The following is a 59208-nucleotide window of genomic DNA, read 5'->3' on the forward strand; positions in this document are numbered from 1 at the left end:
GAGAAGCGAAGGGAAGGAAAAGATGTGCTGGAAAAAAAGTGTACAAGCAATAGGGATAACCGCACCCTCAATAAGTGAATTTCAGCCCTCAGGCGCGGACAGGACGACAGCGCGTAAGTGAGTACTTAAATGCTGTAGAGTTTAAATAGGCGGTTGTTACATTTGTTGCTGCTAGAGAATCACGTCCTTGTTTTCTAAACTATTTGATTAATTCGTTTCTATTTGATTCAGTTGTTGCTAGACTTCAATTATTCGTTTCTGTTTAATTGTTTTCCTGGTAATTTCGTTGTAAATTGTAGTTTTGATTGCTCTCATTCGGCCAAGGGAAGCTTTTGTTTGTGAGATCGCTCCCATCCTTGAGCGCGCTTAAAGTGCAAAGGGTGTTAGTTTTTCGTTTCGGTCTGACCCATTTGCGCACCATCCATTTGGGATTGAGTCAGCCCAGGGGGCGTCCCCAGCTGCTATCACCTAAGTATTGATTGGTGGTGTATTTAACTGTGTTGTATCAGCTGACGCTGAAGCGTCAGCGGAAGCGTTCAGCCTCCTCACGTGAAGACCGACAAGAGTAAAGACTTGCGACTTTTCCTGCGCGACTTAGCCGAGCAACGACACCGACAACGCACTTGAGTACTCCTTTCCTTTTTCTCACTCTTCTTTCTGTCCTTCTCTATCATGTGTTTCCAACTCATTCCGGTGCTCTCTACACACCGCACTAACATCACACGCCGACGCAATCTCTCTAACCTGCGTCCAATAGACACCTCTTCCACTGAAACTTTCTCTTTCACGGTTGGACTTTGGAACTGCCAATCAGCCGTCAACAAAGCTGACTTCATTTCGGCATTTTCTTTGCAATCTGGCCTGAGCATCCTAGGTTTGACTGAGACCTGGATATGTCCAGAAGACTCTGTAACCCCAGCCGCTCTATCTAATAAATTCTCCTTCTCTCACACCCCTCGTCAGACTGGAAGGGGTGGGGGTACGGGACTTCTGATTTCCAACAACTGGAAATACTCAACCCATTCTCCTCTATGCAATTATAACTCATTTGAATCTCATACAATCACTATAACATCTCCTATCAAACTCCATGTTGTGGTCATTTACCGCCCTCCTAGTCAACTTGGCATCTTCTTAGAAGAGCTGGATGGGCTGCTATCCTCTTTTCCAGAAGATGGCAGCCCACTTCTAGTCTTTGGAGATTGTAACATTCATCTGGACAAACCATATGCTGCAGACTTCCATTCACTCCTTGCTTCATTTGACCTAAAACGCACTACCACTGCATACACTCATAAATCCGGCAACCAACTTGATCTCATTTACACACGAAATTGTACTTCAGACGACATTGTGGTCAAACCCCTACACATCTCTGACCACTTCTTCATTACACTAAACCTACATCTTGCTACTTGTGCACCCCCATCCCCCCTACCTGTTACTTTTAGAAGAAACCTACGCTCTCTCTCAACCTCCCATCTTTCTTCCTCAATATCCTCCTCTTTTCCCTCTCCTACCCACTTCACATCCCTGGATACTAATGCAGCAACCGACACGTTATGTTCCACTCTTACTTCTTGCCTAGATGATATATGCCCTCTCTCCTCCAGGCCAGCACGGGCTGCTCCTTCCAACCCTTGGCTATCCGATGTTCTTCGTGAGCATCGGTCCAAACTTAGAGCAGCTGAGAGAAAATGGCACAAATCTAAGGATCCATCTGACTTGAGTATGTATCAGTCTCTGCTTTCATCCTTCTCTACCCAAGTCCATACTGCCAAATCTTCATACTTCCACAACAGGATCAACAATGCTCCGGACACACGCAACCTTTTCAAAACTTTTAATTCACTGCTCTGTCCCCCTCCACCACCTCCCACCACTTCTATAACAGCTGATGATTTTGCCACATTTTTTACAGACAAAACTACATCTATCAGTAATAAGTTCTTAGCTCCACATATACAGGAACCAAAACTGACCACACCCACGGCTGAAACTCCCCTCTTCTCCTTCCATCCCCATTCTGAGGCAGAAGTAACCAAACTTCTCCTCTCCAGCCATCCGACGACATGTCCTTTAGACCCCATCCCCTCACACCTTATCCAAGCAATCTCTCCTACAATCCTACCAGCGCTCACACACATCATCAACACATCTCTTCTCACAGGCACTTTCCCCACTACATTTAAGCAGGCCCGGGTAACCCCACTGCTCAAAAAACCTACACTTAACACTTCACTCATAGACAACTATAGACCTGTCTCTCTCCTTCCGTTCATAGCAAAAACATTGGAACGAGCTGTTTTCAACCAGCTATCTTTATTTCTCGCACAGAACAACCTATTGGATGCTAACCAGTCAGGGTTCAGGAGTGGCCATTCAACTGAGACGGCACTACTGTCTGTCACTGAAGCCTTGCGGATTGCAAAAGCTGATTCCAAATCATCAGTACTCATCTTGCTGGACCTATCTGCAGCATTTGACACGGTAAATCACCAGATTCTTCTGTCTACCCTCTCATCGTTGGGCATCACAGGGACTTCACTTCGCTGGTTCAAATCCTATCTCTCTGGCAGGTCTTTCAGAGTGGCCTGGGGAGGGGAGGTTTCCAAAACTCATCAACTGGTCACTGGGGTTCCTCAGGGATCAGTTCTTGGACCCCTCCTCTTCTCCATATATACCACATCTCTGGGCCCCATCATACAGGCACATGGCTTTTCCTACCATTGCTATGCTGATGACACACAGCTCTATCTTTCTTTCAAACCAGATGATCCATCAGTAGCTGCAAGGATCTCTGGCTGCCTGGCGGATATCTCTGCATGGATGAAGGAACACCATCTTCAGCTCAATCTAGCTAAAACTGAGCTCCTTGTCTTTCCTGCCACTCCAACTTTACAACATGACTTCTCCATCCAGTTAGGTTCATCAACAATTACCCCATCGACTTCAGCCAGAAATCTTGGTGTAATCTTTGATGACCAATTGACTTTTAAAGACCACATAGCTAAAACTGCTCGATCCTGCAGGTTTGCATTGCACAACATCAGAAAGATCAGGCCCTTCCTAACAGAGCATGCTGCACAACTCCTCGTCCAGGCCCTGGTTATTTCCAGGCTGGACTACTGCAATGCTCTTTTAGCTGGTCTTCCAGCATGTACAATCAGGCCTCTACAAATGATTCAGAATGCAGCAGCACGGCTCGTCTTCAATGAGCCCAAGAAGGCCCATGTCACACCTCTCTTCATATCCCTGCACTGGCTACCGGTTACGGCTTGCATCAAATTCAAGACACTGATGCTGGCCTATAGGACAGCCACCGGCTCATCACCTGCCTACCTCCATTCACTACTACGCACCTACACTCCCTCCAGAAGTCTGAGATCCTCTAGTGAAAGACACCTTATTGTACCACCACAGAGAGGCACGAAATCACTTTCCAAAACATTCTCCTTCAACGTCCCTGCCTGGTGGAATGATCTTCCCACCCCCATCCGGAACGCAGACTCCATTACTGTCTTCAAGCGACTGCTAAAAACCCATCTTTTTCGACACTATCTGACTCAATAAAAAAAATAAAAAATTCTTTTCCTCTCTTTCCTGATCTTCCCTTTCTAGCCCGTACTCATCTAACAACGCCTGTCATATGGTATTTTGAGCACTTCCTATGTTGATCTGCCTCCTTAGGATGAATCACTTGTTGTATTCCCAATTGTAAGTCGCTTTCGATAAAAGCGTCTGCTAAATGAATAAATGTAAATGTAAATGTAAATGTAAATCGTGAAACAAAGCCCTTTCAAAAATGTGGGGGAGATTCACAAAGAGTGGCCTGCAGCTGGAGTCAGTGCTTCAAGAACCACTACACACAGACGTATGCAAGACATAGGTTTCAGCTGTTGCACTCCTTGTGTCAAACCACTCTTGAACAATAGACAGCGTCAGAAGCATCTCAAGACAAAAAGAACTGAACTGCTGCTGAGTGGTCCAAAGTTATGTTCTCTCATGAAAGGAAGTTTTGCATTTCATTTGGAAATCAAGGTCCCAGAGTCTGGAGGAAGAGAGGAGAGGCACAGAATCCAGATTGCTTGAGGTCCAGTGTAAAGTTTCCACAGTCAGTGATGGTTTGGGGTGCCATGTCATCTGCTGGTGTTGGTCCACAGTGTTTTCTGAGGTCCAAGGTCAACGCAGCTGTATACCAGGACGTTTTAGAGCACTTCCTGCTGCTGACCAACTTTATGGAGATGCAGATTTAATTTTCCAACAGGACTTGGCACCTGTGCACATTGCCAAAGCTACCAGTACCTTAAGGACCATGGTATCCCTGTTCTTAATCGGCCAGCAAACTCGCCTTAACCCCATAGAAAATCTATGGGGTATAGTGAAGAGGAAGATGCGATATGCCAGACCCAACAATGCAGAAGACCTGAAGGCCACTATCAGAGCAACCCCGGCTCTCATAACATCTGAGCAGTTCCACAGACTGATCGACTCCATGCCACGCCGCATTACTGCAGTAATTCAGGAAAAAGAAGCCCCAACTAAGTATTAGGGTGCTGTATCATACTTTTCATGTTCATACTTTTCAGTTGGCCAATATTTCTAAAAATCCTTTTTGTATTGGTCATATTCCAATATTCTGAGATACTGAATTGGGGTTTTCATTAATTGTCAGTTATAAAGTGTGGAATGTATGTATACATTATACAAGTTTCACTTCTTGAATGGAATAAATCAACTTTTTGAAGATAGTCTAATTATATGACCAGCACCTGTATTTCAGAGCCTATCAAATGTAAAAAAATAAAATGGCTTTCAATTATACTGCAATGTTGAGTGGCTATAATCAATAGGTAAAACTGAGGGAAAAAAATGCATTTCTGTAATTTCTACAGTTATTAATTGTATATCACCCAGTATAATACTGCACATGCCAACCACCCTGAGACTGATAGCTCATGGTAAGAGAACAACTGCGGGTTTGAGAAGTTTCTATATGAGGTTTTCCTTTTAAAAGTTTGACATTTATACTTGTTTTTCAGAGAAGAAATTTTGGTAATACTTTCTATGAAGCCCCTATTTATAATACATTATACGGATATTTATATTTATAAGGCATAATAATGAATGCATAATGCATTATAAAAAAAAAACCTTATAATATGTTCTATCATCTCATAAATAATCATAATTATAATACATTATAATACTTGAGTATTTGAGGATAACTTTTAAGATTATGATTATTTATATAACACAATGAACGCCATATTAAATCTAATTAATTTATAATGGACTATATCATATTACATTTTATTTTGATGATCCAGCCTATTCACTATAATTTTAAACTTTCCACCTATATGTCAACCAACACTCCTTTGAGTATTAGTAGACTAAGGTTAAGGTTAGGCTAGGTAGAAGATTCATGTAATTGCAAAGTTACGTATAATATGTCTTTTGGGGAAACATCAAAATGTAGTGTTAGCCTAAATTTAGCATACTAATAATGATAATTAGCTGACATTTGAATTGCAGAGTTACTTATCAAAAGCTGATCTGATGCCTGATCTTTGGGAAATATTATTATAATTACTTATAAGTGGTCTTTGTATGCTTTCAGTAAAGTGACATGAGTAACATAGCAAGATATGTGTCACGTATCTGGTCTATCTCGTCATGAACTCTAGCACACACATTCTGGACTGCAAACCCCATAAGCCACTGCACCAATCACTGCACACAGCTGCTCCTCGTTTCCCACTGAACTGATTGCTGCATACACCTGTTTATCATTTACCCACATGCATTTAAGCCACTCACACACACAGCCACCTTGCGAAGTCTTATCGTTCCATATGGTCGTAATTCTAAGCGTTTTTCTCTGTGTTGGATTATCTGTGTATGACTCTGGACTGTGTACCCCGTTGACGATTCCTGCTTCCTGCCATTGCGACCATTGCCTGAGTATCGAACTGTTTACTGGATTTCCTACGTTGTTCCTGTTTTCCTGGTGATTATTCTGGCCTGTTGACGATTCTAAATAAATGCTGCAAATGGATCCGCACGTCTCTGACTCTCCCTGTGACAATATGAGACTTATAATACGTTATAACCATGTGGAGGTGACCATACTCTTAAAAGCTATAACCACAAATATGTAAAAATAATAATATTTTAAAACTGTTCTTATGAATACTCATGAGATGGTTTAACATATAAAGTTATGATATAACATATTATAAGGTTTTTTATAATGCATTATGCATTCATTATAATGCCTTAAGAATACTTAATGTATTATAAAAATTGCGGTTTCATAGAAAGTGTTACCGAAATTTATAACAAAGTGGATAGTGAGCAAAGCTGGCGGCCACATTTTGGAGCAGCACCTGGGTTTTGCAGAAGGCTATGTATGCTTTAGCTGCTTGTCGTTTATTTTACTTTATTTACAAATTAAAAAAATCTAATGAAATCTATATTAAAATGAATGAATTACAGTAGTATACTGAGAAATTCCTTTTTTAATAGTAATTTAGTGTAAAACAGTACAGTTTACAACTGTTAATTAAATACAGTTTGCTACTGTAAATCTAAATTACTTTAAAATGTCTAACAGTGTACCCATTTGTGTCTTTAAACAGTACTGTTACAGAACTGTCAGTCAGTGTGTATTGTTTTCAACCATTGTCTCCCCCCATTTTGCTGTTTGTGTTGGTTTCACCATGTTTGGACTTCCTACCCATTAGCATTATTGCATTCACCTGTCTTTGTCATTAGCACTCTCTTTAATAGTTGGTTTATGTTCTCAGTTCCCTGTTGGTCTTTAATGTTGTTATATGTTGATGGATGTGTGCATTCCTGTTTCCCGTTTCCCTATCTGTGGATTTAAAGACATTGCATTTTTACTTAGTTGTATTGTCCGTTCCTGCATGTAACCGTAACAAGTACAATCAAGTACACTATTACTATGTCAAAGGCTTTCTCCTTTGTTTACAGTGATGTGGGCGTCTACTTTTGGCGCGGCGCCCTCACCTGGACGATTATAATATGAAAGGCTGGAATAGCTCCTGGGCGTGATCAAATTAAAACTAATGAAGCAGACAGGAGAGACTTCGTGACGGATCTCCCGAACTCCGAGGGCAACACCTGCGTGCTGGTAATAGTTGACCGCTTCTCCAAGGCCTGCAAATTTCTACCTTTGCAGGGTCTACCCACAGCAATGACCACCGCCGAACTATTATTCCAGCACGTATTCCGTCACTTTGATCTCCCAGAGTAGATTGTGTCGGACCGGGGTCCAGTGTTCATTTCACATGTCTGGATGGCATTCTTCAAATCTCTTGGTGTATCTGCTATTCTTTCCTCAGGATACCACCCGCAAACCAACGGCCAGACTCAGAGGAAGTTCCAGGAGCTTCAGTTTTGGTCATACTGTTCCGAGTACCAACACAGCTGGAGCAGGTTCCTCCCATGGGCCGAGTATGCACAAAACTCTCTATGCCAAGACACCACCGGCCTGACTTGGCCTCCGCTGTTTCCCTGGACGGAGGAACCCACACAAGTTCCAGCTGTTGACCACTGGTTTCGAGAGAGCGACAGAGTGTGAAACTCAGCTCATCGTCACTTCCAACACGCCATCAGACACCACAAGGACTTCGCCGATGCTCGCAGGAGAGCGACCCCATTATACCAACCTGGAAATAAGGTCTGGCTCTCCACAATAGACATCCGGCTTAGGTTACCTTGTCGCAAACTGAGTCCCCACTATATCGGTCCGTTCGAGATCCTGAGACAGATCAACGAAGTGACATATCAGCTTCAGCTCCCACCCAGGTACAGAATTCACCCTACCTTTCATGTATCACTCCTTAAACCCCATTTTCCCTCTGCCACAGAACCCGCTGGAGCTGAAGCTGAAACTCTTCCTCCTGAGATCCTGGATCAACCATCTGTCTACTCCGTGCATGAGATCCTGGATTCCTGACGTCGAGGTGGTCACGGAATATCTGGTCGACTGGGAGGGGTACGGACCAGAGGAACAATCCTGGGTGGCTAGAAACGACATCCTCGAACCACAACTCCTGACTGAGTTCCATCAACGCGACCCAGAACGTCCTGCCCCTCGTGGTCGAGGCCGTCCTCGTCGTCGGAGAGGGGCTTCGGGAGCCGCCCCTGGAGGAGGGGGTAATGTCAGAGTCTCACCTCAGTCACCTACTCAAACCACACCTCCTTAAGCTCCACCCAATCATTCTGGATCACCTGATAACTAACTCACCTGTTTCCACTTGCCTCTGCCTATAAATACATGTTTAGTTCCTCTTTGTCTGGTCTACAGATCACATCACCCGCTACTCTCTGGCATCCTTTGTTCATGGACTCTGTTTCCCTCAGTGCTTCTCCTGGATTTACTCACCTATTGACTTGGACTGCACAGGTATGATCATTTACAAACCTCATTGCTGCATTCTGTTTACCTACCTATTCAATAAAACTTAGCTCTGCTGTTTTACAATTACCTCCGTCTCTGCCTTCATCTGTGTTGTGACAATTAGTGCATTTATAGTAGCCTGAGCACAGTAACCTATAGGCTTTTACTTTACTACTAATGAAAATCCAAACAGAAATTAGTGACATAATCTACTGAAATGTGACCCTGGACCACAAAACCAGTCATAAGGTAAAATTTTACAAAACTGAGATATATACACATCATATGAAAGCTCAATAAATAAGCTTTCTATTGATATATGGTTTGTTAGGATAGGACAATATTTGGCCGAGATACATCTATTGGAAAATCTGGAATCTAAGGGTGCAAAAAAAATCAAAATACTGAGAAAATCACCTTTAAAGCTGTCCAAATTAAGTTCTTAACAATGCATATTACCAATCAAAAATTACATTTTAATAGGTTTACAGTAGGAATTTTACAAAAAATCTTCATGGAACATGATCTTTACTTAATATCCTAATGATTTTTGACATAAAAGAAAAATCAATAATTTTGACCCATACAATGTATTTTTGGCTATTGCTACAAATATACCCCAGCGACTTAAGACTGGTTTTGTGGTCCAGGGTCACAAATGTAATGCAAAGTGATCATAGCACAATTTTAAGCAATGTCGTTATAAAACACTTCTGGTACTTTATCCAAGTAGACTTAATCTATTTATATCAATTCATATTAAGTGTAATTAAGTAGCACAGTTGGGAAAATGCACTTGTAACAATTGCATTGATTATATTTGTGACCCTGGACCACAAAACCAGTCTTAAGTTGCTGGGGTATGTTTGTAGCAACAGCCAAAAATACATTGCATGGGTCAAAATTATTGATTTTTCTTTTATGCCAAAAATCATTAGGAAATTAAGTAAAGATCATGTTCCATGAAGATTTTTTGTAAAATTCATTCTGTAAATATATAAAAATGTAATTTTTGATTAGTAATATGCATTGTTAAGAACCTAATTTGGACAACTTTACAGGTGATTTTCTCAGTCTTTTAGATTTTTTTGCATCCATTCCTCAGATTCCAGATTTTCAAATAGATGTATCTCGGCCAAATATTGTCCTATCCTAACAAACCATACATCAACAGAAAGCTTATTTTCTGAGCTTTCATATATATATATATATACATACACACACACACACCTCAGTTTTGTAAAATTTAACCTTATGACTGGTTTTGTGGTCCAGGGTCACATTTAAAATATCAATTTAATTTAAACTCAGAATAACTATATAAAGTCTACTAACACTACAGCTATTTTTTTAATCATTCAAAGCACTCTTTTAGGAAATACACTAATAAAGTCCTAAAGACTAAATTTATTCCGCATTTTAGTACCATTTTGCAATTGCACTGAAGTAGAAATACACTTTTAATTAGTGCATTTATAGTGTATAACCTTTGCAATTTATTAGAACGAAAAACATTTTTTTCACGAAACAATTTTTTTTAGCGAATTCAAGTTTTACATTACTGTAGGCTGTGTATGTTGCATGGGGGGAAAAAGTATGTGATTTCTGTACATCATAAAACATAACTAATCCTATGGTTTTGGGTATTTTGCTGTAAAGGCTGTAAGGACTTTTGAAATAACTGAAATCACCAGTTAATAACTGTCCATCTGTCTGACTAAAAGTGTCATGAGGAGGAAGTTGTTTCTCTGCACTAAGATTTATGATGACAAACAAGAAGCCGATAAGACCACACCTACTCCATTTTCTTGTTTTTAAAAACGGAAGCCCTTTGCTGTTTGGAGAATTTAAGAGTAGCCTCGCTAGTACTAGTACTCACTAAATCATATCCTTCTATTTTTGGGGGAATATTAGTATTCTGTTTTAGAACCAACATTCTTTCCTTTCATAATGGGCATCTTCTCATGAGTTTATACAAACCCCTATTTCAAATCTCAGATGGCAAATGTCGCCAGAGATCTCAGAGTTGTGATGGATATTTCTTCTCTTCAGCTCAACACAAGGTGATTAAAAAAAATCTTACATTTTTTTATTAAGAGTTTTTATTCAATCATTGTTGAAGCTATTACAGTACTGTGAAACTATGAAATAGAAATGTCTGAAAATACACAGCAACACAGCAAAGATAGTAATCACAACATTGTATTAGATTATATATTACATTATATTATGGCAGTCTGTCGGGCTAGAGATGTGATAGTTATTAGACTTATTTTATGTGGAAAACATGGCAAACAAAAATGAAAAAGGAGTGCTTCTAAACAAGGGCAGCAGAACTTTAATGCTTTCATATCTTTTACATGATTGATGTTAAAACATTTCATATTGAACAGTGTTTTATTCCTGACAGGAATTTATTAATTTATTTCTGTTTTGCCACAAGAAAGAAAGCAAATTCCCTGTGCGCATGCACAAATGTCGCTACGGTATCTGTATTGTTTTGATCACCAATATTATGCGAGTCATTTCTAATCAAATTACAGTTAAACACAAAGTATTTTGGATTAACAGCACCAGGAGAAATTCATTCAAATTCTGTCAGTCTTCTAGCGAACTACAAACAATATGTCTTACAACAATATGTTCATACTGAGAATGCATGTACAAAAAGAGCGGCAGCCTACCCCAGGTCTTAAATCAATTTTAGGGGGAGGAATAACAAATTAATTAAATAAAAATGATAATACAAATAAACAAACAGTTTAAACAACATTAAGATCGATCTTACTCATTTTATACTAAAGTGCAGAGTATTTCAAATTTTCACAACCCCAATTCCAGAAAAGTTGGGACGTTTTGTAAAATGCCAGAAAAATCAAGAATATGTTATCTGTTCATTTTCTTTTAGAATCCTTTCCAATGTTTTTAGTGGCCAACTTAAAATTTTAACTTACGTTGATTTTCATGGCTGCGACTCACTCCAAAAAAGTTGAGACGGAGGCAAAATAAAAGTGAAAAGGAGCATTTCATTCTTTGCAAAGTTGGATAATGTCTCGTCGTCACTTTGTGTCACATTTCATGACATGTGCCCCAAAAAAAAAAAAAAACCTTTCTTTATAGAAAAATCAAAAGGAATGTAGGTCTTTCAATGACCACACAAAATATTGTGGAAAATTTCAGGGAAAATGTCCAGAGAAATATCAGTCTGTGTAGGGCAGAGGTCGGGAACCTTTTTTACCGAAGAGCAAATTATTATTATTATTATTATTTATTTATTTTTTTTTCACAAAATCACAACCCGGGGGCACGTAGACCGGAAAGCGAAGGCACTACACTCAGACCTCAAAGGGGCTCTAGAAAAACGCTTTCTGGAATAGAACATGTTGACGACTTCTGAGAATCATTCTTCTTCTTCGGGGAATAGTTAAAAGATGTTAAATATCTAACAAATCACCAGCAAAGAAGCTATAACTTTCAAACAATGTAAAATGTGCATAACAGATATTTTTGGTCAATACTACAACTATTACATATTGAATATAAATCAAACAAAATAAACGAGTAACAGTATTTGAACATGAATATATGATGAGGATTAATATAAGCACAAGCACAAAATATAATCAAAATATAAATAAATAAATAAAAATCAATAAATATTAAATCAGAAATAAATACATGGATATGAAAATCAAGGAAAACACCACAACATTGATTATCTGGATATATCAATTAATGTGTAATTTCTTTTCACATTCATGGATTATGAAAATTTAGGGAGCTTCAAAAGATTTGCACGCTCAACATTATATAATAATAATAATTCATTTCGGCTCACTGTTATGACGGTCACAACAGAAACCTTTCACTTTCTTGTGTATAAATAAACTTCAAGGTTGTTTGCTTTGGCTTTCTCGACAAGAGCGTTAAGATTCAGATGTGTGATTGTCGGTAAAAATGTTGTGCAAATGTGTGTCCTTTTTTTATTCAGACACTTCAAAAGAAGATTTCAGAACTACAGTGCAGGAATTTATTTCAGCTCATCCTGATGTCAGGGCAGTGTGTTGTTTTTATTATTAATCTTGGACAATAATATTTTTATTTCCAACAGATTAAGAAGACAAGAAATTCATTAATGACAAAAGATGTGGAGCATCACAAACCGAAAGAGAATTAAAAACAAACAGAAAAAGAAAAATGACAAACAAAGAATACAAGAGGCAATCTACAGAGAAAAGGACATTAAAATTAATCAGACGGAACAGTTATCAGGGTGGGAAACCAAACTGTGAGAGTTTCATTTCATCAATACATAAATTTTACAAATTATCCACTGCATAAATACTCTGAGGATAATCAGATGATTGTGTTTTAATTGTCTAGTTTCTGATGATCCAGAAAGTTTCATTCAGATTAACTCAAAGACTAGGTAAGATTCTCATTGATCAAATACACAGACTACATATACACTTACTGTATTTCTCTTACACTGACAGAATGTATATGTATTGGATCATGATTGACAGTGTGCATGCTTTCTCTTCAGACAGGAACAGCTCCTTTCACCGGACCAGCAGAATATACTTCAAACTCACTGATTAAGCACTGTATATTTTATATTGTTTATATTTTAGTTAAAAAAACTTTTTACAGGTGTATAAATCAACAAATATCAGCTTCATTCACTATAAACTTACAGTGCCTATAGAAAATCATACTACCCTGTGAAAACCTTTTGTCACATTACTGCATGTACACATTAATACCCTCATCATTGAAATACAAATATCTGAAGGATTCTGGAGGATTATTAAAAATTTATCAGTGAAATGCTTGGTTTAGTAAAGTGATCAGCCCCTTAGAGCAGAGGAGCCCAATTACTGTTCCTGGAGATCTACGGCTGTATCCGAAATCGCCCCCTATACCCTATTCACCATTCCCTACATTAGTCCACTCATACAGTTCACTTGAAGGAGTGAATGAAAACGAGTGAGTGAATTCGGACACTAAGTGCACCGGAAGGACTGCCACTTTTGCATAGTATTGCTTACTGTTTAACAATCATTTAAAACGGACAGTTCGAGTAGTAAGATTAAAAGATTTATCTTGAACTATGTCAAGGAGTTTATGTATAAACCTTGGTTAAACAATTTAATAATCAATTTACAACAGATTTGTACCTGTGTTGTACGCTGCATTACGCAGTGGACGAGTGCGTTGTAAAATGAACAGGTGGCTGATTCAGCTGCGGGCGCCATCGTCTGGAGAGACGCGGGAATTCAGTCGGCGCGCGACTCTCACAGTGCATTATGGGTTATCTCTAGCTGTTGAGCGTACATCGGTTGTACACTCGTTTTTGCGGTGCATTGTGGGATTGAATGAGTGCACTCGAGAATGTCCACTATGGTTTCGAACACCACTTAAAATGTCTGTCCCCTCAAATAGTGCACTATTTGAGGGTATAGGGGGCGATTTCGGATACAGCCTACCTACCTGCAGACTTTAGTTCCAGCGCTGCTCCAACGCAGCTGTCTGTGAGAGATTAATTAGCAGGTTCAGGTGAGTTTAATCAGGGTTGGTGCTGAACTTTGCAGGATAGTAGATCTCCAGGAACTGGATTGGGCACCCCTGCCTTAGAGTATATCATTATAAAATTAACAAGCAATTAACTTCCAGATTAAACATCAGGCTAATTGCCCTACCTGACAGTATGATCAACAGTAGTGGTGTTAATTACTAGTAGTGGTGTTAAAACCAGCTGTTTTATTTAACTATTTGACATTTGAGAACATACAAATTGCTGAACAAAGTTCTCATCGGCTTTAAAACTGCTATTTGTTAAATTTGTTTAGGAAAGGATTCAAACATAAAATCATACCCCAGTATTTTATTAAAATTTATCATCACTAAAACACCATTTTAAATTGTTTTCTTGGCTTGTTCATATGTGCAGACAGTTGCACCACCTGAAATTTTAGAGGTTTGAGATACCAAAGCATATAAAATCAGAGCATATCATTTCAGCAGTTTAAACATACAGTAACATCATTTTCACAAAGAGTTAATGAGATTTTTGAAATTGAGCTTTTGATAAATTATTCTCTCAAAGCCTTCACTTAGTTAGTTATTGCGTTTATCTCCGTGACAACTCCAACACAGAGCTAAGATTACAGTGTACAGATATCACTCCAACAGATCGATGTTCTAAGAACAAGTACTTCTTAGTAAACGGGACGATTTAGACTAGAGGAAGTTTGGGTCGGTGGGCAAAAATGCAAATCAGTAACGTCTTTGGTCACGAGCTGTGAAGAAATTACTAATGTCGCTAATCAAAATTAGACCTGAAACCAAGATGTGGACTTTGAAACAGAGAAGTATTTTAGGGAATAAGAAGTATTCAAACTGAACACCTGACATTATTTTACTTCTCCTTCCTCTCCATTCTTCCTTCATTCAGATACTGGGTGCACCTGGTGAAAAAAACATATGCTGGTTAGGTAGTTTTGATGCTAGTTTATACTGGTCCTTAGCTGGTTTATGTTGGTCCTTTGCTGGTTTATGCTGGTCCCTAGATGGTCATGTGCTGGTCAAGGACCAGCATAAACCAGCAAAAACACCAGCATAAACCAGCAAAAACACCAGCATAAACCAGGAAAAGACAAGCATAAACCCAGCTAAGGACCAGCATAAACCAGCAAAACCAGCTGAGGACAGCAAAAAAAACAGCATAAACCAGCAAAGGACCAGCAAAAAAACAGCATAAACCAGCAAGTGACCTGCATAAACCAGGAAAAGACCAGCATAAACCAGCTAAGGACCAGCATAAACCAGCAAATGACCAATATAAACCAGGAAAAGACCAGCATAAACCAGCAAAAACAGCTAAGGATCAGCATAAACCAGGAAAAGACCAGCATAAAACCAGCTAAGGACCAGCATAAAACAGCATAAACCAGCAAATGACTATGACCAATATAAACCAGGAAAAGACCAGCATAAACCAGCAAAGGAACAGCATAAACCAGCAAATGACTAGCATAAACCAGAAAAAGACCAGCATAAACCAGGAAAAGACCAGCATAAAACCAGCTAAGGGCCAGCATAAACAAGCATAAAACAGCATAAACCAGCAAATGACCAATACAAACCAGGAAAAGACCAGCATAAAACAGGAAAAGACCAGCATGAACTAGCATCAAAACCTACCTAACCAGCATATGCTGTTTTTTTTTTTTACCTAGATAATCTAATCTTTCCATTAGACTTACTTTTCTCAGATCTGTGAAGACTTCTCAAAATATGTTTCAGCTATTTACAATATACATATTTAATCATTTAGCAGATTTATTTAGCCTTTATCTAAAGCAACTTACAAATGAAGACAATAGAAGCAATCAGGTATATATTGCATGTTTTGTTGTTTGTAAAACATCAAAAGAAAACAAATAGAAAACTTGAGTTAAAGAGTGACAACTAGCCCTAGTATCAGAACAGACCCTCTCTTCTGTTCAACATGGTTTATCTGAATGCTTTCTTAAAGTTTAAAGAATCTTATGGTAGCAATTCAAATAAACAAAGAGCTATTCCTTTTTTTTACAAGCAGAATTACAAAGTAATGTTAAAGTACATCTTGGTAAAGTGTGATGATTTCTATCTGAATCTTCAGAAGCAACAGAAAAATGAGAGCAAACAAAAACTCTTAAGAATTAAAGAAGAAAAGATCCACTTCATGTCAGTGTGGACTATAATCAAAGACTATAGAATACCCAAGACGTGTCACTCGTATAGTTTAGAATGGCCATAATGAGCTTTGCATTTTCGTCCGTGAAGATTTCATTGGTGATTTCAAATATGAAATTTAATTGTAAGCTTGGTGAACAGTTTTGGAGAATGTGATGTTTCCCCATTCAAATAGATAGGAGCTGCACTTGCCTGTCGGAGAGAAGTTTCAAAGATGGCCACCGAGTGAAATGACTTAAAGGGGCTTTGCTATAGTAGACTCATATTTAAAACAACAGTCATTTTTATAAAGATATATTACATGTTTTGGACTTTACATCATTCTTTTCTGCAGTCTTTCAATTTGGACCTGTAGTCATTCAGTCATTTGGTGAGACATTGACAGATGAGCTCTAAACCACTCATGGACTGAAAGATGAAGATGCAGCTGAAATCTGGTGGATTATTTGTCTGAATGAAGCAATAATATTGAAGGACCCGAACCCTTGCCCTGCGTTCCATTTGGAAGGACTCATCCCTATGAACTAATCCCTTTAAAGGGTTTATCCTCCAGCAGTGGCGGCTCCTGACAAATATCTCTGGGGGGGCAACTGTTCCGATGATGGTAAAGATAACCGCTTTAATGGGTAAAATTATGATAAAATTCAGATAGCCAACTTTACAGCATTACATTACATTGTTTGATTTGGTTTCCCTTTTCCTAGATGGCAACATCAGGCATGAATTGTACAAACTGTACAGTACTTTGAATAGCTATATTAAATTTATCGCAATGGTCTCAAATACACTGAAACACTTCCACCATGGCCATCAAGAGACACGTGGTCATCAACTAGTTTGCCCTCTGAGAGTAAAAAAAAAAAAAAAAAGCAATACTGCTTTACAATTAAAGACTTTTTATTTCTCATATTAAAACTGTAATTAATCAAATCTTTTCAGAACATATTCAGTATAAATTTGGCTGCCAATATGCAATCAATACAACTATTTAAAATTCAACATTTGAAGAATACAACATATAACATACAAGGCCGTAAACAGGGTTTGAAAGTTAGTGAGGTCCGAAGTAAGGTGTTAAGAATTGTGCTATAATAACACCCACAAATGCACTACATATAGCCTAAACTTCAAAATAGACTGACATGTAGATGATTGTGAAAGATTTTTTATTCAGTATAATGTTTTACATGGAAAGTTCGTTTTTTTTTTTTTTTTTAGCTGAGGGAATTTTTATTTTATAACAAGTTATAAAAATAACGTTATAATAATGACACTGGTATAAAACTAACGTTCAACTTTCCACTTTATAAACGTCCCAAAGTGTCACACTAAATTGGACAAACGAGTCAAAAAACACGTATATTAGGTGGATCTGGCAACAAACGGAGGCTCCTGCACCTGCGCTCTCACTCAACGCGTTCTCAAGCCCCGTTCACTGCGCTAGCTTCTCGCAGCAACATGAATTGCAAACACTTATGTGATATGAGGTGGTTTAAACGGCTAAATAATCATTCAAGGAGCTTGAAATTTTATTTTTGAATATAAAAAATGAACGAGGTCCGGATCTCGGTGACCTCATAGCTGGCTACGACCGTGATTACATAAACAATGCACCATTTAATAACATACATCACTTCTATTGAAATTTTGTTCACCTCTCTTTTAAGCAGGCAAAGTGCTCAATTACCCTCATTAAAATCAGGCATGTTCCTGACAAGTTCCCTCTCCATTGAAAGCATGGCCAATGCATTCAGACGTCTCGCTACACGTGCGTGCTGTACATCTTCGAGCACGCATCAGTGCGTATTACGAAATCACGTTGGGCCGAGCCCTCCCGGTGCCCATTGAAATGCATTGTAGGGTTCAAAATGTGAAAAAATAAAAATAAAAAAATCTCACAATATAACTCTATGAGACCGACTGGGGCGATTTTCAATCTGACTGAGATCGCCCCAAGGGGCCGGGGTTTTAGGTTGGAAAGTGACATTCAGGCTGTTGAATGTACAGTAATATGCAGACTAGGACCAGCAAAATAAGACTCTTTTTCACCTCTCTTTTTTCGTGTGGCTCAAAGAGGGCGATGCACTATCGCCCACCATGGGCCAGCCACCCCTGTCCTCCAGAGTAAGAGCTTCTAAGAGTTGAAGGGTGTAGGGCAGGGTTCCCCAAATCTTACCCTGGAGGTCCAATGCGCTGCAGAGTTTAGCTCCAACCCTGATCACACTCACCTACCTGTTATTCTCTAATGATCCTGAAGACCTTAATTAGCATGCTCAGGTGTGTTTGATTAGGGTAAGAGCTAAACTATGCAGGAAAATGGATTTCGAGGTCCAGATTTGATGATCCCTGGTGTAGGGGATCAAACAACTGTTTCTTGAAGTGCCCTTCTGCATCATCATCCCATCATTCAGCCGTAATCATTCATAGAATCTGTGCAAAAGATCATGGGAGCCCAAAGTGTCCATCAGTCGTACCCTTCAAAATCCTTCATTCCGAAGGGCCCTTTGAAGTGGCTAGTTTTGAGCACTTTGTTTAGAATGACACTTCGATATTGCTGCCATGATTGTTCAGAAGGCGATATCTCTCTTTTGGACTGCATTGAACATAACACAATCTTCCAATATACTGAAACACAAATGCTAATATGGTTGGACATGGGAACAGCGCCATCGACAGCAAAATAAAGAAACTGCCCTCTTACTATTACAGTTTTTCACATTTGCTCAGACACTAAACCCCACACTCTGAACCAGGAGGATCTGGGGAAATTGTATAGCCTATATGTATGTAACAAAGTTCAAGATTTGAGGAGGAAGCGGGAACCGGCAAACTTAAATTTAATAACTAAAACAAATAAACAACGAAAGTAAGAGGCAACAGCCTCACAGAATCCAACGTATGTTTGTGTTTGCGCTCTGTTTTTGCAGTGTTGAACATTCATGTCTGTTTCTGAAACACAATGGCATTTCAGTTAGTCAGAATCCACTCATCAAATTGATTTTCAGTCCTGGGTTCTGGAAACTTGCCGATCCTTACATTATAACCAAGTGTGTACGCAATGTAAATAAGAGATTCATTGTGCTGTGTAATGAGATCTTGACATATAATTTGAATACAAGATGTTTTTGATGCAGCTCAGAGGACTAATGTGGCGTACTCTTCAGGAGTGACCGCATATATCTGCATATAAATGGGGGGTTGTCTCGAAAACTTTCTTATATATATATATATATATATATATATATATATATATATATATATATATATAGTGAGGTCAATAAGTATTTGATCACCCTGTGATTTTGCAAGTTCTCTTACTTAGAAATCATGGAGGGGTCTACAATTTTCAGCGTAGGTGCATTTCCACTGTGAGACAGAAGATCTCTCCCTGTGGGGTATCAATGATGCTAAGAATGGTGAAGAATCAGCCAAGAACTACACGGGAGGAGCTGGTCAATGCCGTGAAGAGAGCAGGGACCATCGTTTCCAAGGCTACTATCAGTAATACACTAAGACGTCATGGTTTAACCAGTGTTGCTGAGCAAGATCTGACATGAACTTGTACACAAGCAACACATCTGCTATTTGCAAAGCCTATTCTTGTAATTTCAGTAATGATTTGATTTAAAAAGCATTTGTGGCTTGAAACAGGTGGAAAATTTACACCCTGTTTTGCAGTTCTATGGATGTTTGCCATCCAGATCTGTGACGTGCAAGTATTTAGCAGAAACAAAAGTTTTGTGCTCTGTTGGTGTCATTGTCTCCATGTGAATACAAGAAGCTATTAATCTAATATCTTTTCATGGTACATTGTAATCTTGGCTGCATGTGTACATTTATATGGTTGAGACCAGGGATAGTTGTCACAAAACTGAATCAGAAATCATAATTTTAAATGGTCTGAAATAATGATATACTTTGTTACTATTATCCTGACCGACCGGTACTACAACCCCTGGCAAAAAGTATGGAATCAGCACACTTAGATGTTGTTCATCCATTTTGTAGAAAATGAACAAATCACAGATATGACACAAAACTATTTTTGTTTATTAATGCAACATTGTGTATATGTGAAACACACCTCAAACAAATGAGATGAAGCTCTTTTAATTAATGGAAAATTATTTTCCATATCAAGTAGAGGAAAAAAATATGGAATCATTCAATGTTGAGGAAAAAAAAATATGGAATCAGCTTGTAATTTGTATTTCTGAAATAAATATCTAAACATATATAAACTGCTAATTAGCCAGCAGTTAAAAGACAGTGCTTACAGACCTAAACGAGCTGTTGAACTTGGCTAACATGTCACCAACAATAAAGTTGTCAATTGAAATGATGGAAAGGATTATAAAACTCCTTCAAGATGGAAATCCATCATGGAGTGACACAAAAGAAGTTGGATCTAAGTTGGAAATTATTTCTAAAATTTGGTGTAAGTATTTACAAAATGGAAAGATTATAAAACAAAAACATACAGGCAGATCAATGAAGACAAGCATCAAGACAGAAAACTAGAAAAACAACTAAAAATAGAAAATGCACAAACGAAACAAATGAAGTGTGTGTGACATAACTGTAAGAAACCGGCTGAATGAAATGAGATTTACATATAGAAAGGCCAAATGAAAACCAGCATTAACACATAAACGAAAGAAAACAAGATTATAGTGGCTAAAGAGAAGAAATCATGGAGTGTGGATGATTGGATGAAAGTGATATTCAGCGATGAATCACAAATCTGCAGTGGACAAGAAGATGATGCGGGATCTTTTGTATTGTGCCACTCTAATAAAATATATAAAGATAACTGGCTGAAGAAAACTAATAAATTTTCCAATTCATCTATAATATGGGGTTGCATGTCAGGTAAAAGACCTGGGGAAATGACTATCCTTACCTCAACAGTCAATTCACAGGTTTACATTGAAACTTTGGACACTTTTCTCACTCAATCAATAGAAAAGAAGTTTGGTAATGATTTAGTATGATAATAGACCTTGCCACAGAGCAGAGAGTGTTAAAGCTTTTCTTCATGAAAGGCACATCAACTCAATGACATGGCCAGCAAACAGTCCAAATCTGATTGAAAATGTATGGTGGAAATTGAAAAACTGGTCCATGACAAGCTTGAAAAGCTGATCTGTCAACGGCTAGTCAAGAAAGTTGGAACCAGCTTGATGAAGAATATTGTTTTTCATTAGTGAAGTCCATGCCTTAAAGAATTCTGCAGGAGCAACAAGGTATTTGTGTTTTTTGGTTAATGATTCCATAACTTTTTCCTCAACATTGAATGATTCCATACTTTTTTCCTGTACTTGATATGGAATATAATTTTCCATTAATTAAAAGAGCTTGATCTCATTTGTTTGAGGTGTTTTGTTGAATTAATAAGCAAAAATAGTTTTGTGTCATATCTGTGATTTGTTTATTTGCTATGAAATTTAAAAAAAAAAAAATGGATGAATGACATCTAAGTGTGGTGATTCCGTACTTTTTGCCAGGGGCTGTATTCCAATAGATACTTTTGTAATTACTGTTTAATAAACAAATTGAAACCCATCTGACAAAAGAAAAAAACGAAAAACACCACAGTGACAAAGAAATATGATAAATATAATAAATGACACATTATTTGCTTATTGTGGCTTTAGTTATTAACACTGTTAAGATGAATCATATGTGTGTGCACGTAAATAATTTTAACAGTTTGAACATTTATAAGAATATTAGTTCATCAGTGAGAACAGCAATTTATAAAATGCTACTAACAGATGTATAAGGCATTTCATATGAACAAAAAAAAAGTGTTACTCACCACACCACACTAATTTCGATGCAACGCTACTGAGATTTCCCTTTTCATGGACAATGTTGACTTCATAATGTTGTAGCTCAGTAACTGTTTGTTAAATATACGGAGTATTGTTTTGTTTTTTAAGTATCTTATGGTCATCCAAGTTCCATTGATTATTATTATGAAATATTATTGCAATTCAAAATAACAGCTCTTCAGTTTAATATCCTTTAAAATATAATTTATTTCTGTGATGCAAAGTTGAATTTTCATCAGCCATTCCAAGTGTCACATGATCCTTCAGAAATCATTCTAATATACTGATTTATTACATTTATTATCAGTGCTGGAAACTGTTTTTGGAACCTGTTACTTTTTTTCAGGATTCTTTTTTTCAGGATTCTTTGATGAATAAAATTGAAAAAGAACAGCATTTATTTAAAATAGAAATCTTTTCACTTTCACTTATCAATTTAACACATCCTTGCTGAAAAAAAGTATTTATTTATTTCAAAGAGAGAAAAAAAAGAAAAAAAATACTGAGCCCAAACTTTGAACGAGGTGTTTGTTTCAAAAGATTTCCATTTTAAATAATGTTCATTTTTATTTATCAAAGAATCCTGAGAAAAAGAATCACAGGCTCCACAAAAGAATATTAACCAGCACAACTTTCTGAAGGATCATGTGACACTGAATTCTGGAGTAAAGAATCAGCTGTGCATCACAGGAATAAATTATGTTATAAAGTATATTAAAACAGAAAACCACTTTTTTTTTTTTAATTGCATAAACATTTCACAATATTAATTTTGTCTGTATTTTTAATCAAATAACCACTGCCTTGATGAGCAGAAAAGTCTCCTCTAAAAAGCATTAAAAATCTTCCTGATCCCAAACATTTGAGCGGCAGTGTACACACACACACACACACACACACACACACACACACGCGCGCACACACACGAGTTCAAATCTAGTTCAGTCTAGTGTGGTGTAACTGTTCTATGCAGCTGACACCCAATGTACTAACTGTGCGGGAAAAAAAATCATGCAGCTGTTCCTTCTTTTCCTTTCTAGGCTCAGTGCCAAAAGAGGCATCAACCGTTGTATTTCTCTATATAACTCTAAACCACAGACACAGAGACCCATTTACGCTCATCACCTGGTAATGACAGTTATCTTTAAATGTTGTTTTTAGATGACTAGATGACTATTATTAATTATTAATTCTCTGAAATCAACAAACTTGTTAAACCGTCGTCCGCAGGTATTAGTGTTTCAGTTGATCTTTGTGAAAGCTTTCAGTCCTTTTTCCTACATAAAATTGATAACATTTACCAAACCTTTTCACCATGTCTCTCCCCACCTTTCTTCAAGTTTGAGAAGTCACCCACTCAACGCTTTCTTACCCACAAATATATCTGCAGTTGAACAACTGATGATCAAATCGAACTCTTTTAAAAGTGGTTAATGATCTCCTTCTGGTTTCTGACTCAGGTGCCCACAGTATCCTGGTTCTTCTTGACCTAAGTGCAGCCTTTGATACTGTTTGCCACTCTGTACTTCTAGCTCGACTATCTGCTATAGGTATCACAGGTGCTGCTCTTCAGTGGCTGACTTCATATCTGTCGGGTAGACAGCAATTCGTTAGAATAATAATAATAAATTATAAGTGACTTAGAGCTATCTATTTTTTTATTATTATTGTGAATGCTTAACCTAAATAGCCTAACTTTCTGTATATGCTATTTGCCATATATTTTGCAAATATTGTAAACGACAATTTTGCCAATACAGTTTTGACTTTATGATTGTATTTATGCCCTAAACGAATAATACAATTATTATGGAAAAAAGAGGATCAGTTAATGGACAATACTGTGGGATGGGAATGCTCCATCGCGCACAGACAGCATTCGTACAGCATCGCCTATTGTTAATATAGTAATTTAATATTGTATTAATTTCTATAACAATCAATATAATAATTTCTTAATTCAAAATAAAATATTAATAATAAACCTATCTCTGATAATCCTGGGTTACTATGGTCACGCAGGTTTGTTTATGCATTAAACTCGTTCCCTCAATATAAGAAATGGATCTCGTTAAGCCCCGCTCACACTACAGGAGTTTTTAGCCCGATTTTGCCCCGATTTTCCCCTCCCGAGAATCGGAGCAAAAATCTTGTCAAGCACCTCGATCGGCCCCGATGTTCGGCGCAGATTATCTCGTAATGTGAGGCGTTCAAAGATCGAATCGAGTTAATATGACGTTCCCACAAATTAATATCTCGTGGCCACGACAAACATAACTGAACCGAAGGTGTCCCCTGGCGGGCACCGTACCGTAGCTTTCTTTCTCCATGAACGTTTTTTTAAGTGCATTCTTTGTACGACGGTGTCATTTCCTCCAAACCACTTGATGACAGAGAAATGTGGCGTTTCCACAACATCCACTTTCCAAGATACATGTGCAATTTTGTTTGATGCTTGACACAGCAAAGCGGATTCTGTGCTGACTTGATCTAATTACTTGATGTTTTTAAAAATGTTGTAGGTTTAAATAGCAAATGACAAATCGCTCAAATTCTTGAATATATCTTGAAACAAAGGTCTTCTTAATGACTTTTACAATTTTTTTTTTTTTTTTTTTAAACAAAACTGAAAGTATGGTATTTGGGGTAAAAAGCCACCCCCTGCTGTTGGGGCTAAAAGGCACAATAATGAACATGATTATTAATAGAAGGCTGACTTTTCTATTTGTTGACATGACATTGTTAGATTGGGTGTCTATCTTAAAGATAAACACTATGTTTAGAATGAAACAATCACATTTAAAAACATGCTATTGATCATACCGTAATAAAATAAAATCAGCTGTTACTACTGAAAATCTACATTAAATTACTATGTGATCTTCAATGCTTTCAGAACCTTTACATTTTTTAATTATTTTGTTTCTGTATTTTAAAATGTAGGTTATATTTTAACATTTAAATGAATAAAGTATATTGAACAAAAAATAATGATTTGATCAAAATAAGAAAATAGGACAAACATTGCTAAAGTGATTGTGATTTGAACAAGTATTAAAACATTATTTCAGCTAAAAGTATTTGTATCAATACTGTGTGCCTTTTACCCCGTCATACATGTATAATATTCTTTAACAAAATAAACCACTTTTATGATTTTTCACACCAAAATCTGTGTCTCCATAAATATTCAATACAAACGTGTATTTTTTTTTTCTGCAATCATACACAGTCAAAAGCACATTTTTCTCTTAGGGAAAAGGATTTAAGGTAATATTAATAACCTGTAGAGAGTGTGTGATTTTAAAGCACCTTTTCCAGCATAAAAAAAGCTTTTTCCAGCTTTAAAAAAACAAACAAACAAACAAACAAACAAAAAAAAACACCACACACAGTATGGTGAATAACTCTCTACAGGTTATTAATATTACAGCAGCTCGATAGCTGAAAAATGAGTAAAATCACCAGAAGAAAAAAAAAAAGTTAAAATTTGTGTAAAACTGCTTTGAACAATATGCATTGTGAAAATAATTTTTTAAAAGTCACTCGGTTTATTTCTAGCACATGCATAAGTAAAAACTAACATGCATTTATTTCAAAAGTTATTCAAGCTTCTGTATTCTTACATTTTATGGTTTACTTTTATTGTATTTTATATATATATATATTTTTTTTTTGTACATTTTGTATGCACATATGTAAAATGTTACTAAATTGCCACGTAATGGTAATGTAAAGCTGTCTTTTAACTAATTAAGCTACAGCATTTGATAGTGGATCTGAATCACAGTGAAGTGTCGCTCTCTAGAGGTGACTGTCAGAATCACAGACAGCGCACATCGAAGAGCTACATCATTAACAGCTTCACATTTCAGCCACATAACTCTAATGCATTTAAATGTTTTATCAAATCTGTAGCAATGAAAGGATTCCTCAGTCACAGTAATAAACTGAGAAAAACTCATGCATGGTTTAATTATCAGAGAAACTAATTTCACACAAACATAAACATTAGTTTTCTCTGTAATCTAGTTACACAGTTTCCCCCAAACATCAGTGGCATGATGCAGTCAGCAGACCTCACGCTGGATAAGTGAAGTGAATGGCTGTGAGTGTGAGAGCTGAACCCGTGACGGTCATGAGAACTTCAAGAGCTTCGAGAGACTCTGAATCACACACAGATCAGCAGCTCACAATCACAGCAGACGCTCTCCACAATCACATTAGACAAATCAGGTAAGAGCTCATGCACTTTCACTAACACATTAACAAGATACAGGCTTTACATACTTTTTTAGTGCATTAGCTGCATTTACATCTAATTTCATTTAAGCTCTTTTTTCCTCAAAAGAGTCACTGAATGCTTACACTGGTTAACATTAATGCAGCATCACATTAGATGTCTATCAAATAGATGTTAGAAAACTGTAACTTAAAATTAAAGTTTGTTACTGGAACAGTGAATAGCTTGAGAGTAAATAAAGAATACATTAATTTTGCAAATACATCTTTTTTTGCATTGTGACATTAACACCTAAAATTCTCATTCATCACATTTAAAATTATTTTAAACTGCATTTTTTACATGGTATTAATTGTACTGTCTTTATTATTAAATAAGACATTCTTTTTTTTAGTGTAATAGCTTACTATACTAATAAGAATTAAATTATCATGACAATGTCACAATTTAAAAAAAAAAACATACAGTGTATTAAAGGTACTGAAAGAATGCCTTATTTTCATGCAAAATATAGTTTATTTTTTATTTTGGATTTGCAGTAAATTTGATAATTGATTTGTAGATTATTTGGTTCTAAAAACATGCATGATTTTCATGCAAAAAAAAAAAAAAAAATTCTGCTGCAAAACTTACTCATTCTTATAACAATGTCATATATATAAATCACACTTGATTTTCATGCAAAAATAATTTCTTGTTTGTTTCTTTTCTTTTGAATTGGACATGAACTTAAACCTGAACATTATTTCATGAGATTCACTTTTAGATCCATATCATAATACAACTGATAAATGCCATGTTACTGTCACTGTAGTGGGTCATATTTCAGTATTATGTAGTGTCTTATGTGCCATTATTGTTATTTTTCAGGTGGTTTGTTCATCATGTCTTATGGCGGATCAGGTTCAGGTTCTCGAGGTGAATTCAGCGTTCATTTCTCCAGCAGACGTGGAGCAGGACTCATCCGAGCTGAAGAGTGTGTGAAGATTCACTCAAACAGCATTAAACACCTGCAGCAAATCTACAGACTCTGAATCTCATCTGTTTGTATGTTTATACACAGGGCTGCAGGAATCGCCTTACTGGCCGTGATCCTCACAGCGCTGCTCATTCTGGGCTGCTGGTATTATCGCAGACGGGGCGGATACAAAATGATCCGGGTGAGTCATGTGAGCCACAGGAGGATCAGATGATCACAATGTTACCCCAAACTCAAACCGAGAGCATCAGAGCAGAGAAAAGTGCCAAAAACTGCATTACTGTAGGAGATCATGTTAGATTTGATTCCCAGTGAATGCATGATGATATACACCTTAAATGCACTGCAAATCATTTCAGATAAATGCATCAACCAAATGCATGATAATAAACACCTTAAATGCATTGCAAATAATTTTGCATAAATGCATCTACCAAATGCATGATAATAAACACCTTAAATGCATCTGCCAAATGCATGATGATATACATCTTAAATGCATTGCAAATAATTTTGCATAAATGCATCTACCAAATGCATGATAATAAACACCTTAAATGCATTGCAAATAATTTTGCATAAATGCATCTACCAAATGCATGATAATAAACACCTTAAATGCATCTGCCAAATGCATGATGATATACATCTTAAATGCATTGCAAATAATTTTGCATAAATGCATCTACCAAATGCATGATAATAAACACCTTAAATGCATCTGCCAAATGCATGATGATATACATCTTAAATGCATTGCAAATAATTTTGCATAAATGCATCTACCAAATGCATAATAAACACCTTAAATGCATCTGCCAAATGCATGATGATATACATCTTAAATGCATTGCAAATAATTTTGCATAAATGCATCTACCAAATGCATGATAATAAACACCTTAAATGCATCTGCCAAATGCATGAGTGTAAACGTAAATAATTGCAAAGTAAAATTTTAATAAGATGCTGTATATCCGAGTAAGGGTTTGCAGAGCTCCAGCTGTGATGATTGTGGGATTTGCTCACAAGTTCATCATATGATTTCTTACCTCTCATGTGTTTGTGTCTCAGAGTGGGAGAAACGGCGGTCAATTGTGGAGAGAGATGATGAGAGCGGGTCAGTACAGTGAGTCTGGATCTGGAGAAGAAAACAAAGTGGCTTTGAATGAATTCAGCAACCCACAACCAGCGGTACAAACACACCTTTCAGTCTACAATTATGACACTTAAAAGGGTTTGATGATCAGTGATGTTATAGCAAAACTCACCATCAGGGTTTTGTAAACTTGCCAGGGCGTTGATATGCGGTTCCTAAGGTGTTCTGGATGACTGCTTAAAGAAACACAAATATACATTAAGAAATGTTTTTTCATAGAAAGTGCAACAAACAAACAATATTATACAATTGAAACATCACAGAATAAATCTGGCCTAAATAGAAACTATAATATAATGTGTGACCCTGGACCACAAAATCAGTCACAAGTGTCAATATTTTGAAATTGAGATTTATACATCATCTGAAAGCTGACTAAAGCTTTCCATTGAAGTATTGGTTGTTAGGACAGGACAATATTTGTTCGAGATACAACTATTTGAACATTTGTAATCTGAGGGTGCAAAAAATAAATTAAATCAAAATATAGAGAAAATTGCCTTTAAAGTTGTCCAAATTAAGTTCTTAGCAATGCATATTACTAATCAAAAATTAATTTTTTTATATATGGTAGGAAATGTACAAAATAATAATAATAAAAAAAAAGGAATCAATAATTTTGACCCATACAATGCATTTTTAGCTATTGCTAAAAATATATCCGTGCTGCTTAAAACTAGTTTTGTGGTCCAGTGTCACATATATTAGTGGTAAAATATATTTTAATAAATAAATGCAGCCCCTGAGCAGAGTCTCCTTTATTTAAATATTTTTTCTGCTCAGGGCTGCATTTATTTTGACAAAAAAAAAAAAAAAATAATAATAATAATTTTTTTTTAAAGCAATATTGTGAAATGTTAATGCAATTTTTTTTTTTAAAAGTGGTTTTCTATTAATATAGGTTACAATATAATTTATTATTGTGATGCAAAGCTGAATTTTGAGCATAATGACTCCAGTCTTCAGTGTCACATGATCCTTCAGAAATCATTCTAATATACTGATTTATTATCAATGTTGGAAACAGATGTGCTTTTTTTTGGGAACATGTGATACTTTAGGATTCTTTGATCAATAAATTGTTAGAAAATTTGTAACAAACATCTCGTTTAAAGTTTGGGCTCAGTAAATGTTTTCTTTCTCTCTCTCTTTGAAAGAAATTAATACCTTCATTCACCAAGGATATGTTAAACTAATTAAAAAAAAATATAGCATAGATTTACATTGTTAGAAAATATTTATATGTTGAAAAAATGCTGTTCTTTTTAACTTGTTATTCAAAGATTCCTGAAGAAAAAAAAAAAAAAAAAAAAAAAAGGAATCACGTTCCAATAAAACTTGGCAGCACAATCGTTTCCAACATTGATAATTCTAATAAGAAATCAGCATATTAGAATGATTTCTGAAGGATCATGTGACACTGAATTCAGCTTTGCATAACAAAAAATTTATTATATTAAAAACAAAAACAACAGTATTTTATATTGTAATAACATCTTGCAATATTAGTTTTTTTCTATATTTTCTGTCAAATAAATGCAACCATGATGAGCATAAAAAAAAAAAAAAAATTAAGCCTTACTGATCCCAAACTTGAGCACCAATGTATACATTTAAAAGCTTTATTGGATCTGTCTTTTTATGAGTTTTTGTGTCTGCCACATTTGGTTTCAAAGCACATGTTCAACTGAGCTTGTGTTACCCAGAATTCCACAAGGGATAAGTCAAGCATGTGACCTGCTGCAGGGCAGAAAGCCTTTAGTTTGCGTCATTATCTGTGATGTGAGGATTACAAATGACTGGAATGTGTTCAAATGAGTGTTGAGCTGCTGTTCTCATGAACACACTAATGGATCAGAAATATCTCAGTCTTTCAGTTCAAGATAATTGCCTGAAATACTACAACAATATTAGGACCATCAGTGTGTAGAATCAACTAAACCAAATGAAGTGCTATCACTCTTGCACATCTCTTTAGACACAAACACATGTAAATGCATCTACTTCTATAGTTTCCATTCCTTAAGTTTAGTTTACCCACCTCAAATGTAGTTTAAAGCAGTGTTTCTCCTCTCTTCCAGATTCCTAACGCTCCTCCAGCTTATGAGAAGATCGCCTCTGGACCTTCTCTTCCTCCTCCTTACTCGCCATGAGTCAGAAACTAAAGAAAATCTGTGGATTTCTCTAATGTTTTTAGGATGCAGAAGTGGCCAAAGTCAGTCCTAAAGAGCAACAGTCTTGCACAATTTTTCTCAAACCTTGATTAAATCTCACCTGCTTGTAGTTTGCTTTTAAGCCTCAGACCTTGATTAGCCGGTTCAGGTGTGTTTGATTAGGGTTGCAGCTGAACTCTGCAGGACTGTGGCTCTTTAAGACCGATGTTTGCCACTTCTGGTTTACAGGAATCTTACCAAAGCATGTGGACTAGAACATCTCTGACACTGTCATTAATTTAATCGGAAAAAGTTGTAGTTTAAGTTGTCAAAAGTGTTAAAATGCCATTTGCACCTAAAACTGGTCAGAAGTTCTCAAATATATGTTTTAGATGTTGTTAGAAGCGTCAGTAGTGTAGATAGAGATTTTGCATATTATATACTTTTCTCTTGCAAACTTGACTGTAAAAGTGAATGGTGATGAAACATATTTACATATTGAGCTCCAGACACCTGAAGTGGGAAATCTCAGACCTAAATGAAGAAAACTATTCTATGAAGAGAAGCTGAGCTTTGTATGCAGTGAACATAATCATTGCACTGTCAGGAACTGCTTTGTGCAAACTGTTCAATACAACTGAATAAAACATTAATGCAAAGCACAAAATACTGCTTTTGTTATCATTACCCATTTAAAGTGAAAAAAAAAAAATCTATTTGAGTTAATTTATCATCTAACAGAGTTTCCCAAACTGGGGTTCATTAAGGAATTGCAGGCTCTAATAATTAAATTGCAAAAATAAAATTTAAATAAAGAAAATGTGAAAATAAAAAGTCAAAATTAAGCATTTACTAAAAACTAAAAATATTTTTATATTTTATATACCATGTAATGTGCTGCTAAGAATCATAAAATGAATCATAAAAAGGAATTCAGCCAACAAAAATGTTTGGGAATCTCTCATCTAATGTGTTTAACAAACTCAAAAGACAAGCACAACACACCAATGTTATAAATAGAAATAAATAAACCAAAGTCATAAATATGCCAAGTTTATTTTCATGAATATAGAGGAAACACAAAACCAACCTGTTATCAGATGATGTCTGATAATACTCAACCTATGCCTGAATGCACGAACGCAGGCTTGGGATCAGCCAGACATACTCTTAAATAGACTGAAGTCTGTTCTACAGAATAATATTAATCATTTTAATGGAAAATGCTAAAAAACATTCAAACCTTTGCATACAAATGGAGTAGAAAAGAGTCAGCCAAACAAATACTGTTATGTACATTACTGGCCATTTGAAATCTCCAAATTTCTCTTTGCCAAACCAATTTTATTTACAACTCTCCCCTTAATTGGTGCCGTAAAGAGCAAAACGCTTAAAATATTCATTTAGGTATTTAGTTTTAAGCCTCTCAAGATGGGGAGAAATGGAACCAAAGGAAGCCCACTTGTTCTCAACAAAGTCTAAAACACTGAACAGACCATCATCTGTGATCACAACTGAAAAACAAGATGACCTCCAGAACCATTTCAGTGATTCGGTCTCCCTGGGGTATCTGGTTTTCTCATTGGATCACTTGTGTTTAAGATAGGTGCATTAACGCTACTTGAGGAGGAACTGATTACTTGAGCGGACATTGGCTTTGCCAACATTTGGAAGTTTGACGCTGATGCTTGAGCGATATTTAAGATGGCACCATCTGGGCTCAACAACAGTTTAGCAGGAGTGGGAACTTGTATGGGAACCGTGCTTTGACCTTGCAGTGACTGGGGTAGAATTACAGGCTTTCCGATTGTCCCAGGTTGAATGGTTCTGATAGGTGGACAAGGCGTCATAATAACTGTGCTCACAGATGGAGGAACGGTTGCAATAGGAGTGGCTGAACTGGCATTGGTTGGACCACCGATTGGTGGAACCGTTGCAACCGGAAGTTTCTGCATCCGAGATATTGTGCTGCTCATAGGCGGTATGGTTACCATCGGCGAATGCCTTGGAATTGCAGCGTTCACTGGTGGTATGACCGGCGCCACTTGGTTTTGGGATGGTCTTCCTTGCAGGAGCATCGGAGAAGTTGTGCTTAGTAAACCTCCTTGGGAAAGAGAGGTTTCTTTGGGACTCCCGGTCATACCTTGTGATGCTGCAATTGAGACAGTGGAGGTTTGAAAGATAGGAAGTCTCACAATGTCTGATGATACACCAGGAGGCAGAGCTTGTGCCACTTGTGAGAGAGCAGTAGGACCAGAGACATTCAATGGAGTTCTGGTACTCAGTTGCTGACGGACTTGATTAGAAGGTACAACTTTTGCAGATGGTAGCCTGACTGGTGTTACCAATCTTACACCTTGTACAACTGAAGGAACTGTGTGAGTAGAAATGTTTGGACCTCTTGAAACAGTGGAAGCAGGACTTAGGACTTGTAATCCTCGCGGACCAACAAGACTTGGCCTTTGCAATCTTTGAGGACCAGTAGGACTTGGCCCTTGTAATCCTCGAGCACCGACACGATTCGGCCCTTGCAATCCTTGAGGACCAGCAGGACTTGACCCTTGCAATCCTCCAGGACTAGCATGAATTGGACCCTGCAATCTTTGAGGAACAGCAGGACTTGGCCCTTGCAATCCTCCAGGACTTGAGTTGGAGATAAGCAGTACGTGGCTTCCAGGTGCAAGGCCTTGAGAAGGTACAACAAATCTGGTGTTATTGATCAGAAGCTGAGTTCCAGGGGCAAGCGGGGCAGTGGTGTTGATCACTAGTTTCTCCTGAACAGTCTTGGTGGTAGAGGTCGGAGGTCGGACTCCAGAGGTCATGACCACCGGAGGAGTTAAAGTGGAGCTGCAACTCAATGCAAAAGTACTGGACACGGCAGAAGCGGAAGTATTGGCTGTCGTTTTAATCAGAGAGTGTGATGTGCAAAAGGGTGGCTTGTTAGCAGTCACATTAATTGGTAACGTAGTGTGTTGGGTAATTAGGCTTCCTGAATAAGATGAAGATGCGTTTGAAGTAGAGCTGCCAGCCGATAACCCTGTTTTACAGTGAAGAGCATTTAACGTTGAAACTGATGGAGGTACATCCGGTTTCACAACTGACAAAAGTGCAGAAGAAGCCATGTGCCCGGTGCCTAGAGTTGAAAACGTCAGCGTTTTGCCATCAACAGTCCGAGGTACTTTCATAGCACTTTCGGTATTCCCTGATGGAGTTCTGCTTGCAACCAAACAGCTTTTTGGGCCAATCTGGAGTCCACTTGTAGTTGACGTCGCAGGTACTCTGGAGACAATCACAGGTGTAGTTTTTGTCAAGGTTTCAGGTTTTTTGTTTGTGCCAAGTATTCTTGATGTTAACCCTGGGACACCGATGCTCTGGATGCTTGTACCAGAAGAAGTGCAGGATAAGGTCGTCCCCAACTTGGGAATGACCTTCAACGCTGGTGTACTAGTAGAGGAAATGTTAACCTCTGAAGTTGACGTCTCTTTTGGAATGGTAAGTGCTGAGTTGCTTATAAACATGAACCGTGATCCTGGCACGGCACAGGTTGCTGTAGTAGTGGTGACCTTTGAAGGGATATTCGGCGAAGGTGTGACCAGGAAAACCTTTTGGAAAGTAGACTGGTCTGGAGTTGTGCTTCCTGCTTGAGCTTGTTTTTGTGGAGGCTTTGTCCCACATTTAGAGACCATATTCTGTTGACCACCGTCTTTCACAGTTAAAAGGACACTATCGCTGCTTTTGCTTGTAGCCAGGAGTGTGGATTTAGCAGATTTTATTGTTTTGCCTGTAGTGCCAGTATTGGAAATCTGATTCAAGGTTAAAGGAGCGACAGTTCCTGCCACAAAAGTAGACTGAGGAGTGACTCCAGGTAGAGATTTAGCAGCAAGAGTGGCCGAAACAGCTTGTGTAGTGGACGTGGAAGACTTTGACACCAGAAAGGCTTGAAGTTGGGGTGAAATGTTAAAAACCGGGCTGGGTGGCAAAGCCCCCGTTCTACTCTCTGACGTCTGAACCTTCACCACTCCCGTGTTTCCTCCTCTCGTAGTGACAAGGATGGATTGGGAGTCTCTAATGCACACTGTCCTGAGCTCTTGTTCAGCGTCAGGTTTGGTTGTACCACTGCTGGCTGATTTGTTCAGGGCAACCTTTGGTTCAGTAGTCTTTTTAGGCACACCAACAGTCGTTAAGGTCCTTAAACTGGGCATAACTACAGCGGATGGTGTTCTTACAGTGCTGGTATCTTTCAAAGGTGCCACCGGCTGGACAGGAACCTTGTTTTCCGGTACAGCGAACCCTGAAACACTGGACAAGTATGTTGTAGTCTTAGCAGCAGATGCAGAGGTCTGGGCTGCCTTATTCTCAGTGCTTTGAATCAGTAGATTTGAAGGCAGGATAACGACTTGCTGCATCACCTTCGCCCCTGATTTTTGATCCGATATCGGTTGCACTGAAAAGTTCACAGAAGTGCTTCCTTTCCTGAGAAGCCCTACGCCTCCTGCCGTCTTGTACACCACCTGTCCAGTGCTTTCACTTGTGGATGTCGTTCTCGTAAGTGTTTCTGAGACAAGTTCAGAGTGTGGTGTAGATGCACAGGTAGTTGATAATTGGACAGGTGGCAGATTTACAGACGCTGTTTTATGATCCCGCAGAATCTGAGCCATCACCGCAGCCTTCGGATGACTTATTAAGGTCACTTTGTTTCCAACACTCTTAGCCAGCAAAGCCTGGATGGGTTTGCAAGTTCCCTGAAAGCTACTCAAAGGCTCAGGCAATACTGAAGCCTCCCTGGAAGCATTTTCCAAATTAAAATCAGATGTCAAAGGATCCATTTTGGCTCTTTTGCTTGGACTCTGTTCCTCAGTGATTGCACCAGTTTGGCGCCGTTTCGAACTGCGTGTGAAGGGTCCAGACTCTGACGAATACATGACAACATCAGGTCTGTCAACTAGACATCTTGATTCGTGATTTACATTCTCTGCAAAAGAAGGCAACAGTCAAAACAAATCCAAATACTGGATGCATAAATGTCTTTGATTTTGGAAAATGGAAAACAGAAACTGATGAACTAAAAAACTAAATGAACAAAAGCAAGGATATTTGAACTACTTCATGTTTCACAAAAGAAAAGAAATTCAACAATCCTTTAGGGCTTGCACTGTTTTTGTTTGAACTTACATAAACTGCATGCATTGGTAAAATCAGACTCACCTGTTGCCTCAGAATCTTCCTTCATAGTTCTGGCCATTTTGACTTCACTCTCTTCTTGTTCGCTTGTCGTCTCTGTGGACAACAATCCATCCTTACATGCAACTTCCCCAGTATCTTCTGTATCCATCTGCTCTCTGATAAAGTTCTCATATTCGGGGTGTTTTCTAAATTCGTCGCATTCCCTTTTCAAGCGAGCTCTGTTGAGGACAAGGACAGGGATGAATTCACAAAGCCTTGCTGCCAGGAAAACATCGCCTCAAGGTTGAAAAAAAACAAAAACATCTAGGTGCCCGTTGAATGCAGTGAGGTGTATCAGTCACTGTGCTTTACAATGGAAAGCTCTTTCTTGGATATAATTAAAATTCACCTCCGAGATCACTTGAGAAAACCTATCTTTGATCGAAAACAAGACTGAAATGCAGAAGTCTAAAAACCACAGGGGGAAAAATGTGATTGCACAGATTCGAAATTTCCCATCTATATTCAGCATTGTGGTTTCAGTGCAACAAGGTAAAATTATTTTCACATTTTTGTAAATTTAGGCACCGAAAAGGGCTGAAGCCAGGTTCATGTTTACTCTGTTACCTGTTTCTCTGGAAGGCCTTGATGAGTTTGGGTTCCCATGGTAACAGCTCATTTAGCAGCCTTATAAGTGTGATGTGTAACTCTTTGACGGCGGCTCTGTTGTGCGGCCATCGTCCCTGAAATACGGCACAAAGACACACATCACATACACATCAGTCTCTAATGCTGCCCTGCATCACACACTCATAGGCATTTATGTTGTTATATTAAACACTGGATTAATATTATGCCTGCATGCAAATTATATTATACATAATATTATCAACACAGTAGTCTTGCACGATATCGCGGTGCTAAAACTGCTTTTAAAAAGCAAAACGATTCCGCATTTTACTAGTTACGTTACTTCAAGAAAGCCTTTTTATAAACTGTTTATTTAGGCTCCTATGATTAAAGCGAAGTTTGGACGGAATAGCTGGACCCAGTCATAAAAAACAGAATTTACTCTATAACACGGAATATCAAAATAAAACTGAATTTGAGAGAAATAATAAAAGTATGTAATAGGGTCTTAAAATGTGATTTTTGTTAAACTTTCAAGAAATTGCTGTTAAATCATGTACGTTTATAATAAAAAAAAATTAAAATAATGTAATCAATAATAATGAAAATTATATAAATACATATATATATGTAAATATAAATATAAATAAAATAAATAAAATAAAAAAAAAAATAAAAAATAAAAAAATTATATATATATATATATATATATATATATAATAAAAGCAGCAAGCCATCAAAATAAATGTTTAGTTTAACTTGACAGAAATATTACTTAATGTAATGATAGTACAACTACTAATAAAAATATTATTAAAACAATAAAAGGAATATTTACCAGAAAAATGATTTAGCAGAATTTATTTACAAGACAGTATTTCTGAAATAAAATAAATAAATAATAATAATTCTTTATAAAATCAAATTAATCTTTATAAATTAATTAGACATGCTTTTGATTATTAAAATAAATTTGATCTATTAAAATGGAATGCTGAAAATTAATAGAAAACAGATTTTTAATTTAATCAAAATAAAACTGAATTTGAGAAAAATAAGACGTATTAAATATAATTTTAAAATGTGATTTTTGTTAAACTTTCAAGAAATTGCTGTTAAATCGTGTACGTTTACAATAAAAGAATATGTGCAATTAAATAATTTAATCAATAATAATGTAAATTATATAAATAAAAATAAATAAAATATATAAGAGTAAACATAAATATATAGTGCAAATAAAAAGTGAATAAAAGCAAATGATGTATAAAATAAAGCTTAAATGGTATAAATAAAGTTTTTGAAAAAAAAACATTAAACGGAATTTGGGAATAAAACAAATTTCATCGGGCCCCATTTATTTAATTTGTGTCTTTGTTTTATTGTACTTGTCCTTTAGTTTGTTACTTGCATCTATGTTCTTGTTATTATAACAAAGACAAAATAACTAAAATGGACTTTGTCATGATATAAACTGTTATTGTGAAATGAAATAACAAAACATAAACAATCAATATTTACTCAAACCAATTGCATGTAACATGCAACGTCAAAAAAAAAATTAAAAAAATGAGTTTGTGCAATAGTAAATGCATGTATGTTTGGGTTCCCTCTCTTACTAACAGATCTCTTTTTGCCGTCCAGTTCATCTAGTTGATCTTCTGTTTTACTGATCAGGACTCTGAGATCATCCAGACTGGAGCAAACCAGCTAAAAAAGCAAAAGGAGACAGGAAGGAGAGATGGGAGAAAGAAATAAGGGTTAGAAAAAGTATGTTTGTGTTTAATTGCATGCATTGGTGCTCATAAAAGTGACTGGATTTATACTGTAAAGCACTTTTTAAATATAGGGTGAGTTTAGTCTGTGTTCAAACGAGTGTGGTTTTAATTATTAAAACCTTATTATAAATTCTATTACATGCTGAACTGAATATCTGCTGCCCTCTAGTGAGAGTTGCAATGAAATGCAAAAGGCCTTTAAAGTTTAAAATGCTTGTTTCAAAAATGAGATTGAAATCAACACAAAGGAATTTTGAAAGCAAAACTAAACAATGTGAACTATTCTTACAAGTGGTGAGAGAAAGTGTCTGATTAATTTATTTACAAGGAATTTTACTCTAATTTTTTTTTTTTTGCATGGATGTTTTGAAGTTTTCTGATGGTTTGAGGTTTACCAATAATTATCAGAGCAGATCTGACTAACCAAGATCACTGATAGTTGTAGGTTTACCGTAGTAAGGCAAACGTGTGGTTTTGAAAACTAATTTTCTACATTAGAATCAATAATAACAAAGTGCAAATAATAGCAAATGAAGTATAAAATAAACCTAAAATAAATCTTGCAAATAAATTAAAATGTACAAATGAATAATAATAATTAAAAAAAAAATCATCAAAAATAATGTAAATTCAATTAATAAAAGAAAATGAAGTGCAATCAATAAAACAATAAATTAACAATAAAGAAGCATAACAAAATTAAATCAATATTAATTGAAATATCACTGATATTAAGAAAAAAGACTATTGGGCTTACCATAGTAAGGCAAAAATGTGTTTTTAAAATGTGTGTAAGTACTAATATTCTAAATTAGAATCAATAATAGTAGTGCAAATAAAATTTGAATAAAAGCTAATTAAGTTTAAAATAAAGCTAAAATGGTTACAAAAATAAAATAAATCTGCTAATAAATAATTTAAAAAATCAATAATAATGAAATTACATAAATAAACATCAAACATAAAAATAAATAAATGTGTCAATAATAATAATAAGAAAAATAAATATAATAAATATCACTGATTTTAAGAATGGGTTTACCATATTAAGTCAAATACGTGTTTTTAAAATATTTTTTATGTACTAATATTCTAAATTAGAATCAATAATAGTAGTGCAAATAAAAAGTAAATTAAAGCAAATGAAAAATAAAATAAAGATAAAATCGTGTAAATAAAATGGTTACAAAATAAAAGAAAATCAATAATGTAAATTATATAAATAAAAATAAATGAAATATATAAATAAAAAAACTAAATAATCAATAATAATAAGCAAAATATAAATAATCAGCAGAATTAAGACTTTAAAAAATGTGTTTTTAAAATAGATTTTTTTAATGTACTAATATTCTAAAATATAATCAATAATAACAAAGTGTAATTAAAGTAAATTAAGTATAAAATAAGCTAAAAGGGTGTAAATGAAATGTTTACAAAATAAAAGAATATGTAGAAATACATAATTTAAAAATAAATCAATAATAATGTCAATTATATCAATAAAATAAATGAAATATACAAATAAATTTAATCAATAAAAATATATAAATATCACTGATATTAGAAAGAAAGACTATAGTGGGATTACGATGGGCAAAATTTTGTTTTTAAAATAGTTTTTTTATGTACTAATATTCTAAATTAGAATAAAAAAAATAAAGCAAATTAAGTCTAAAACAAGTATAAAATAAAGCTAAAATTGTGTAAATAAATAGTAAAGAAAATAATGTAAATTATATAAAATAGAAATAAATTATACAAATAAATATAAATAAAAAAAATTAATAAAAAATAATGACTGAAGCATAAAAAATTCTATCAATAATAATAAGTGACATAAATATCACTGATATTAAGAAGCAAGACTATAGTGGATTTACCATAGTAAGGCTTTTAAAAACTGATTTTTTATATTAGTACTTGAAATTTAACAAAAAATCTTGCATTAGTATAGTTTTAAGTTAACATTTAACTACTTAATGATTCTTACTTCTCAAAAAGTCCTTCCTGTTGCTCTCAGTCTTTTAAAGGCCTTGCATTTCACAAATGATTTGCATTTAGTTTTATTAGTTTAGCAGACACTTTTCTCTAAAGTGACTCTCAAATGAAATCATGAGTCTTTCTTAATCGTACGGGTCACATTATCTGCGGTGCACAGAGTGTTTTTGTTTTGTAGGTAATGAAGTCTTCATCTGACCTGAAACGTGGGTTCAGCCGGCAGCGGAGCAGATCCTGATGGTCTCCTCACCAACGTCGCCTTCCCATCAAACCTCTTTCCTGGAGACCGACAAACACCACAGAGCATTAGAGACATCCAAATTTGTCATTAAATTACATGGAAAAAGTTAGATATTCCATATGCTACAAAAGACTTACAATGCATTTAAGTTGGTAACATTTTATATTTTAACTTTATGTATTTGTTTTCATATCTATATACACTACTGCTCAACAGTTTGGGATCAGTACAGTTTTTAATGATTTTTAAAGACTTTTCTGCTCATCAAGGCTGCAATTATTTGATTAAAAATACAGAAATACTAAATATTAAGCAAAAAACATCTTATATGCATGTAATGATGTGTTAATAAATCATTAAAAATAAAATAACATTAAGGTGAAGATAAAATAATTAAAAGACAATAATGATGAATAAATCAAAAACAATAAAATGTAAATAAATTAATTAAATAAAGTAATAGCAAATTAAATGCAAATAAAATAAATAAAAATAAAATTTATAACAAGTAAATTATGAATAAGTAATTATTAAAATGAACAATTAGTAAATTATATTATTTACTCTTATTGACTTATTTATATAAGTTATTAACAAAATAAACTAAACTAAATTTAAATAAAAAAAATTAAAAATAAATAATAAATGAAAAAATAAATAGGAATTAAATAAAAATAAAATAAATACAAATACAATTGATTAAAATCCATAATAGTGTAAAATAAATAATAAATTAAGTGTAAATAAAATAATTTAAAAAAGAATAAACACAATTAAAGAGAAAGCAAATAAAAAATTAAGCATAAAAATGTGTGAAGACTGAAGAGTAAATATACAGTGCAAATAAAAATTAAAAATCAAATAAATAGCAAATGAAGTATAAATTAAATGCATAAAAAAATAAATAATAAATAAATAAAATTAAAGATAAAGCAAATAATAAATCAATATAACAAAATAGTGAAGAGTAAATATACAGTGCAAATAAAAATTAAAAATCAAGTAAATAGTAAATGAAGTATAAATAAAATACATAAAAAATTAAAGATAAAACAAATAATAAATCAATATAAAAAACTTGTGAAGAGTAAATATACAGTGCAAATAAAAATTAAAAATCAAATAAATAGCAAATGAAGTATAAATAAAATACATAAAATATAATAAATCAAAATTAAAGATAAAACAAATAATAAATCAATATAAAAAACTTGAAGAATAAAAGTACAGTGCAAAAAATAAATAAAAAATCAAATAAATAGCAAATGAAGTATTAATAAAACACATAAAAATATAATAAACCAAAGTAAAGATAAAACAAATAATACTCAATATAAAAAAAAATTAGTGAAGAGTAAATACACACTGCAAAAAAAATTAAAAATCAGATAAATTGCAATAATATTTCATAATATTACTTTTTTCTGTATTTTTGATCAAATAAATGGAACTTTGATGAGCATAAGAGACTTTTTTTGCATATTTTTTTTGATGACATAAGAGAGAATAAATGATGACAGAATGTTTGAGTGATAAAGTTTTAGAAACTCAGCACTAAATGTCCATTACTCACCCAGTCTACATCTTCTCCTCTTGTCTTTCTTCTTGATGTTTTTGGCGGCTCTCTTCAGGCTGCTTTTGGCCGTTCGGTTCTTCAAGCTCAGTTTGCATCTCTTCGTTTTCTTCATTCCGAAATTCCTTCTTCCATCTTTCATCTTCTTTCTCTTCTTCTTCTGAGCAAGTGTCGTTTCGGAGTCGTCTGGACGCAGGCGTGTGATTCCGGGTCGGATGGATTCGTTCCAGACCTGGCAGCGGGAACAGAGATGCGGAGATTCCTGCGACGCTCCTGAACAATCCGGACAGGGACTCTGGTCCTCACTGCTCAAGTGATTCTCATTGTTTTTAGGACTTCTGTGACTGTTCAGAGCCGGAGAGACGCCCTTATAGCAGCTGTTCCCCACTCTGAAGCAGGGCTCAAAGGACTCTTCCTCTTCCTCTTTTTTTAGCCGTCTGTCCGCCGCGAACTTTCCTCGAACGCTTACAGAGTCCAGAGAATCTTCTCTGCACCACGAGGAAACCCCAGAGAGACATTTCTGATCCAGATCTTCACCGTCGGCGAGTGAATCTTCTTTTATGTCCCATGAGTTCAGCTCCATCCTGCTGGAGTTTTCATCTTCCACCTTTACTTCATCTACAGAAACACACAGATCCTTCTCAAATTCAAATGCATGTATAAATGTGTAAATAAAACAAATAATAAAGCACAAAATAATAAAAAGGGTAAATAATATAAATAATAATAAAATGAATAATGAAGGATAAATCAGTAACAATAAAGATAAAATAATAAAAAATAAAAGAATAGCAAATTAAATAAAAATGAAATAAGTGAATTTAAAAATAAACTAATGATTAAAATGAACAAACATAATCAATAAGAGTAAATAATATAAATTGTAAATATAAAAAAAATTAAAATAATATTGTAAATAATTAAGAATTAAAAATTAAATACATTATATAAATAAAAAGAAAAATAACTGCAAATACAATAACTTATGAATAAAAAAAACAATAAAATACTAACAATTTATTACAATCAATAATAATAGTGTACATTAGAATAAATAACAATTTAATAAAAGTAAATAAAACAAAATAAATATAAATAAAATAATTTAAATAATAATTATACTGTAAATTAAATGACGAGACAAACAACAGAAAATAAAAAAAATTAGGTATAAAATAAAAAACAATACAATTGATTAAAATCAATAATAATAATAATAATAGTGTAAATTAAAATAAATAAAGTGTAAATAAAATAAATAATTACAAAGTGAAGAATAAATACAATTAAAGATCAATCAAATAATAAATCAAGTATAAGAAAATTGTAAAGTGAAGAGTAAATATAAATAAAAATTAAAAATCAAATAAATAGCAAATGAAGTATAACAACATACATAAAAATATAATAAATCAAAATTAAAGATAAAACAAATAATACATCAATATAAAAAATAGTGAAGAGTAAATATACAGTGCAAATAAAAATCAAAAATCAAAAAAATAGTAAATGGAGTATAAATAAATAAAATGAAAAATAAAACAAATAATAAATGAAGTAAAAATGAGTGAAGAGTAAATATACGGTCTAAATAAAAAAAAATAAAAAAAATAGCAAACTAAGTATAAAAAAATAATAGTTATTCATTATAAGTCATTCAAATTAATAATAATAAAGTGAAATTAAAATAAAAAATTAAAATCAATAAAAGGTAAATAAAATGAATAACAAGTGAAGTATAAATTAAATTCTTTAAACAAAATCAACAAGAAATAAAAAAAAAACGTATATTTAATATTAAAATTAATAAATAAAAGGTAAATAAAATAATGTAAAATAAAAACAACAATAAGTGAAGTATGAATAAAATCCCTAAAAACAAAATCAACAATGAATAAAGTGTAAGTAAAAAAAATATCTATAAATGAAATGTAAATATCGTAAATAATTTAAAAGAAAATCAATACCAATAAATGATGGGTACATAATTAACAATAAATGAACTGTAAATAAATATGTAGGCAAATATATAAATAAATACACGTAAATGCCTCACATGTCTCCTCCTTGACCTCTGACCCCTCCGGCTCCTCCTGGGACCTCTTGACGTGGAACAGCGGAAGCGGAAAGTCCATCGCGAGGCAGGGACTCTGGCAGTAGATCCTCAGGTCGGCGCCGCAGAAGTGCGGGAAGTGAATGTAAGCGTTCTCCTGTCCGTCGTAACCCAGGATGGACTCGCGACACTCGTGGATGGGCTGCCCGAGGACGGCGTCCTGAACGTCCTTCTGGGTCTCGTAGACGTGATCGCAGAGACCCTTGAGCAGCCAGACGCGCTGGTTGAAGGGCAGCAGGTGGAAGGGCGTCTCCTCCAGCGGACTCGCCTCTCCCAGCGTCCAGAAGAACTGATGACAGAGACCGAGACGTTCGGCACGCGCCACCCGGTCCTCCGCTCGCCCCACCGCCCCGTACCAGCCCTGGACCCTCCTCCGCAGCTCCGCCTCCCACTTCCTGTAGGTAGGGATATAACCAATGGTTTTACATGCATTAAAGGAGACAAAAATGTACAGATAATGTACTCACCCCCTTGTCATCCTTTCTTTCTTCAGTCGTAAAGAAATTGTTTTTTGAGGAAAACATTCAGGATTGTTCTCCGTTTAATGGACTTCTATGGTGCCCACGAGTTTGAACTTCCAAAAATGATCCCAGATGAGCAGTGTTGTTTTTGACAACCATCTTAGATTTAGTCTTAGTCTTAGTCTTTTTGACTAAAATGCTTAATAGTTTTAGTCCAATTTTAGTCGACGAAAAGTCAAAAAGGTTTTAGTCTAGTTTTAGTCGACGAAAAGTCAAAAAGGTTTTAGTCTAGTTTTAGTCGACGAAAAGTCAAAAAGGTTTTAGTCTAGTTTTAGTCGACGAAAAGTCAAAAAGGTTTTAGTCTAGTTTTAGTCGACGAAAAGTCAAAAAGGTTTTAGTCTAGTTTTAGTCGACGAAAAGTCAAAGGTTTTAGGCTAGTTTTAGTCGACGAAAAGTCAAAAAGGTTTTAGTCTAGTTTTAGTCGACGAAAAGTCAAAAAGGTTTTAGTCTAGTTTTAGTCGACGAAAAGTCAAAAAGGTTTTAGTCTAGTTTTAGTCGACGAAAAGTCAAAAAGGTTTTAGTCTAGTTTTAGTCGACGAAAAGTCAAAAAGGTTTTAGTCTAGTTTTAGTCGACGAAAAGTCAAAAAGGTTTTAGTCTAGTTTTAGTCGACGAAAAGTCAAAAAGGTTTTAGTCTAGTTTTAGTCGACGAAAAGTCAAAAAGGTTTTAGTCTAGTTTTAGTCGACGAAAAGTCAAAAAGGTTTTAGTCTAGTTTTAGTCGACGAAAAGTCAAAGGTTTTAGGCTAGTTTTAGTCGACGAAAAGTCAAAAAGGTTTTAGTCTAGTTTTAGTCGACGAAAAGTCAAAAAGGTTTTAGTCTAGTTTTAGTCGACGAAAAGTCAAAAAGGTTTTAGTCTAGTTTTAGTCGACGAAAAGTCAAAAAGGTTTTAGTCTAGTTTTAGTCGACGAAAAGTCAAAAAGGTTTTAGTCTAGTTTTAGTCGACGAAAAGTCAAAAAGGTTTTAGTCTAGTTTTAGTCGACGAAAAGTCAAAAAGGTTTTAGTCTAGTTTTAGTCGACGAAAAGTCAAAAAGGTTTTAGTCTAGTTTTAGTCAACGAAAAGTCAAAAAGGTTTTAGTCTAGTTTTAGTCGACGAAAAGTCAAAAAGGTTTTAGTCTAGTTTTAGTCGACGAAAAGTCAAAGGTTTTAGGCTAGTTTTAGTCGACGAAAAGTCAAAAAGGTTTTAGTCTAGTTTTAGTCGACGAAAAGTCAAAAAGGTTTTAGTCTAGTTTTAGTCGACGAAAAGTCAAAAAGGTTTTAGTCTAGTTTTAGTCGACGAAAAGTCAAAAAGGTTTTAGTCTAGTTTTAGTCGACGAAAAGTCAAAAAGGTTTTAGTCTAGTTTTAGTCGACGAAAAGTCAAAAAGGTTTTAGTCTAGTTTTAGTCGACGAAAAGTCAAAAAGGTTTTAGTCTAGTTTTAGTCGACGAAAAGTCAAAAAGGTTTTAGTCTAGTTTTAGTCGACGAAAAGTCAAAAAGGTTTTAGTCTAGTTTTAGTCGACGAAAAGTCAAAAAGGTTTTAGTCTAGTTTTAGTCGACGAAAAGTCAAAGGTTTTAGTCTAGTTTTAGTCGACGAAAAGTCAAAAAGGTTTTAGTCTAGTTTTAGTCGACGAAAAGTCAAAAAGGTTTTAGTCTAGTTTTAGTCGACGAAAAGTCAAAAAGGTTTTAGTCTAGTTTTAGTCGACGAAAAGTCAAAAAGGTTTTAGTCTAGTTTTAGTCGACGAAAAGTCAAAAAGGTTTTAGTCCAGTTTTAGTCGACGAAAAGTCAAAGGTTTTAGTCTAGTTTTAGTCGACGAAAAGTCAAAAAGGTTTTAGTCTAGTTTTAGTCGACGAAAAGTCAAAGGTTTTAGTCTAGTTTTAGTCGACAAAAAGTCAAAAAGGTTTTAGTCTAGTTTTAGTCGACGAAAAGTCAAAAAGGTTTTAGTCTAGTTTTAGTCGACGAAAAGTCAAAAAGGTTTTAGTCTAGTTTTAGTCAAAAAAGGGGAAAAAGTAGTCTTTTAACAAATTAATGTAGGTCAGTAAGTATTTTGCTGTTGGGTAGTGTCACTTGTAAGTTCTGAAAATAGCAGATCTATAGTTCAACACAATGTGAGCTTCCGGATCGACTATTTTCACCAATAATTACAATAATGAAGGTATGTTTTAAAACATAAAAGACAAACAAGGATGGAATGCTAAAACGGCTTGCCATACTAGTATAGCAAAGAGTATTTAATGCTAAAACGGCTTGCCATAGCGGCAGATACGTTTTAAGTTTTGATTGGCATGCACAATAAGCAGAAATGTCATGCATTTTAAATGTCTGACGGACCACCCACTAACATTTTCGTCTATTCTCGTCTCGTCAACGAAAACTCATACTTGTCTCGTCATGTTTTAGTCATCAACGAGCCGTTTTTATCTCGTCATCGTCTCGTTATCGTCATGGAAAAAAGTGGCGTCAACGAAATGATTTCGTCATCGTTGACGAAAACAACACTGCAGATGAGGAAAAAGGGTCTTATCTAGTGAAACGATCAGTTATTTTCTAAAAATAAAAATTACTATTTATATACTTTTTAACCTCAAAACCTACATCGCTGCAGAAGTAGTGACCCAGTGTTTACAATGTGAACGTATTAAGATGATCAAACACCCTTTACAAAAAAAAAGGTAAAAATCGTTTCACTAAATATGACTCTTCTTCCTCAGCTGGGATCGTTTAGAGTCCTTTGAAGCTGCATTTTGGACGTTCAAACTTGGGGCACCATAGAGGTCCACTATATGGAGAGAAATCCTGAAAAATCCCTCTTAACGACTGAAGAAAGAAAGACATGAACATCTTGGATGACAAGGGGGTGAGTGCATTATCTGTACATTTTTGCTCTGGAAGTGAACTTCTCCTATAATGTCAAAATGCACATTGATAAAACAACAATTATGACATTATCGCAAACAATATACACTGAGTTTGGGATCAAGAAGACTTGTAATGTTTTAAAAAAAAGTCTCTTCTGCTCATCAAGGCCTCATTTATTCGATCAAAAATACAGAAAAAAACTGTAAAATTGTAAAATGTTATTACTTTATAAAATAATGTTTTCTATTTTAATATACTTGAAAATATAAATTATTCCTGTGATGCAAAGCTGAATTTATCAGCTGTTATTTGAGTCTTCAGTGTCACATGATCCTTCAGAAATCACTCTAATATGCTGATTTATTATTAGAATGGTCAAAGTTGGAAACAATATTTTTTGGAACCTTTTTTTCAGGATTCTTTGATGAATAACTCGTTAAAAAGAACAGCATTTATTCAAAATATAAATCTTTGCTATTCCTTTTAATTAATTAAACATCCTTGGTGTAAAAGTATTAACTTCTTTCAAAAAAAGGAGAAAGAATCCAAATTTACTAACTCTGAACTTAGTGTATATTGTTAGAAAACCGTTCTATTTTAAATAAATGCTGTTCTGTTTATCTATTTATTGATCAAAGAATCCTGAAAAAAGTATCATGGGTTCCAACAAAATATTAAGCAGCACAACTGTTTTCAACACTGAGAATAATTCAGCATATTAGACTGATTTCTGAAGGATCATGTGAGGATGAAGACTAGAGTAACGATGCTGAAGATTCTGCTTTTTATCACAGGAATAACTTACATTTTAAAATATATTCACATAGAAAACAGTTATTTTAAATTATAATAATATTTCACAATATTACATTTTTTTCAGTGTTTTAGATAAAAAAAAACAGCCTTGATGAGCATAAGAAACTTTTTTTAAAAACCAATAAAAATCTTCCTGACCCCAAACTTTTGATTATTAAAATATAAATTATTCCTGTGATGTAAAGCTGAATTTTCATCAGCTGTTACTCGAGTCTTCAGTGTCACATGATCCTTCAGAAATCACTCTAATATGCTGATTTATTATTAGAATGATCAATGTTGGAAACAATATTTTTTGGAACCTTTTTTTCAGGATTCTTTGATGAATAACAAGTTTAAAAAAAACTGCATTTATTCGAAATATAAATCTTTTCTAACAATGTAAATCTATGCTATTCCTTTTAATTAATTAAACATCCTTGGTGTAAAAGTATTCATTTCTTTTTTTTTTTTTTTTTAATTGAGAAAGAATCAAAATTCTGAACTTTTAAACAGTAGTGTATATTGTTAGAAAACCGTTCTATTTTAAATAAATGCTGTTCTGTTTACCCATTTATTGATCAAAGAATCCTGAAAAAAGTATCATGGGTTCCAACAAAATATTAAGCAGCACTGTTTTCAACACTGAGAATAATTCAGTATATTAGAATGATTTCTGAAGGATCATGTGAGGATGAAGACTAGAGTAACGATGCTGAAAATTCTGCTTTGCATCACAGAAAAGAATTACATTTTAAAATATATTCACATAGAAAACAGTTATTTTAAATTATAATATTTTTTTCAGTGTTTTTGATTAAAAAAACAGCCTTGATGAGCATAAGAAACTTTTTTAAAAACCAATAAAAATCCACCTGACCCCAAACTTTTGAGTGTTAGTGTATACGGCACACTCCTACCTGTAGGTCAGCGGCGGGCGGCGGTGGACGGCGGGTCTCTTGTGCGGATGGCAGAGGAGGGACGTCATGATCTTGGCCAGGAAGGAGCTGCAGCGAGGCATCAGCAAGCAGCGCTCCAGCTCGTAGAAGACGATCTCGGGGAGGTTGAGCGCCGTCTGAGCCAGGCACAGGAAGTGGCCGATGGCGGGAAGCTCCCACATGGTCCGCACCGGCCACGGCTCCGCCAGAGACAGCAAGGAGCTCTCCCACTCCTCCACCTCCTTCGCTGACACCTCCTCCGCCTCTTTACGCTCCAGCTCTCGCTGCCTGTGTGGAAAACAACACACATTACGGCTATCAGTCACACAATATGACAATAATTCTATTACCTCACGACAAAAATATTGTATCAATATTGTCTGTTTTTAGAAAAATATATACTTCTGTTTAGTCAAAATAATATTATTAACTTTATATTTATTTAAAATGACTTTTTGGAAATATCATAAAATCTAATTTTTAAACAATTTTATACAGTAATTTTAAACAATGCACCTCACTCTTGTGCAGCACTTTATTTGACAAAAAAAAATATTTTGATGTAAAGGAATTATTATATTTTAAAAACTTCATAAACTTTTAGAAATGACTTTCATTACCACTGTACTTAATAAATGAATGATAAATTCATATTAAATAACAAAACACAAAATCCATAAATTCAAATGTAAAACATATCTGGAAAAAATGAAAAAGAGAATTTTGAATATCACTTTTGTTTTTAATATATATGTGACCCTGGACCACAAAACCAGTCATAAGGTTAAATTTGACAAAACTGAGATCAATAAATAAGCTTTCTATTGATGTATGGTTTGTTAGGATACGACAATATTTGGCTGAGATACATCTATTTGAAAATCTGAAATCTGAGGATGCAAAAAAATAAAAAATACTGAGAAAATCACCTTTAAAGTTGTCCAAATTAGGTTAACAATGCATATTACAAATCAAAAATTAAATTTTGATAGGTTTACAGTAGGAATTTTACAAAAAATCTTCATTGAACATGATCTTTACTTAATTTCTTAATGATTTTTGACATAAAAGAAAAATCTAAAATTTTGACCCATGCAATGTATTTTTGGCTATTGCTACAAATATACCCCAGCGACTTAAGACTGGTTTTGTGGTCCAGGGTCACATATATATTAAAAACAAAAGTGATTGCATAGCGTCCAGCTATTGTTAAAGTTTCATTAATCAATAATGAAACCATTATAGACCAAAAAGTTTATGGGAAACATACAATTTGGGTAAAAATAAAGCGGCATTTTGGGAAAAAATTAAAGTATAACATTGGTCCCTGTAACTGTTAAAAGTAAAAAAATAAATAAATAATAATAATTTGTTGAAAATGTATTAATTCAGCTGATATGCTTTTTGATTACCACAAATCAAACTATTAAAACAGAATCCAAAAAATATTGAATTTTTAATTAAAAAATAAATAATGTAAGCTTTTTTGCGGATTAAATAAAAAAAAAAAACATATTGGGAAAATACAAAATGATTTTTGGGGAAAAAAACAAAACGGATCTATTCAGTTGATTAGACATCATTTTTGATTATTAAAATTTAATTAAACCATTAAAACAGAATCCAACAAAACAAAACATATATGTGACCCTGGACCACAAAACCAGTCATAAGGTTAAATTTTACAAAACTGAGATATATACATCATATGAATACTCAATAAATAAGCTTTCTATTGATGTATGGTTTGTTAGGATAGGACAATATTTGACTGACATACATCTATTTGAAAATCTGGAATCTAAGGGTGCAAAAAATCTAAATACTGAGAAAATCACCTTTAAAGTTGTGTAAATTAAGTTCTTAACAATGCATATTACTAATCAAAAATTACATTTGGATATGTTTACAGTAGGAATTTTACAAAAAAATCTTAATGTAACATGATCTTTACTTAATTTCCTAATGATTTTTGATATAAAAGAAAAATCAATAATTTTGACCCATACTATTTATTTTTGGCTATTGCTACAAATATACCCCAGCGACTTAAGACTGGTTTTGTGGTCCAGGGTCACATATTGAGGGGGAAAAATAAAATGGATTTATTCCGTTGATTAGACATCATTTTTGATGAATAAAACTTAATTAAAAACAGGATCCAAAAATAAATAAATAAATAAATAAATAGGGAAAACAGAATTTGGCAATAAAGGAAACACAGGGTCCTGTATGTGTAAGAGATGTATGAGGATATATCAGATGTATCGGCTAACCTCTTCTCCTCTTTGGCTCTCTGCAGCTCCTCCAGTCTCAGCGCCTGCACCATGATGGACTCGCTGCCGCCCACCGTAATGCTGGCCAGGTTACGCGGCACAGATCTCCGCCTGGACGACGAGCCGACCGGCGCTTTCTCATCCTCCGTGCCGAAACGGCCTCTGGAGGTCACAGCCAGCGTGGTTTTCTCCCGCAGCGACCTGACCACAGAAAGAACACACCAGAGACATCAACACCAATCACTGACAGTCTGACTGAACAGAAAAAACTGAATAATTAGTAACACTGATAATATAGTTAATTGGACTAAAGACTGCAGGATGTTTGCATTATCTAGTTAAACTGCACTAACATGCAAACATTTACATATGAACATTGAATAAAGTTAGGTTCATAATTCCTGTTTAATTTTGTTGTCTTATTATGAGCTCAAGGTTTTTGGAGGGGATTTTGGATTTCTCTTTTTATCACTCCATAAATCAGGAAATACTGTCAACAGACAGAAAACAAACACATTGTCACCACGTATTTTGAGGAGTAAAACGAAATGAGTATGAATGAAATATGAACAAACCTTTAGAATATAGAGAGGAATAAAACTGTAAAAGTTTGGTGTGCGTAAGAGGAAAAAACTCTAAATATATGGATCGGAACTGAAATCAGTGCAATAAAATAAACACTTTTGAAGAATTTATCCATTTCATTCTATTCAATTTTTTTTTAATGGTTTAATTACATTTGAATCCTCGAAAAGCATGTTTAATCAATGGGCTGGATAAAACTTCAAAAATTATTATATTCATTTTTTAAAAATCATATATTTTCTGGATTATGTTTAAATTTATTTCCCCTAAATTTTACTAAAATTATATATTTTCTGGATTCTGTTTTCATACCCCCCAAATTCCATTACATTTTTCCCCAAATTAAAAAAAATAATAAAAACAAAAAAATTATATATATATATATATATTTAAAAAAAAAAAAAAATATATATATATATATATATATATATATATATATATATAATTTTTTTTTTTTTTTTTTTTTTATTATTATTATTTTTTTTTTAATCATCCACAAAATTACATTTTTCACATTTTTTAATTAAATGATATATATTTTCTGGATTCTGTTGTAATAGTTTAAATTTTCCCCACAAAGAATTTCTAATTTTTTGTTACAATTTTAACAGTAAAAAACCCAAACATGTGTTTAAATGTAATGTTTTATTAAAACTGTAACAGGACCCTATTTTGTCTCCAAAATTCTATTAATTTCGCAGAGTTTTATTAAAATGTAATATTTTCTAAAGTCAGTTGTAATTGTTTACATTTTCACAATCAGAAAGCAGATCTAATTAATACATAAAACTTCAACAATTTAATATTTACTTTCAATATTAACAATTGTAGGGTCCTATGAATCCCCCAAAATATATCTAGTTTTAAATTTTTCCCAAATTTTGTGTTTTCCAGTTTAATTGTTTCTGGATTTTGTGTTTTATTTAAAAATGATGCAAATTTGAGACCAAAATCTCAAAATTGACCAGTGGTTTTGCCTTTAACAACTTTCCTTAAACTTCTGGAGCTGCTTTTGTTTTTTACCTGGACAACAGTGTCAGCTTTTGCTCTAGGATGATCTCCAGTTTCTGGGCCTGTTTGGAGATCCAGTGATCGACTCCGTGAAAGCGATAACAGTTCTCTAACATCAGTCTGAAATCTGCCACAAACGCCGTGATGGACTCGTACTCGCGATTCACGAACTTATCATCCATCTTTCTGAAGCACATCTCGCCGTGGTCCCCGGGGCCGACGGGACGCCAGAACGGGGCCGTGATGGACTTGTGCTTCTCTGAGAGGAAGCTCTGAAATATTCTGTGGGCCTGCTGGACCTCGGGCGTCAGATCGTCCTCGTCGTCCGCCGTACTGGAGCGGCTGTCGTCCTCAGAGGTCTCCTGGCCGTCGTCACAGTGTGCCGTGAGATTCTCAAGCCCTGATTGGTCAGACGAACCGTTGCACAGTTGCTCTTTCGACTCTGAACAACCTGGGATCGGCGTGCAGGAGGTCAAGGTCAAGCGGTGGTTCGGGTTCATGTCCGGGGGGGCGTGTGAGACCGACTCACACGCGTGTGCGCTCTCGCACGTGTCCGAATGAAGCTTCATTCTCCTGGCGTGACGCTGAGGGCCTCGCTCACCTGCGCAGGTGCCGCCAGCATCATCTGTCAATCAATGTCAGTCTATCATCACAAGAAGCCATTGCTGTTCCTGATGGAGACTGTTTGAGGAAAAACACAAAACATATTAAGTACACTACAAAGAGAACGTCCTGAGTTCATTATGAACATGCTAATTAGCGACTGATTAATTATTAATAATACAAGACTTTGATGCCTTTCCACAAACAATCTGTTTAAACTCATTTAAAGTGCAGTAATCACCTCTAAATTGCTTAAATCTGTCATTCTCGTCATCCTATTAATGTTTCATAAGTTTTTACAACATTACCGGAGCGCTGTTCTGTGTTGTCGAGTGAAACATTAAACCGCCCGCACTAGGCCGCGGCGCCAGCGGCCTCGATTTCACTCTCACACCCGGGAGGGCTCGCCCAAGCCGCGCAGCCACCGCTCTCTCTCCCGCGGACCGCTGAAGCTCATAGTTCCAGTGCGGCGCGATCTGTCAGTAAACACCGTTGAAACTCGGACTGCGGCTGTTTGTCGCCGTCACGAAGAAAAATTTGTTAGATTTGTGAAAAACGAAAGGCAGAGACAGGCGCGTGATAGAGAATGACATGAAAGAAACACGGCGACATTCACTGATTCACACGGCGCTCTGTGTGTGCGCGCGCTCCCGCGAGTGTGTGAGTCTGTGTGTGTGTTTGCAGAAAAAATAAAACTTTATATGTATTTTAAAGCACCGTGGTAATGCCTAGGTTTTATTAGAAAAGAAAACGAAAGCACTGAAATTTGATTCTCTCCTGACTTGCATTTGCTCCAGGCTAAACAAATGAATGTGTGGATATTTTAGAATATTCTCGTTTTATCTGACATAAAACTCCAACATTGTACTGCTGTTCTCTTAAGACAAAATAGTCTTTGATAAAATCAACAATATGACCCCAGTAAGGATTTCAGGTGAAATCTCTTTATTATTTCTATGCTGAGTTTTATTGATGATGATGACGGTTCAGATTGTATAAGTCATATTGAATTTAATTAGAGCAGAAAGTCTGAAATCTTCAGGTAAATCTTAGAAAACCTAGAAAACATCAAGGAAATGCTTAGATCGTATTTTAAGAAAATATAAGTCTATTTTTCTTTATTTTGTAACATATGTTAATATAGGACTATATACCTATAGCCTACTATTTTATAATTTGATTAAAATTGTGACTTTTAATCGCCTATCGCTGATCCTTTGATTCAGATCGGGTCTTTGATCGGAGCGGCTTCGTGAATCTTTTGATTCAGATCGAAACTTCGGAGCATGAATCGCGAATCATTTGATCGGCACGTTGGTGCGTTTTTTAATCATTTGATTGGAACTGAGCATATTGTGAATCATTTGATCGGCACTTTGGTGCGTTTTTTAATCATTTGATTGGAACTGAGCATATTGTGAATCATTTGATTCAGTTCGGGACTTCGATCGGTTCGTGAATCTTTTGATTCAGATCAAAACTTTGGAGCGTTTATCGCAAATAATTTGATTCAGATCAGCACTTGGTGCAGGTTCTCAATTTGATCGGAACTTCGGGTATCGTGATTCATTTGATTCAGATCGGGTCTTAGATTGGAGCGGGCTTGTGAATTTTTTGATTCAGATCAAAACTTCAGAGCGTGAACTGCGAATCATTTGATCGGAACTTCGCGGATCGCAAATCATTTGATTCAGATTGGAACTTTGGAGCAGATCTGTGTATTAATTTATCGGAACTTTGTGTATTGTGAATCATTTGATTTAGATCAGAACTTTGTAGTGAGTTCGTGAATCTTTTGATTCATCGGCGCGTGAATCGCGAATCACTTATGAGTGCGTCCGTGAATCATTTGATTGGAACATCGATCTCGAATCATAATTCAGAATCTAAACTTTGGAGCGGATTCTCGATCATTTGATCAAAACTTCATGTATTGCAAATCATTTGCTTCTGATGGGAACTTGGAGCGGGTTCATTAATCATTTGGTCAGAACGTCTATCTTCTTATCATTTTATTTAGAGAATATTTTCTTATATTTTCCATTGAGTAGTCAAACAATCCAAAGAACACATTTTAAAAATGAAAGAAAACATTGAAAATTAAAAAATCTGAACAAAATGTCTCTGTGTGCATGAATCTTCTCAGAAAACTGACAAAAACAGCAACTCACTTCAATGTCTGACTTAAATTACAATTACCCCCATAAGCTTTTTGTGAAATTTGGACAAATTCATAATCTGTTGCTTGATCTCTTCATATTTAAGAAGAAATTATGTTAATTATCACATTTCCATGATGATTCAGCACTTCAATATTCTTCAAAAATGCAATATTTAAATATTTTTTAATTAGGTTGTTATTATTATTAAATACACATAAAAAGAAAGAGAAAGGAATTACACAAAGCATAAGAAGCTTCAGTCAGTCACAAATATAAGATCTAGAAGTATAGTTCTTCATAAATCTGTTATTATTTGCGAGTTTATGAGATTTTACAGCATGTGTTCTTCATGGATGAGACACGTGATGCTGTCAGTGACCACTAGATGTCTCCAGTGTTCATCAGAAAAGGAATAATAGTGCACTGCATACTACATACTGCGCAGTATGCACTCATAAATACACTTACTTTGTATTTCTAATCTAATTGTTGAGTAAAAACGTCTGAAGTACATGATATGGCAGCTGAAGTCACTTCTGATTCACCGGAAATCTGACCCTAGTAGGAGTACAGTCGTGGCCAAAAGTTTTGAGAATGACACATATATTAGTTTTTACAAAGTTTGCTGCTCAACTGCTTTTAGATCTTTGTTTCAGTTGTTTCTGTGACGTACTGAAATATAATTACAAGCACTTCATACGTTTCAAAGGCTTTTATCGACAATCACATGACATTTATGCAAAGAGTCAGTATTTGCAGTGTTGGCCCTTCTTTTTCAGGACCTCTGCAATTGGACTGGACATGCTCTCAATCAACTTCTGGGCCAAATCCTGACTGATAGCAACCCATTCTTTCATAATCACTTCTTGGAGTTTGTCAGAATTAGTGGGTTTTTGTTTGTCCACCCGCCTCTTGAGGATTGACCACAAGTTTTAAGATCTGGGGAGTTTCCAGGCCATGGACCCAAAATTTCCACGTTTTGGTCCCCGAGCCACTCAGTTATCACTTTTGCCTTATGGCACGGTGCTCCATCGTGCTGGAAAATGCATTGTTCTTCACCAAACTGTTGTTGGATTGTTGGAAGAAGTTGCTGTTGGAGGGTGTTTTGGTACCATTCTTTATTCATGGCTGTGTTTTTGGGCAAAATTGTGAGTGAGCCCACTCCCTTGGATGAGAAGCAACCCCACACATGAATGGTCTCAGGATGCTTTACTGTTGGCATGACACAGGACTGATGGTAGCGCTCACCTTTTCTTCTCCGGACAAGCCTTTTTCCAGATGCCCCAAACAATCGGAAAGAGGCTTCATCGGAGAATGTGACTTTGCCCCAGTCCTCAGCGGTCCATTCGCCATACTTTTTGCAGAAGATCAATCTGTCCCTGATGTTTTTTGGGAGAAAAGTGGCTTCTTTGCTGCCCTTCTTGACACCAAGCCATCTTCCAAAAGTCTTGGCCTCACTGTGCGTTCAGATGCGCTCACACCTGCCTGCTGCCATTCCTGAGCAAGCTCTGCACTGGTGGCACTCCGATCCCGCAGCTCAATCCTCTTTAGGAGACCATCCTGGCGCTTGCTGGACTTTCTTGGACGCCCTGAAGCCTTCTTAACAAGAATTGAACCTCTTTCCTTGAAGTTCTTGATGATCCTATAAATTGTTGATTTAGGTGCAATCTTAGTAGCCACAATATCCTTGTCTGTGAAGCCATTTTTATGCAAAGCAATGATGTTCACCCTCCTTTGAACATGTCAAGTCTGCCATTCTAACCCAATCAGCCCGACATAATGATCTCCAGCCTTGTGCTCGTCAACATTCTCACCTGAGTTAACAAGACGATTACTGAAATGATCTCAGCAGGACCTTTAATGATAGCAATGAAATGCAGTGGAAATTTTTTTTTCGGGATTAAGTTAATTTTCATGGCAAAGAAGGACTATGCAATTCATCTGATCACTCTTCATAACATTCTGGAGTATATGCAAATTGCTATTATAAAAACTTAAGCAGCAACTTTTCCAATTTCCAATATTTATGTAATTCTCAAAACTCTTGGCCACGACTGTAGTATGGTAGTGAACATCTGACCATAATAACCACTTACCGTAGTGTAGTAGAATTAAAGTAGCGTCCCATGTCCATTGGAGATGTTACAGTAGTAACTGCAGTAACCACAGTGGTTACCATGGCAACACAGTGAGTGTCTGCAGACCTTTATTATGGGATCCATTGGTTGTGATCAGCTGAACTGAGAACAGATGCTTCATTCACCTCTTCACAGCTGCTGGAGTCTCCATAGTAACCAGACCATAATACACACACATACACATACTGTACACACAGCTGTTCTTCAAATTCACGAAATCCACTCCTTAAGTCATGAATTTAGCACTGGAACGTTGATGAAATCATAATTTGCTATATGTATTTGCTATAACTCTCCTAAAACAATCAGATTAAATGAAGACTAAATGGAGACTGGTGTGACTCAGCTTTAGATCAACAACGCCTCATTCATTTACAGCCTTAGACTCTCTCTGGATTGATCTCCTGTTTGACTTTTAGGAGAAATATTTGAGATAAAGCTGATATTTCAACGAATGCCATTGTGTTTCCTGATTAACTAAAAAAGACAAAATCACAGTACAACTGCAATCATTAGATCATGACCCGTATTCACAAAACATTTTATCTTCGCACTAAGAGCTCTCCTAAATAGCAGTAAATGTTTTTAGCTAAGAGTTTTCTCTTGAAACCTGTTCCCAAAGCTGCTGAGACAAACTTACTAAGGAACAGAGAGAAGTCTTATGTTAAGAGTAAGGGGCGGAGTTGACCTCATTGCTATGGATGATGTCAGCATGCTCATTAACTATGTGCACTGTGATTGGCTGATAGGGGAGGAGTCTGTCAGAGATTTGTTCATAGAAATATCATGGAGCGCGATATAATGTTGCCATATTCAAATAAAGTTTAAAAAAATGTTACATTCAATTAAAGATTTTTCACTAATTAATCAAGTATATATTCAGTTGATTGTCAGTCTTTAACATGTGTGCTTCTCATAAACAATTAGCAGATATGCATATAAACAGCCTTTTTATTACAGAATAGAATAATCATGGCTGATGGTAAGATATGCAAACGTAAATGAAAACCAAAACGGATGCAAGAACAGCTGTTACTTCCTACCCAACGTGTTAATGATAATAACTAATCCAAGGAAAATTTGGAGTTGGGATAATCTCCAAAACTAAAAAAGTTGCGTGGGAAAACATATGTGTGCAAATGAATGCAGAGCGTTTCTAAAAAGTTTAAGTTCCGATGCAGATTTCCAGGGACAGCTATTTCTTAGTGACTTAGGAGTCCTCTTCATTACTCCTAATGTTTCACAGATTTAGGAGCTATAGTTTTAGTGCTAAAACACTGAAATACTCTAAGAGCAAAAATGAGGA

At 35.3% G+C, this 59208-nt stretch overlaps 2 protein-coding genes and 1 long non-coding RNA gene across 3 annotated transcripts; 2 read left to right on the top strand and 1 right to left on the bottom strand.

Moving 5' to 3' along the window:
* The first annotated feature begins 10295 nt into the window (after nt 1-10295).
* On the top strand, nt 10296-13217 carry LOC141293109 (uncharacterized). The gene is made up of 4 exons (XR_012340640.1): nt 10296-10494; nt 12543-12719; nt 12815-12860; nt 12978-13217. It is a non-coding gene; the product is annotated as an uncharacterized lncRNA (long non-coding RNA).
* A 12936-nt stretch (nt 13218-26153) lies between these two features.
* mlana (melan-A) lies at nt 26154-31198 on the top strand. The gene is made up of 5 exons (XM_073825213.1): nt 26154-26244; nt 27122-27227; nt 27315-27411; nt 28305-28424; nt 30471-31198. Exons 2-5 carry the CDS (start codon nt 27136-27138, stop codon nt 30540-30542), a joined length of 381 nt encoding a protein of 126 aa, XP_073681314.1. The 5' UTR covers nt 26154-26244; nt 27122-27135; the 3' UTR covers nt 30543-31198.
* Nucleotides 31199-31579: 381 nt separating this feature from the next.
* LOC141292813 (uncharacterized bromodomain-containing protein 10-like) lies at nt 31580-54206 on the bottom strand. Its single transcript, XM_073824875.1, has 11 exons — nt 53911-54206; nt 53012-53680; nt 51404-51604; nt 49110-49415; nt 43985-44436; nt 41929-42546; nt 40314-40393; nt 37959-38045; nt 36333-36448; nt 35748-35944; nt 31580-35514 (listed from the first exon to the last, which is right to left on the bottom strand). Exons 2-11 carry the CDS (start codon nt 53566-53568, stop codon nt 32087-32089), a joined length of 6042 nt encoding a protein of 2013 aa, XP_073680976.1. The 5' UTR covers nt 53569-53680; nt 53911-54206; the 3' UTR covers nt 31580-32086.
* Nucleotides 54207-59208: the final 5002 nt, after the last annotated feature.

The sequence above is a fragment of the Garra rufa genome, chromosome 19 (assembly GCF_049309525.1).
Source record: "Garra rufa chromosome 19, GarRuf1.0, whole genome shotgun sequence".
Classification (NCBI taxonomy): domain Eukaryota; kingdom Metazoa; phylum Chordata; class Actinopteri; order Cypriniformes; family Cyprinidae; genus Garra; species Garra rufa.

Excerpts from the sequence above, each read along its gene's own strand:
- mlana (XM_073825213.1), top strand. The coding sequence starts at position 27,136 with ATGTCTTATGGCGGATCAGGTTCAGGTTCTCGAGGTGAATTCAGCGTT. Across the intron at positions 27,412-28,304 it reads GCGGATACAAAATGATCCGG|AGTGGGAGAAACGGCGGTCA; the intron begins GTGAGTCATGTG and ends TTTGTGTCTCAG. Across the intron at positions 28,425-30,470 it reads TCAGCAACCCACAACCAGCG|ATTCCTAACGCTCCTCCAGC; the intron begins GTACAAACACAC and ends CCTCTCTTCCAG.
- LOC141292813 (XM_073824875.1), bottom strand. The coding sequence starts at position 53,568 with ATGAAGCTTCATTCGGACACGTGCGAGAGCGCACACGCGTGTGAGTCG. Across the intron at positions 36,449-37,958 it reads TGGACGGCAAAAAGAGATCT|GGACGATGGCCGCACAACAG; the intron begins GTTAGTAAGAGA and ends GCCGTATTTCAG. Across the intron at positions 35,945-36,332 it reads AAGGCCTTCCAGAGAAACAG|AGCTCGCTTGAAAAGGGAAT; the intron begins GTAACAGAGTAA and ends TGTCCTCAACAG.